This window comes from Pelobates fuscus, chromosome 3, assembly GCF_036172605.1.
Source record: "Pelobates fuscus isolate aPelFus1 chromosome 3, aPelFus1.pri, whole genome shotgun sequence".
Classification (NCBI taxonomy): Eukaryota; Metazoa; Chordata; class Amphibia; order Anura; family Pelobatidae; genus Pelobates; species Pelobates fuscus.
In genome coordinates, this window is record NC_086319.1 from 114,259,073 (window position 1) to 114,331,161 (window position 72,089).

Below are 72,089 nucleotides of genomic sequence, written 5' to 3' on the forward strand. Positions count from 1 at the left end.
CATGCTTAAACTCCTTCACTGTGTTAACTTCTACCATTTCAGCTGGAAGGCTATTCTATGCATCCACTACCCTCTCAGCACAGTGTGTGTTTACATTAAAAAGCCTGCAGGGACAAACTATAGACACCAGAACCACTTCATTAAGCTGCAGTGGTTCTGGGGACTAAAGTGTCCCTTTAATGTAACCCCTTGACACCCCAGCAGTCCCCCTGCAGCAACTCTGGCCACCCCGGCCCTCCAGGGCCATGTTATCACCATGATCACATCGCCACAGTAGGAGTCTAGGAGCTGCCAGCAGGGGGACTGTCTGAGCTATCAGACAGTCCCACAGGCTGCTAAAAGTAAAAAAAAAAAAAATTAATATATTATACATGCATATGTATAATATGTTATAAACTAATTAAAGAATCTTATAATATATTATACATATATAATGCATATATATGATTTCATTATAAGTGTACTGTGAGATATGAAATAATGTTGAAATAATATTTGCATTATATATGTATAATATATTATAAAATGCTTTAATTATAATATATTATGCATATATAGGAAATAAAAGTGTGTTTGTATATATGTATATATATATATATATATATATATATATATATATATATATATATATATATATACACATACACGTATTATATGTATATATGTGTGTGTGTGTTAGTGATGTACCGAACTGTCCGCCGGCGAACAGTTCCCGGCGAAATTAGCGTGTTCGCGTTCGCCGCGGCGGGCGGACACATGCGCAGTTCGATCCGCCCCCTATTCGTCATCATTGGGCAAACTTTGACCCTGTGCCTCTCGGTCAGCAGACACATTACATCCAATCAGCAGCACTCCCTCCCTTCCACACCCTCCAACCTCCCTCCCAGCATCCATTTTCGATTCATTCTGAAGCTGCATGCTTAGTGAGAGGAGGGAAAGTTTAGCTGCTGCTGATTAGATAGGGAAATTGATAGCTAGGCTAGGGTATTCAGTGTCCACTACAATCCTGAAGGACTCATCTGATCTCTGCTGTAAGGACAGCACCCCAAAAAGCCCTTTTTAGGGCTATACCATCAGGCTGCTTTTTTTTTTTTTTTTTTTTCCTGTGTAATGTAATTGCAGGTGCCTTGCTGCCAGCTTCTGTGTGAGGTTCACATTGGATACTGTGCCTACTTGCCCAGTGCCACCACTCATATCTGTTTTAACAATAGGTTAAGCTTTACATTTAAAATAAATATTTATTTTTTCACTGTAATAGAAGAGCAGTTGCCTGCCTGACAGCTTCTGTGTGAGGTTCACATTGGATACTGTGCCCACTTGCCCAGTGCCACCACTCATATCTGTTTTAACAATTGGTTAAGCTTTAGATTTAAAATAAATATTTTTTTTTCACTGTAATAGAAGAGCAGTTGCCTGCCTGCCAGCTTCTGTGTGAGGTTCACATTGGATACTGTGCCCACTTGCCCAGTGCCACCACTCATATCTGTTTTAACAATAGCTTAAGCATTAGATTTTAAAGAAATCATTTTTTTTTCACTGTAATAGAAGAGCAGTTGCCTGCCTGCCAGCTTCTGTGTCAGGTTGGATGCCTTGCCCATTTGCACAGTCAGTGCCACCACTCATATCTGTTTTAACAATTGGTTAAGCTTTAGATTTTAAATAAATAATTTTTTTCACTGTAATAGAAGAGCAGTTGCCTGCCTGCCAGCTTCTGTGTGAGGTTCACATTGGATACTGTGCCCACTTGCCCAGTGCCACCACTCATATCTGTTTTAACAATTGGTTAAGCTTTAGATTTAAAATAAATAATTTGTTTTCACTGTAATAGAAGAGCAGTTGCCTGCCTGCCAGCTTCTGTGTCAGGTTGGATGCCTTGCCCATTTGCACAGTCAGTGCCACCACTCATATCTGTTTTAACAATAGCTTAAGCTTTAGATTTTAAAGAAATCATTTTTTTCAGTTAGTTGTCTGCAAGCGTCTGGGTGTCAGGCCTACTTCAGCGTGTGCTCTGTAGACCTGCTCCAGCGTGCTTTGACAGTTGCCAATCATATTTGGTGTCTCTATAGCGTGCTTTTAAAACCAAAATTTGTTTTTCACTGTTATAGATTGAATAGCAGTTACTTGTCTTCAAGCGGCTCTGTCAGTCCTTCCTTCAGCGTGTGCTCTGCAGAACTGTTCCAGTGCACATTGCCAATCATATCTGGTGTCTCTATAGCGTGCTTTTAAAACCAAAATTTGTTTTTCACTGTTATAGATTGAATAGCAGTTAATTGTCTTCAAGCGGGTGTCTCAGGCCTACAGTGTGTGCTCTGCAGAACTGTTCCAGTGCACATTGCCAATCATATCTGGTGTCTCTATAGCGTGCTTTTAAAACCAAAATTAGTTTTTCACTGTTATAGATTGAATAGCAGTTACTTGTCTTCAAGCGGCTCTGTCAGTCCTTCCTTCAGCGTGTGCTCTGCAGAACTGTTCCAGTGCACATTGCCAATCATATCTGGTGTCTCTATAGCGTGCTTTTAAAACCAAAATTTATTTTTCACTGTTATAGATTGAATAGCAGTTACTTGTCTTCAAGCGGGTGTCTCAGGCCTACAGTGTGTGCTCTGCAGAACTGTTACAGTTCACATTGCCAATCATATCTGGTCTCACAGTAGCTTGCACGCATAGTACCACTAATCCCAAAAAAAATGACAGGCAGAGGCAGGCCATCCCGCAGGGGCCGTCGTGGTCGTGGTGCTGTGATTCCCTTTTGCCCTAGAATAATGCCCAGTTTTCAGAAGCCACGTACCCTGAACTTGAAAAGTTCTGAGGACATAGTTGACTGGCTAACACAGGACACCCAATCTTGTACAGCCTCCGCTCGGAACCTTGACGCACCATCCTCCTCCAGCTTAGCTTCAGGCACCTCTCAAGATAGCACTCACCCGCCTGCCGCCACCACCAAAACTAGCACCACAGCCGCTTTACTTGGTATGTCAGAGGAGTTAGTCACACACCCGTTTGAAGAAATGAGTGATGCGCAACCATTATTGCTAGAGGATGTAGATAACAGGGATATGTCTCAGGCAGGCAGCATTAAACACATGGAGGTACGGTGTGATGATGATGATGTTGTAACCGCTGCTGCTTCCTTTTCTGAGTTGTCAGATACAAGCGAAGCGGTTGATGATGACGATGCGTCCATGGATGTCACGTGGGTGCCCACTCGGCAAGAAGAAGAACAGGGCGAAAGTTCAGATGGGGAGACAGAGAGGAGAAGGAGACGAGTTGGAAGCAGGGGGGGGTCGTCGCAAGGAGCTAGTGGCACAGTCAGACAGCATGCATCGGCACCCGGGGTCAGCCCGACAGCACGCCAATCAACGCATGCTGTGTCCACCACCAGAATGCCGTCATTGCAGAGCTCAGAAGTGTGGCATTTTTTTTGTGTGTCTGCCTCTGACAACAGCGATGCCATTTGCAACCTGTGCCAAAGGAAACTGAGTCGTGGGAGGTCCAACACCCACCTAGGTACAACTGCTTTGCGTAGGCACATGATCTCACATCACAAACGCCTATGGGATCAACACATGAGTACAAGCAGCATGCCTACTCTAAGCCGCCATCCTCCTCCTGGTCCAGCATCTTCAGCCATGTCAACCACTGCTGTCCTTCTTGCCCCCTCTCAACCATCCGCCACTCTGTCTCCCGCCTTGAGCAGTTCCCGCTCATCTGCCCACAGTCATGTGTCTGTCAAGGACATGTTTGAGCGTAAGAAGCCAATGTCACCAAGTCACCCCCTTGCCCAGCGCCTGACAGCTGGCTTGTCCGAACTATTAGCCCGCCAGCTTTTACCATACAATCTGGTTGAGTCGGAGGCGTTCAAAAAATTTGTAGCTATTGGGACACCGCAGTGGAAGGTACCCGGCCGGAATTTCTTTTCACAAAAGGCAATCCCCAACTTGTACTCGATTGTGCAAAAGGAAGTCATGGCATGTCTGGCACACAGTGTTGCTGCCACCTCCTCTACTCCATCCTCTTCCATAACCTCCTCGGCTGAGTCCTCTTGTGCCGCTGCTTCTTGCTCCACATCAACGGCACCCCCCCAGCTCCCCAGGTACTATTCCACATCCCGGATACGGCAGTGTCACGCCGTCTTGGGTTTGACTTGCTTGAAAGCAGAGAGTCACACCGGACAAGCACTCCTGTCCGCCCCGCCCTGAACGCACAGGTGGAAAAGTGGCTGACTCCGCAGCAACTGGATATCGGCAAAGTGGTGTGTGACAACGGAAAAAATTTGATAGCGGCATTGAAGTTGGGCAAGTTGACACATGTGCCGTGCATGGCACATGTGTGTAATCTGATCGTACAGCGCTTTGTGCATAAGTACACAGGCTTACAGGACGTCCTGAAGCAGGCCAGGAAGGTGTGTGGCCATTTCAGGCGTTCCTACACGGCCATGGCTCACTTTGCCGATATCCAGCGGCGACACAACATGCCAGTGAGGCGCTTGATTTGCGACAGCCCTACACGTTGGAATTCAACACTCCTAATGTTCGACCGCCTGCTCCAACAAGAAAAAGCTGTTAATGAATATTTGTATGACCGGGGTGCTAGGACAGCCTCTGGGGAGCTGGGAATTTTTTTGCCACGTTACTGGACGCTCATGCGCAATGCCTGTAGGCTCATGCGTCCTTTTTTTTTTTTTTTTCAACGTATATTAAAATTTTTAGTATACAAATGTAAAAACATATCCCATGCTTTACCCATTTTACAGTACAACTGTACACATGCAACATAAAAGAAATCACTGAAATTCAACAACACAAAGCTTACATGGGCTTTGAGGTGTTTGCCAAAATGCATGTATTTGTAGCCCAGATATAACAGTGGCTATAATTAACCTATGTAAACTTGTCACATCTGGCACACTTATACATTACTAAACACAGAATAGTAGTGAACTAAAAAACAAATTAAAAAATTCTGGTATTTGAAGAATATATTCAAATCATTCGTTTTCTGCCTACATTTTGTCATTCAGTTTTCAATTCAGTACAAATAGATGTTCAGTGAATAAACAGCTTAATATGGGGTTGTTGCTTGCTAAAAACAGACAGTTATGCTTTCTTCAGAAAACAATTATTGAACATTTTAAACTCCCATAGAAAGTATGGCTTTCAACTTACTGAGACAAATTAAAATTTCAGCTTTGATGTTCAGCACATTACATGTATTTTTTTCAATATTTCGCTAAAACATAACAGTTAAAAAAAAACAAAAAACGTAAATATAACAAAACTACAACATTTATGCAAAAGGTTGAGGTCCTGCAGTAAAATGTTGGTCAGATAAGAAGTTAGGTGGTATTATTTGTGAAAGCGGGTAAGAGAAGAGATTGGCTGGGTCAATGGACAATGGATTTACTGCATGAGTAGGGGGCAACATACCATGCCAGCCAGGGTAGGCTGCTTCTGGATACAATGGAAAAGATGGATATGGGAGACCTGCTGGAACAGTATTTGGCACATGGAGAGGTGGCATAATATTAGCACCCTGACTCTCTCCTATAATTACAGAGAATTCTCCTGGGAACTGAAGGCCATTGCCCAAATTTTGGAGCATATTCATGATCTCAGGCATGCCAACTTCTTCTCCTGTATCCTCAGAATTCTGATTCCACTGCTCAAAATTTGGGAAACCTGGAGGAGGGAGCCCTTGCTCGGCCATTTGTCTCTCCTCTCGTTCAACATCTGCTAATATGTCAGAGAAAATATCATCTGGGATATCCAAACCTTCTTTATGTTTCTTGGAAGATTTTTTGGGATAAGCTGTCCAGGAAGGATGGCTTGGAAGAAGCAAGATCAGAAGCAGAATAGGATGGTTGTCTTCCAAACCTGGACCTCCCAAAGGACGCAATCTTTGAGGGATGGGTTGGCCGGCAGGTAGAGGCACTAGGAACGCCTCCATGCCATGACTTCTGATGATTTCACTTGACGTTCTTTGATTCAGTCGGATCACACACATGTCCTTGGTGCACTCTGGCCAGATACGATCCACATATTCCCAAACAGCCTCTTGCAAAATGCATCCTTCGGATGTTAACACTTTTGGTAAATCCTGGCAAAGATGACTGCTATAACCAGACTCTGGCGTGGCTGTAACTTTAAACTGCTTTATAGAGAACATGTGAAGGAATCCCTGTGAAGGAGTCTGCTGGATCTGTGAGTCTAGTATCTGGATCATACAATTTCTTGTTCTTCTTTTCAATGCATGAAGAATGTTGATTGCCATTAGTTATATGGTGTTTCCATATTTTCTCTGGTTTCTTGGTAATTACCCATTGGCTTAAGTCAGCATCACCTGGGGGGTTTATCAGCCCTTTGCATATAAGGCAGTCTTGATCTAAAAGGTGGCTCTTGTGTTGGGATGTTGTGTCCCTTTTCTCTGAGATGCAATCCTGCTGAGAATCCTGAGGCTGCCACACAGAATCAGACAGATCCTCTAGGGTCAAGTTCTGATCGGGCACGGTATAAATTTCAATTAACCCCTTGTGTGTCAGCTTTGTCATCTGAATCTGGTATGGCTGTCTTTCCTCTTTCTCGATTAGTTCCAGTGCATATTTTCTCTTTTGAATTCTCCAGTTGGCCAGCTCCTGTGCAGCCATTTACGTTGCACTCATTAGAACCAAACACTGTGGGGTGATTTATGGCCCCCACCCACCGCGCAGGGGTGGGGGCCGAGGGGGGGAGGACAGAAGGTCCCCCATTGTGATTTATGGCCCCCACCCACCGCGCAGGGGTTGGGGAGGACAGTAGCTCCCCCCAGTGTGTATCATGGGCTTTGAGGACAGGTGTCAATCCATACCTGCCAAGTGACCCTATGTAGGGGTAACAGTCCCTATTCTGCTCTGTGTCAGTGTGTATCATGGTCTCTGTGGACGGGGAACAGTCTCTATTCTGCTCTGTGTCAGTGTGTATCATGGACTCTGTGGACAGGGAACAGTCCCTATTCTGCTCTGTGTCAGTGTGTATCAGGGGTTTTGAGGACAGGTGTCAATCCATATCTGCCAAGTGACCCTATGTAGGAGGAACAGTCCCTATTCTGCTCTGTGTCAGTGTGTATCAGGGGCTTTGAGGACAGGTGTCAATCCATACCTGCCAAGTGACCCTATGTAGGGGGGACAGTCTCTATTCTGCTCTGTGTCAGTGTGTATCATGGTCTCTGTGGACGGTGAACAGTCTCTATTCTGCTCTGTGTCAGTGTGTATCATGGTCTCTGTGGACAGGGAACAGTCTCTATTCTGCTCTGTGTCAGTGTGTATCAGGGGTTTTGAGGACAGGTGTCAATCCATATCTGCCAAGTGACCCTATGTAGGGGGAACAGTCCCTATTCTGCTCTGTGTCAGTGTGTATCAGGGGTTTTGAGGACAGGTGTCAATCCATATCTGCCAAGTGACCCTATGTAGGGGGAACAGTCCCTATTCTGCTCTGTGTCAGTGTGTATCAGGGGTTTTGAGGACAGGTGTCAATCCATATCTGCCAAGTGACCCTATGTAGGGGGAACAGTCTCTATTCTGCTCTGTGTCAGTGTGTATCATGGTCTCTGTGGACGGTGAACAGTCTCTATTCTGCTCTGTGTCAGTGTGTATCATGGACTCTGTGGACAGGGAACAGTCCCTATTCTGCTCTGTGTCAGTGTGTATCAGGGGTTTTGAGGACAGGTGTCAATCCATATCTGCCAAGTGACCCTATGTAGGAGGAACAGTCCCTATTCTGCTCTGTGTCAGTGTGTATCAGGGGCTTTGAGGACAGGTGTCAATCCATACCTGCCAAGTGACCCTATGTAGGGGGGACAGTCTCTATTCTGCTCTGTGTCAGTGTGTATCATGGTCTCTGTGGACGGTGAACAGTCTCTATTCTGCTCTGTGTCAGTGTGTATCATGGTCTCTGTGGACAGGGAACAGTCTCTATTCTGCTCTGTGTCAGTGTGTATCAGGGGTTTTGAGGACAGGTGTCAATCCATATCTGCCAAGTGACCCTATGTAGGGGGAACAGTCCCTATTCTGCTCTGTGTCAGTGTGTATCAGGGGTTTTGAGGACAGGTGTCAATCCATATCTGCCAAGTGACCCTATGTAGGGGGAACAGTCTCTATTCTGCTCTGTGTCAGTGTGTATCAGGGCTGGCTTTGAGGACAGGTGTCAATGTTAGGTTATTTCTGCCCTTTATGGATTAAAAGCAGACTCTGCATCAACTGTGCAATTTTCCATGGGAGTTTTGCCATGGATCCCCCTTTGGCATGCCACAGTCCAGGTGTTAGTCCCCTTGAAACAACTTTTCCATCACTATTAGGGCCAGAAAGAGTCCCTGTTGTTTTTAAAATTCGCCTGCCCATTGAAGTCAATTTTTCGGGTTCGCGACAACACTAGTGTGTGTGTGTGTGTGTGTGTGTGTATATATATATATATATATATATATATATATATATATATATATACACACACACCCCTGTATTGACCCTGTACCTTTTCAAAAAACCATAAAACCTATACATGGTATTTTTATACTCGGGAGACTTTGTTGAACACAAATATGAGTGTTTAAAACAGTAAAATTTATCATGACAATGAAATCACCAGTAAAAGTTCAGTTTTTGTGTAAAAAGAAAAATGCAAAAAACAAATATGACGCTAACTTTGGCAAGCGTTTGTGGCTAAGTGGCTACTACAAAAAACTGGACATACTCCATTTTGAATACTATGGGTTATGTACTTTTACAAATGGTATGCACTGATGAGGTTAATTTTCATTCCTGGGCTGCTATACGGCCTCAAAGGCAACATAGGCAAACCAATCTGGCAAATTTCAATGTGCAAACATGGAAAAGGGGAAAGTCCTACACTTGACCCTTGTAAGTTTGCAAAAACTCATAAAACCTGTACATTGCTGGCACTTATACTTGGGAAATGTTGCTGAACAAATAGTGGGGTGTTCTTTGGCAGTATCACATAACACAAACTGAGAATCCATGTGTAAAGTACAATGTGAGAGAAAAATAACACAAAAAAATGACTACCCAAAAGTTTGAAAAAGATTGGTGGTAGAATTAGTGCATGGAATGTGTTAAAATACCACCATTCGAAATACCCTAGGGTGTCTACTTTTCAAAAATATATGGTTTGATGGGGGTAAATTACATTGGCCGGCTTCAAAAATGTCCCAAATAGGACATAGGTGATGATGACCAGCTGTGAAAATTACAAGTTGGAAAATTGGAATGCGCACCTTCCAAATAAGGTCTTTTAGCCCCCAGAGAACCCGACACACCTATACATGGGTGGTATCACTGTACTCAGGAGATGTTGCTGAACACATATTATTGTGTTCTTTGGAAGTAACCCTTAAAGTTCTCTATACATGTATTCTTAAATTGCTATGTGTCAAAAAATCACCAGTTATTATTATTTTTTTTAATTTGGCATAGATTAGTGGTAAAATGGTAGCATGAATAGAGTCAAAATACCTTTGGTTGTCTTATTTAAAAAAAAATATATACATGTGAAGGGTTATTCGGGGATATCAGTGTTACAGGTAAGCGTTAATTTTGAAAAAAAAAATGGTTTGGAAATAGCTAGTTGTACTTATATCCCTATAATTTTCCCCAAAAAAAGCTAATAACATGTTAATATTGGGAATTTCTAAGCTCAGGACAAAATTTAGAAACTATTAGCATAGGTGTTTTTTGGCGGTTGTAGATGCGTAACAGATTTTGGGGTTCGAAAAAGAGTGTTTTTTACATTTTTCATCATATTTTATAATTGTTTTCATAGTAAATTATATGATATGATGAAAATAATGGTATGTCTAGAAGATTATTTAATGGCGAGAAGAGCGGTAAGAGAATTGAAAACCGGTCTGGTCACTAAGGGGTTAAAAATAGTCTCCTCCTTTACTGTGTTGATTTCCTTCATGTATTTAAATGTTTCTATCATATCCCCCCCGGTCTCGTCTTTCCTCCAAGCTGTATATGTTAAGTTCCTTTAAGTTAACCTTTCCTTGTAAGTGCTATGCCACCCTAAAAAAAAAGAGGACTTAACAATGTAAGAACAGCATAGCAAGCCCTAACGATTGGACCCTCCTCGCAGTTAACCTTTCCTTGTAAGTGCTATGCTATTCTAAAAAAAAAAGAGGACGTTAACAATGTAAGAGCAGCATAGCAACGATCGGACCCTCCATGCAGTCAATATACGTATCCTTTTCACCTATCTGATTGGAGAGACTCCCTGACAATCAAGGCAGTCCATTGATCCGAGTCTAATTTAATTCTAAGAGTATTATGAAATAAGTAATAATTTCAAATATATAATATTAATATGACTTTGCACTGAATAAAAAATAATATATATATATATATATATATATATATATATATATTCTAAATGTATTTTAGATATTAATTTTATATAATTCTCGTATTTTATTAATCATATTTTGGGGAGATCTACCAGGAAACACCAGCAATTTTAATTTGCAAGCCCTATATTTGACGCTGTTACTTTTCAAAACCCTATAAAATGTACATGGGAGCTACTGTTGTACTCGTGAAACATTGTTGAACACAAATATAAGATCAGAAAAATGTATAGTGACAATTATATCATCAGTGAAAGGGCATTTTTCGTGTGAAAATTGCGAAAACAAATATGAACACGATCTTTGGTTAGGGTTTGTGACTACTAAAGTGGCTACTAAAAAGACTAGACATACTCCATTTTGAATATTTTAGGTTTCTATTATTGTAAATGGTATGCCATGACTGGGTTAATTATCATTCTTGAGCTGCCACACACTCTTAAAGGCAACATAGGCCCAGCAAACCAAACTGGAAAACTTCAATGTGTAAAAACTGAAATGGGCAAGTTCTTTATATGACCCTGTAACTTTCCAAAACACCATGAAATCTGTACATGGAGGCATTATTGTACTCATAGTACACCACAGCATACAAATGTGCATGTTTTATTCCAGTAAATGCTTACAGTATTATGACATTTACGATTAAAATGCCATGCAGAACTTGACAAATAAGATTTCTCACACTTTTTTTTAGATTTTCATATTAAATTCTGTTTTAAATGATGTGAAGTGAAAACCCCATACAACCCCTACACAAAATGATACATAATAAGTGTGGGTGCACTTAATATGAAAGCGGTAAATTATGGTTGAGCAAACATATAACACAAATTGCATGATTTATTTTGATCAGAACGTGTGCCTCTGTCCTTAAGGGGTTAATGAATAGAACATTCCAATTTATGTGGCAATTTTACAGAAATATTCTGTTGTTGGTTGCTAAGGAGTTAAATTTATGTACTGCTAGATTTCAGTTTGTCCTAACATCACTGTTTAATAAACATATAATATGGTAGGCATGCAAGGATGAACTGGAGGTAAAGAAGATACACAATTTAACTGCTTGCTTTGTTAATGGATTTACTGTAATATTATTGTATAATCTTACTTTTTTTTATCTGACCAACTGTTAAGAAAGCACTATGTTAGTAATGAGATAAAACTAGCTGGCTTATGTCACTTTAAGTAAGGCAAAAGAAAATGAAACAAGCTGCATAAACTGTCATTTATTTTTACAAATGAATAATTCATTTTTTCATGTAGAAACGTTAACTTTGATGGCTGATAAAAGCATATTGGCTGATCTAGTATGCCAATTTTTATTTTTTTTAAAGCATGGGCTTTATTCTCATTTAAGTTTTCTGCTCAGTAGGTCGATTTAAATCTGTTATTGAGAGGGGAAAAAAATTACCCGATAAAATTATTAGAAGCTTTGTTATTGAATACTCTGAAGTCAGATTGCCTCAGGTTAAAATCACCCAATAACCTCTAATAGTTTAACTAAACTTACTGCAGAGAGACACAATAAATATATCACTGCAATGCATTAAAGGAACATCCCATTGATTTTTTTTCTAAATTAACTATATATATAGATATACATCCAAAGAAAAGATGTTTTTTTCGTATGTGTCAATTATTCTCAATAAACTGTAGTAAAGCCCAATGATAAGAGGGAAGGCAAGTGCGCTCTATCCGAGCACGCCTGCCACTTCCATTAGTTCTGTCCCCAATCATAATAGTGCCAGTTTCTACTAAAATCAGCACTTTTATAAACTGTCAAAAAATTACAGATTCCAAACACATAAAGCACTTCCACCAGGGCCAGCCCAAGACATTGTGCTGCCTGGATCCAAGTATGAAATGCTGCTCCCACACCCAACATATATGCTTCTGCAATGGCAGTGTCTCTATGTGGGTGTGCTGGGGATTAAGTATATGTCTGTGTGTGCTGGGGATGTAGCTTGTGTCTGTGTGTGCACTGCAGCCAATACACTTACCTATACACTGTGCCTGTGTATATGCATGTGTGTCAGTGATTGTTTCTGTGTGTCTGTATCTGTATGTGTGTCAGTGATTGTATCTGTTTCTCTATGTATCTGCATGTGTGGCAGTGTTTTGTGTCTGTGTGTGTGTGCTGGGGATGTAGTATATGTCTGTGTGTGCTGGGGATGTAGCTTGTGTCTGTGTGTGCACTGCAGCCAATACACTTACCTATACACTCTGCCTGTGTATATGCATGTGTGTCAGTGTTTGTTTCTGTGTGTCTGTATCTGTATGTGTGTCAGTGATTGTATCTGTTTGTCTATGTATCTGCATGTGTGGCAGTGTTGTGTGTCTGTATATCTGCATGTGTATCAGTGTGTCTGTGCAACTGTATGTGTATGTATCAAAACACACACTACAAACATTACACACATAAAAACACACATATACCCACACTACATACAGATATACACACTACACAAATACACATACAGATAGATACACACACACACACACACACACTACACACAGATACAAACATTACACACTACACATACAGAGATACACACATTGCACTCATACAGACAGATACACATACACAGATTCACACATACAAACACACATATACCCACACTACATACAGTTACACACACATTACACACATACAAACAGATACACACACAAACACACACACACTCCCACCAGCCACACCCGGCAGAAGGTAAGAACCACCCAGCAGGTTCTTACCTTCTGCTGGCTGTGGCTGGTGGGAGTTGGGGGCCTGCTCTGCTGATCTTGCCCTGACCTCGCTCCTCCCTCCTCCTCCTCCTGCGCTGCTGGCTCTGTGTGAGCTGGGAGGAAGTGACAGTGATATGCTGTCACTTCCTCCCAGCTCACCATGCGGATTGGAAGGGGCCCAGTCGCACTGTTAAATTGCCGCAGCGCACGAACAGGCCCCTCATTGCACATGTCCATCGGGTGGTGGACCCTCACACAGGTTCCCAACCCATGCGGTGCTGCTGTACCGCCGCCAAGGGTTGGAAAACCCTGTTTTAGATTACAAGTGCCGCCTGGAGCCATGGTCTATGGACTGGTCGGCCCTGACTTCAGCAATCTGTAGGCACCAAATCAGTTTTAGCTTAATGAAGAAGTTTTTGTTTTTCTTTAATCGTTTCATTTTATGTGCAAAAGATTACAAGCGAGCTTGTATTGCCACAACAGCATTAACAAGCATTCTTTTGTTATATATTTTGAAACAATAATATGGCAAGAGAAGAAACTGCACACTTTTTAGATTATGACATGAGAGAGATATTAAGTACAAATATATTGGGTGTGTATGAGAAGTAATAAGATCAAAGTGTGTAACTGACATGTTTGTTGCTATGGATACAATACAACATTAATGTTAGCATGCTTTAAAGTAGTAATAGGCTTATCTCAACAAGATAATTAATTGCATGCCTCCCCCAGAAGGCTTCAACCTGCTTAGTTAGATAGTGAGAATAGGTTTAGTAGATGAGTGAGTGTCAGCCAGAGAACAGTTAATGGGACTTATGCTATATGTGTGAGAAGCAGACTGATTTTAAGTCCACAGTCACCCTATGCCAGCAAGGAACGCTTCATACTATGAGACCCAGATGAGAGTCAGCAGATTTGATTAGAGATCGGGAACAGGGCTCTCCACCTGTAAGTGGAGGTGATGCCTATGGGTGACTCTGAGTCTAGAGGCTGCCGTGTGGGATACAGATGTTGCGTGAGCTAAGAATGTTGTGAGGATTAAGATTTTCCCCAGTCCGGGACGTGTCATTCGAATTAGTGGTCAATGCGTCCACAGTGTTGTGTAATGCTGTCTGGGGTGTCGTGAGCCGAGATCCCAAACAGGGGGCACAGCTGTATGTCGCCTGGTCCCCTGGCACTCATGCAGGGCCGCACTGGCCCACCGGGATACCGGGAATTTCCCGGTGGGCCGCAGCACCTGGGGCCGGTCTGACAACCCTGATCAGCCCTGTCAGTATCCCAGCACAATTTACCTTAATTTCGGCCCCCACACATGTTGCTCGCTGGAAGGAAGAGGCTACAGAATGGAAACTTCTGCTACCAGGTAAGCTTCAGCCATGACAGTGATTGTGTGTGTGTTTGCCTTCTAGTGAGTGAGCTTGTCTGTGTGTGTCTGCTAGTGAGTGAGCTTGTGTGTGTGTGTGTTTGCCTGCTAGTGAGTGAGCTTGTCTGTGTGTGTCTGCTAGTGAGTGAGCTTGTGTGTGTGTGTATGTGTGTTTGTGTGTCTGTTAATGAGTGAGCTTGTCTGTGTGTGTGTGTGTTTGCCTGCTAGTGAGTGAGCTTGTCTGTGTGTGTGTGTCTGCTAGTGAGTGAGCTTGTGTGTGTGTGTCTGCTAGTGAGGGAGCTTGTCTGTGTGTGTATGTGTGTGTGTCTGCTAGTGAGTGAGCTTGTCTGTGTGTGTGTGTGTGTGTGTGTGTGTGGGTGGGTATGTGTCTGCTAGTGAGTGAGCTTGTGTGTGTGTGTGTGCGCTCTAGTGAGTGAGCTTGTCTCTCTGTGTGTGTGTGTGTGTGTGCCTGCTTGTGTGTGTGTGTGTAAATGAGCTTATGTGTGTGTGTATGCCTGCTAGTGAGTGAGCTTGTCTGTGTGCAGGGCCGGTGCAAGGATTTCTGCCATCCTAGGTAAAGATCCATGTTGCTGCCCCTTCATGTCACTCATTGACAGACACACACACGCTGACACACATACACTCACTTACTGACACACACACACACACAGAAACTCACCGACAGACATACACTCAATCACTGACAGACACACACACACACATACACTCACTGACAGACATACACACAGACTCACCGACCTACATACACACTCACTCACTGACAGACATACACACTCACTCACTGACAGACATACACTCACTCACTGACAGACAAACACACACACACACTGACATGCATAAACTCACTCACTGACAAACACACACAGACACTTACTGAGAGACATATACACACACACTCACTGACAGACATTCACTCACTGACATACACGCTCACACAGACACTCACTGACAGACATACACTCACTCACTGACACACACACTCACTGACAGATATACACTCACTCAGTCACTGACAGACACACACATTCACTGACAGACATATACTCACTCACTGACACACACACTCACTGACAGACATATACTCACTGAGAGACAGACACACACAGACAGACACTCAGTGACAGACATTCACTCACTGACATACTCACTCACTGACAGACATACACTCACTCACTCACTGACACACACACTCACTGACAGATATACACTCACTCAGTGACAGACAGACATACACAGTCACTGACAGACACACACATTCACTGACAGACATATACTCACTCACTGAGAGACAGACACACACACACAGACAGACACTCAGTGACAGGCATACACTCACTCACTGACAGACACACAGACACTCACTGACAGACACAGACACTCAATGACACACACACACACACACATACACACATGCAGACACTCAGTGACACACACACACTCACTGACAAACACTTAAACACTCACCTCCCTAGGATCCAGTGTGGGGCAGCTCCTCACTCCCGCCTGCCGTTTAGTATGCCGGGGCCAGAATGACATCATATTCCGTCTCACGGCATCACAGAGGGCAGGTGAGGGAGAAGTGAGAGGCTGCAAGAACAGCCTCCCTCGCCGCCTTCTCCTTCCCCCCTCTCCTCCGGTCACCGGGATTTGATGGCAGAGCAGGCACCTGTCATCAAGGTAAGAAGGTGCCTGCTCTGCCATACTGTGACAGGGCTCTTCTGGGCGCCCCCACCTTCGGGTGCCTGGAGGAGCGGCCCAAGACAGGGTGAGCGCACCAGGAAATTCCCGGATGGCGCCCCCAGCAGGCCAGCGCCCTAGGCGAATGCTTAGTTCACCTAATGGTGGCGCCAGCCCTGTCTGTGTGTGCGTGTGTGCCGGCTAGTGAGTGAGCTTGTGTGTGTGTGTGTGTCTTCTAGTGAGAGAGCTTGTGTGTGTGTGTGTGTGCCTGCTAGTGATAGAGCTTGTGTGTGTGTGCCTGCTAGTGAGTGAGCTTGTTTGTGTGTGTGTCTGCTAGTGAGAGTGCTTGTGTGTGTGTGTGTGCCTGCTAGTGAGAGAGCTTGTGTGTGTGTGTGTGTGTGTGTATGCCTGCTAGTGAGTGAGCTTGTGTGTGTGTGTGAGCTTGTCTGTAGTAAGCTTGTGCGTGTCAGAGCTTGTCTGTAGTAAGCTTGTGCGTGTCAGAGTTTGTCTGTACTACATTTGTGTTTGTGTATGCCAATAAAGCAAAAAAGAGGGAAAAAATGTACTAGTTATCCAGAGAGGAGAAGGAGAGAAACCAAAAGAGAGTGTCTCATTCTCAACTCCCTAACTGGAGCTAGTACGGTATAGGCAACCCATAGGCACAAATTTATAATAAATTTAAATGTTAAAAAATAACTTTTAATGAAAACATTAAAAATGTCAAATGAGTAAACATGAAAAGAAATAAAATTTAAATAAGGGCTGTAATAAATATTCCAATAAGCTTGTCTGCATGTCAGTGAGATTGCCTGTCAGTGAGCCTATTTGTGTGCATCTGTAAACTTGTGTATTTATGTCAATGAGCTTATATATATCAGTGAGATTGTTTGTCTATGATGCTGTGTATCAATGAGCTTGCGTATGTCAGTGAGATTGTCTGTGTCTGCATGTGAGTATGCTTACTGTATAATTAAATGTTTGACTCTGAAAGGAATATTTTATATTAGAAAAAACAAATATATATATTGACCAATAATATGTAAGGGGCTATGTCTTGCAACCCCAGATGATTGAGTCATATATATATATATATCTTGTGTATTATATATATATATATATATATATATATATATATATATATAGTATGTATTTATATATGACTCAATCATCTGGGGTGGCAAGATATAGCCGTACGTATTACATGTGACAATACGTGGCACAATTACTTATGGGGCTGGCATAGATTTTTTTTCCAGGGCTGCTTTGAATCCCCAGTCCGGCCCTGCACTCATGCCTGGTGGGTACTGAGTAGCAGTCTGCTCGTCCCTCTCCCTATGTGTATTTTTTTTTTCCAGTGAGGGAGAAAACGAAGAAGTTTTTGTGTATAGATCATGCCCCTGCAGTCTCATAATTCAATTCTCTGCCATTTAGGAGTTAATTTACTTTTGCTATTGTTTATGCAGATCTTGCACCATTCCCTCTGCTCCCTCACACTTCTCCTGGCTGTGACTCACACAGTATGCATGAAAAAAGAAAAGAAAAATGGGCGGGTGGTAGAGGTGATAATAGGTCACAAATTTAGTGCAGGCAAGCCACTGTCATAAGGTCACTCCTAACCTTTATACAAAACCAACACAATGTCTGAACACTACTTCAGACAACCGGGCGCCACAAATCACTATAAATATATATTATAGGAGATTCCCATAAATAAAAGGCAATTGGTGGAAATACAAAGTCCACTTTATTGAGAACAGTAATACATAATAGTGCGATATGCACAATGTATAAAATAATTAAAATACACAGCCAAATTGGCCAAGAGCCCCTAAGGATAGCAGCTATAAGCATACAAGTTACTTGATAATGTAAAGTGCAATAGTGCAAGGGTGCAAGATATAAATAGTACTGCTTCACAAACTGAAAACAGCACAGTGCACACACTTACTATGTCAAATAGATAACAAAACAAGTACATGTAGAAAAAAAGACTGCTATACCAGAAAACAGGGCTCTTGTGAATGTTCAATATTCAATGCTCAACGCGTTTTGTTGATGTCGACTTCCTCAGGAGATTCCTATAATATATATTTATAGTGATTTGTGGTGCCCTGTTGTCTGAAGTAGTGTTCAGACATTGCATGATTCACATGGTTCAATTTTAATCACATTAAAGAAAATTATAAACTTAATATTATTAACCCAAAAAAATAGTTTTTACCCTTGCAAGATGTGCACAGCATGTAAAAAAACTAAATTAAAAAAAGACACTCAAATTAAGTTTATTCCAAAATCTACTAAAAAAATTTAATAAAATAAATCTCATACTGACGTGCCACTCTACAAATTTAATATACCTTGATTCATTGATTCAATTCATCTCTATGAGGAGATGCTGATTGGCCAGGGCTGTGTTCGAATCATGCTGGCTCTGCCCCTGATCTGCCTCTTTGTCAGTCTCAGTCAATCCTATGGGGAAGCATTGTGATTGGATCAGGCTACCACCTCTGATGATGTCCGCAGATAGCTTGTTTTTCTGAGACAACCAGCATGCAGATCTACAGCTTCAGGCTTGAATACAGTAAGATTTTGCTACATATATGGAGGCATGAGGGGTCCAGGGCGGCTAGACGGTGTGTTCCTGACCCTATAGTGATCCTTTAAGTTCTTTCTGCATGGGAGAGGGTGTGCATACTTAGTGTGTGTTGTACGTTTTCTAAGTATGTTACTGTTCATTTACCTAAGGTTTTGGAGAACACCTTTCACACCCAAACTGTGTCAGTGCTGTGAAAGCGCCATTCACTTACAGAGTTCCTACTATTCTTGTAAAGCTGTGTTGGTGCCTATAGTGTCCCTAAGGTTATGTGCAAAGAAAAAGCATTTCGAAACCACTGAACATTCATCTCCTTACTTTTGTTTCTAATAACCTGCTATTTCAGCTAACCCGTCCAAAACTCATACACCTAAACAAGTACAACCAGGGCCAGTGCAAGGATTTCTGCCGCCCTAGGCAAAAATCCATTTTGCCACCCCCCTCATGTCACTCACTCACTGACAGACACACACTGGCAGACACAGATTCACTCATTGACAGACACAGACACACATACTCACTGACACACACACACACACACACACAGAAATTCACTGGCATACATACACTCACTGACTGATACATACACACACACACACACACACACACACACACATAGAGACACTTACTGACAGACAGACAGACACTCACTGATGGACATCCACTCACTCACTCACTCACTGACAGACAGACACACACACACACACACAGACACTCACTGACATACATACACTCACGCACTGACACACACACACACTCACTGACATACATACACACACACTCACAGGCAGACACTCACTGACACACACACACACACACACAGGCAGACACTCACTAACAGACACACACACACACACACTTACTGACAGACAGACACTCACTCACTGATAGACTTACACTCACTCACTGACAGACACACTCGAACACACACTCACTGACAGACATCCACTTACTCACTCACTGACAGACAGACACACACACAGACAATCACTGACATAATACACTCACTCACTCACTGACAAACACACACACACACATACACACACAGACACTTACTCACCGACAGATACACACACAGAGTCATTGACACAGTCATTGACATAGATACACTCACTCACTCAATGACACACACTCATTGACATACATTCACTCACTCAATTACAGACACACACACACACACACACACACACTCACGGACAGACATACACTCACTCACTCACTGACAGACACACAGACACTAACTGACATACATACATACACTCACTGACAGGCACACACACACACACACACACACAGACAATCACTGACAGACACACAGACAGGTACACACACACACACTTACTGACAGACACTCACTCACTGACAGACACACACACACAGACAATCACTGACATAATACACTCACTCACTGACACACACACACACACACACACACACACTCACTCACTGACAGACACACACACAGTCATTGACATAGATTCTCTTTGGAGTTTAGGTCAGATGAGTTTTCTGGCCAATCAAGCACAGTAATCCCACGGTCATTGAACCAGGCTTGGTGCTTTTGGCAGTGTGGGCAGGTGCCAAGTCCTGCTAGAAAATGAAGTCAGCATCCCCATAAAACTCGTCTGCGGAAAGAAGCATGAAGTGCTCCAAAATCTCCTGGTAGACAGCTGTGTTGACCTTGGACTTAATGAAGCACAGTGGACCAACACCAACAGATGACATGGCTCCCCAAATCAACACAGACTGTGGAAACTACACTGGACTTCAAGCATCTTGCAGTGTGTGCCTCTCCATTTTTTCTCCAGACTCTGGGTCCTTGGTTTCCAAATGAGATGCAAAAGTTGCTCTCTTTGGACTTTGGACGACTAGGCAACAGACCAATAAGGGGGGGACCTATTGTCCTCCCCCCGGCCCCCACCCCTGAGCAGTGGGTGGGGGCCCTAAATATAAAATTTTAAATCCCCCCCCCCCAAGGTGACTTGGGGTCCCCAAACCCCTGATCACCCCCTTCCTCCCCCCCAAAAAATAACCCCTACCTACCCCCCTCACCCTAAAAATAATGAGGGGGGACCATAAATTAAATACCTGTAAATACCTGTATGTTATACCTTGCACTATGAAAATAAATAATAATAAAAAAAAGTAAAGCCAATATCAACAGTTTGACTGCTTACATTGGCTTGTGCCAGGAGTAATAACAATTACAGCACACCATAGTGGTTATGGTGCTTGGAGTGTTCTGATAAATAACTCAAAATAATGTCTCTAGGAGAACCATATTGGCAAAGGAAGTTAATGATTAGTCCTCTCCTTCCCACTATCATATTATAACTGAATGGAGCAGTGTAACTGTAACACATGTGAGTGCCCAAGCCCCTTGACACACACACTGAAACACAGATACACATGCACACAAACACACACATATATATAAATGTCATAATTTACATATTTTAGCATTATATTGTTTCTATATGTTTTGAATGAAGGAGGGAGACTTCCCTAGGGTTCACTGGTTGCTGCAGGTACTGGCTCCTTTCTCTATTCCCATCTTGCTCCTTCCCCCTCCTCACTCTGCCTCCTCACGTGACTGTCTGTACTTTGAGAGGAAGCACAGACCCGCGGTTTGAATAGTCCATGTTGCCTGGCTGGGCCCCTAATCAGAGAAGCCCATCGGGTGGCCTCAAGTATGAAGACCAACCAATAAGACCACCATCCGAATCGGCTGCCAAGTTCCGCCGGGGGTTCTACGCCCACATGATATTTTTATATGTGACTTTTTTTTCTATCGGCAGTGTTTTAAAGGAACACTATAGTCACCTAAATTACTTTAGCTAAATAAAGCAGTTTTAGTGTATAGATCATTCCCCTGCAATTTCACTGCTCAATTCACTGTCATTTAGGAGTTAAATCACTTTGTTTCTGTTTATGCAGCCCTAGCAACACCTCCCCTGGCTATGATTGACAGAGCCTGCATGAAAAAAAAACCTGGTTTCACTTTCAAACAGATGTAATTTACCTTAAATAATTGTATCTCAATCTCTAAATTGAACTTTAATCACATACAGGAGGCTCTTGCAGGGTCTAGCAAGCTATTAACATAGCAGGGGATTAAAAAATCTTAATTAAACAGAACTTGCAATAAACAAAGCCTAAATAGGGCTCTCTTTAACCCCTTAAGGACACATGACATGTGTGACATGTCATGATTCCCTTTTATTCCAGAAGTTTGGTCCTTAAGGGGTTAAAGGAAGTGTTTATGGAAGGCTGTGCAAGTCACATGCAGGGAGGTGTGACTAGGGTTCATAAACAAAGAGATTTAACTCCTAAATGGCAGAGGATTAAGCAGTGAGGCTGCAGGGGCATGTTCTATACACCAAAACTGCTTAATTAAGCTAAAGTTGTTCAGGTGACTATAGTGTCCCTTTAATTACATGAAGGAATTCTTCTTTGATAATGGGGGAGTCAAGGGATTGTTTAACCTTCGAGGGAATGGTGGTTTTGATTCTGGAGGATAAGAATTGTTCAAGCTCTGCTCTCTTAGATTGTAGAGCTTTATATAAAAGTCCTGAAAGGATTCCATGATGTTTGGTAGATTGTGTGATAAAGCTCCTGAGGATTATTTAATTTTGGCAATGAAAGTATTTCTGTTGCTTGAGGGCTTTGGCCAGTAGGCGTCCACATTTGCCGCCTTGTGAGTAAAATGTGTGTTTATGTAAACAGTAGTTGTCGTTTGATCTGAGTATTTAACAATTGTTGTAGTTCAGAGCGTTCTGATACCAGAGTTTTATAAATATTTATTGGGGATCCTTGTTTATGTGCTGTTTCGAGTCTTCTAATCTCCTGGGTGAGTGCATTGATTCTTGCCTCCCTAACCTTTTTTTAATTTTGACGCTAAGGCAATACTTTCCCCTCTAAGTACGCATTTGTGATAGAGGGTGAGGCATTTTCTGAGAAGTAGTTCAAGAGGGTTGTGTTGAGGTGAGTTATCGTTTCTGGGTTATTTAACAGAAGATTATTTAGTTTCCATTGAAAGGACCATTGTCATCTGTTTTATGGTCCTTGTATGTAAATGGGGTTTGTGCAGATACTATGATGGCAACTCCCCGTGCCTTAACCCCGATAAAATTGCTGAAATATCCCTCAGGGTATCTACGGTCACTAAACCTGGGGGCTGAGTCCCATTTTAAAATGGGTTTCCTGTAGGAAAGTAATATCAGCCTTCAGCTTGTGGAGTTCTCTCAATGTCAGGGACCTCTTTTCGGGTGAATTCAGACACTTTACATGCAGGGTAACCAAAAGTATGGTAGCCATGGATATACATAAATTAGCTGTGTCCCACCCTCCAGTTCCCAGGTAGCGTCTAGGTGAATATAACAATAGTGGCAGCAAAAACCAAAGAAATAATAAATTGCATAAATAACATAAAAGTAAACTATGTACAAAACAAGTGTTGTCCGTAGACAATAGCAAGGGTGTAGATTCTACGGCAGATGGTAGAGTATAGATTTCTTACAGTTTGTCGTAAGGTGGTTGTTACCTTGGGCGGAAACAGACAGACAGCTGTGTGTGGTATCACCGCTCGCCTCCGTCCCGCCATTCTTAGTCCCTAGAAGTTGGACATTTTTAATGATTAACAATAAAAAATAAAATTGAAGATCATTTTGCTGGAGTATTTGTTGCAGAAGCGGATCCCCGAGAGTCCCAGGGTGGTCATCAGAGTCTAGCCATCTGAAAAGTTGTCTTGTGGTGGAGGTGTGTTAGGTGGAGTCCCTTTAGAGTACGTCCTCCATTTCTTGGGAGCTTGTTGCCACCTTTGTCTTTGGAGCAGTTGTGGCATAGTAGGCAGCTGTACTGGTCAATACCAATCCAGGATGTGAGTTACTGGGAGGTTCAGTGCATGTTGAAGTCCTGAGGTGAATCGATGCCTTGTCGTGGACACTTAAAGAGAAAGGGAACCCCCATCTGTACCTCAAGTTCCTGGTGCAAAGGTAATCTGTTATTGGTTTCAGGGCACGTCGTGCCTGGAGAGTGAGCCATGATAGATCGGGGTAGATGTTTATCGTTGTGTTGTGGAATAGTAATGGCTGCGATGTTTGACGTAGAGCCGTCAGGATTTCTTCCTTGTCGGTGTAGTAATGGACTCTACAGAAGACATCCCTGGGCCTGTCTGAAGAGTGTCCTCGAAGGTGTAGAGCCCTATGTGCTCTGTCAAGCATAATTGGTGTCTCTGGTGGTTTGTGCAGAATGAGATTGAACAATTCCTGCAGAACGGTGGGTAAGTGTTCTTGTTCATTTTCTGGGAGTCCCTTAACCCGTAAGTTGTTTTGTCTCCCCCTGCTGTCTAGGTCATCCATTGATCTTTGGATGGCCACCAGGTGGGTTGTATGGGCCTTGACTGAGTCCTGAAGAGCTTGCATCTGTGTGCAGTGTGTCTCTGTCATCCTACAGAGAGCTCACCCGTTCCTCCATGTGGCGGATATCAGCTCCAATAGCATTGAGTTTAGCTTGGAAGGAAGCTTCTATTTTCCCCAGCATGTTTGCTAGGTCTTGTTTTGAAGGTAGGTTTTTAGGATTTTCTTCATATCTATATCTGGTGAAGAGTTTGAGCCTTGTGATCCCTCTGGGCTTGACGGCAGGGTAATATAGCACAGGGATTCTGGTGCCATATTGCGGCCTACCGGGTGTGTGTGCAAGTCCGCATTGTTGCGAAAGTATTTTGTTAATACACCTGTTTTTCCAGTGAGTGTCTTGCCGGATGCTTGCTGTGTTGTTTGTGAGCTTTTGGGGTGTCCCATCTCGCTAACATCCCGATGTTAGTGGATTCGTGGCTAAGGTTGTCAGAGCTGTGTTAGTGTGCAGCTCTGCCTCTATGTGACTTGTTTTTTGTGTCTGAGACTTTTTTATGGTTATAGTATGGTTATATAGCACATGGTCCAACAGAAATAAAAGCTACATAACAATGAGTAACAATAACAGAAAATTAGGTAAAGAGAGAAAGAAGAGAGAAGGACAAAAGAAGAAAATGAGAAAGATATAGAGAAGGAAGAAAGAGGAGAAGAAAAAGAAGAACGGTGGGTGGGTGAAAGTGGTCTATCAGAAAGGCCAGTCAGAGATAATACCCAATCAAGATATGTAATCTATACTTGCTGATGAAATATGGTGTATAAACACTGTGAGCTGGTTATCTGCATATTATCTTTTATTATCTTTAATTGTAAGGATAACTGTATTAGATAGAAGAACTGCATGTAACCAGCTATCTGCAAGAACCCTGAGGGCTGCAAATAGTGATTTCTTTTTGGAAGCCCTAAGAAACTTAATGGATTTGAAAGGAAGAATGTGCATGGGTCTAAAGAAAGATATTGGGATAGTACAGACCCACACGAGATGTATAGAGGCCAAAAAGGAGGTCAAATGGGGCAGGACCACCATATGTGAATGAATGTAGACTTCATATAATACATAACAGAAGCTGGAGTATGTCCCACATGGAGGAATGTAACAAATGTAACATAGCAGAGGAGCATAGTTTTAGAACTATGTTTCTGTAAAGTCACATAAACCGAGGATTTAGTAGTGTATCCTCACAGACATGAATGATATCCATACGGCGATCGCCTTTGCATTCAGTTTTTCTTCTAAGACAGTATTCCTGATCTGAGGACCAACAAACATCTCTTATTTTAGTATGGCATTGCTTCGTTTTGGAAATTAGTCCTTCAAGTGCAAACTCCATTTACCAGTTTTGCCCACAACATAGTCCCCAGTTTGAATGAAAACAATAAGAATGGCTGTCTGAAGTTTGTGTACAGCTGTGTGTATTTCTTCCTTCTGGCAATCAGTTTTGCCAGCCATAAAAATAAAAATAAATATATAGAATTCCTCCAGTTGCCTGGAGGTTTTGGTATAGTAAGATTTTAATAGGAATCAAAATGACCAAAAATGTAAAAATGTGACGTGCTATCCATTTTTTAAGTACAGATCTGAAATCAGCACCTGAAAAAATCACTAAATGTAGCTAACAAATTTCATGTTCGAAATATGTTTTAAACCAACTTTACCTTCAAAGGTTATTCTAGGGTTTTAGTTCAATTTTTCTTTTTTTATTTGGAGGGATATTTTGTTATTTTGCGTAAATTTCCAAGTCAATGCTTAGAAAATAAACATCACTTGTCTATATTAATGTGCTAAACTCGTATTCGACAGTATTTTCTTTATTTCTCTTTGTTTTAAAAACTATAGTATTTCTTCTGCATAATGTCACTTTTATGGAAAATATGACATGCACAATGTCAGCAAAATATCTGAAATTAAACTTTAGCACATAAGAATAAGCAGAGAATGAACATATTCAATATGTATAAAATGAAGCACATGGGATATGCAATGATTATCTGTGGTTTGACATCTGGAGCGTCTTTGTTATTTTCATTCTACTACAAACTGAAACTCATAGTCTTTGTTAATTTTGCAAAGTTCAGCGAATATAAATTACCCAGTACGTATGTAAATGGAATACAGATAACAATTCTGCTCAGATCATTTCATTTTCTTTAAAAGAAGTAAAAAATAAAATTAAATGAAACACACAAAGATTAAAGTAAAGACACATACATTATTATTATTGGCATTTATTATCATTATTATTATTATTATTATTGGCATAACAACAAGGTTTTATTGATCCAAATGGCATCTTTCAGTTAGTGTTTCACACACTACTATGTCTGAGAAATACCCATCATCTTTTATCTCTTTTTTTAATACAGAAAATACATGTCATCCAATACAAGAACTTTGCATTCCTTACACTATAGAATACCTTTAACCCCTTAAGGACCAAACTTCTGGAAAAAAAGGGAATCATGACATGTCACACATGTCATGTGTCCTTAAGGGGTTAAAAAGATGAATTCAGTAACGACAAGAACTGTAGGTACACTATTAGGAAATAACTGCCTTATGTTGTCTTTATTTTTCGTTCTGAAAACAATTTTTCGAAAGATACTTTTTACTATTTTGTCTAACTTCATACCTTTTCTTGTAGATTTTTAAAAATTCATGTTGTGCTTGGGCAGGGAGTTTGGAAAGATACCATCGTTCAAAATCAATAGTCCATTAGCAGTGATTTGAAACCATACATTGGATTTCAGCTTCTCCACTGTCAGGGACATAAGCTATACTGGCAATGTCAACTCCAACATTAATTTTGAAGGATTTTCAAGGATTGTGAATCTTTTACTACTTAAGGTTTCCAAGGGGTTAAACATGTTTCTGAAAAAAATAAAATAAAAGGGACTCTGGGATTTGAAATATTTTTTTTTCTACGCTACAGAGATTAACTGCACAGATGTTTCAAGGAAGTTTGCTAGAGGGCTTTATGAAGTTGCCGTCTGCCCACTACGAGAGAGGTTAATTTTAAACAAGATGCAAACATGCAGGAGTTCAAAACACAGATATATTTTAAAAGTAGTGAGAATTATTTGTCAGTAGTAAAGAAGCTAGATTTGATATGATAGGTGATGTTAGAAGATATATTCCACAGTGACACTGGTAATAGTTGCTGTTTAAAATAGGTTAAAGATACAGAGTTTTGGGTTAAATAAATTATATCTTCACTTGTGCAAATCCTTAAAAAATCCACAAAATTAGATACTCAATACCTCCCACTCATACACTTTTCTGTAAAATTATGTTTTGAGCAGTTTGAGAATAACTGGGGCCTCTGTGCCTTGTCAGATAATCTAACTCTTAAGTTTACAAGTCTTCAATGCTCCCGCAAGATTACTGCTGTTCTTCATGGTTGGATGGACTTGGATGGATAATGGATAATGCGGAAAACAAATGCTCGAAAACTGTAGAAATTGTGGTGCGTACGTGACCTTTTAGGAATTATTAAGAAAAATAAAATTCACTGAGATCACGGCATTAACTTAGTATGACCATGAGTTCTAACAGTCGCAACAATATACTGGTGCAGCTGATCCATTGCATACAGCAATAATTGCAGAATTCCTGCATAATATGATGCATATCTGATAGGCATAAAGCAAAAAATGTATGGGGGGTTTTAGCCCTCACATGGCCAGATCCTTCTTAGTCATCAATGATCATCGTTGATAATGATATTTATTGGACGTGCCTATCTGTAATATTTGTTAAAAATCTCTAGAAAATGATGGGTAATGTGCATATAGGCAGAGATGTGAGGTATCTGAATGCAGATTTTTTTTGTATGTCCAAAAAAGGGTTACATTATTAGTCATGTGTTATCAAAATATAATGTATTGTCCTCAGCAGTTGTGTTTATTTATGAGTGTGGTGTGTGTTTCTGCAGTGCGAGCATGCATTTATTGTAGGACTATTTTGTACCCAGCTTGGAAGAGTTAAGAGTTCTGAATCAACATTCTGTTTGCCCGGATACATGTATGCAAGAAAGCTTTATACTTTCTAATAGTATAGTAGTAGTATTTTACAGTGTGGATTACATGAACAAACGTCAATAGCAACATGTTTAGGGTATTTTGTAAAATTGCTATAGAACCCCATTGTAATGTTTTATATAGCTTTTTTTTTTCACTTTCTATAGTTTTTTGTTATGATAGTAAACTATAAAAGTCGGCGTGTGGTTTTTTTTTTTTCAGTAGGTGTTGTAGGTTGTGAGTTCCAGTGTTCCTGATCATTTTTAAACCTTCATTTTTTTCTCTAGAGAGCCTACATTAAATGCTAGCCATCATCCTAGGTTTAAACTGTACTTGAGATTTATAATTAAACAAGTCAGCTTGGCATGTTCTATTTGTTTACAAGAAATGTAAACTGTTACCCTCTGTGGCTTAATGGAAAAAATATTTTAGGCTGTATAGTTTCAAAGCTGTTTAGAGGAAAAATGCAAGAGTTCACTGCCAGAAATAACCTGGAATTCTAAGGATAACCCTGTTGAGATCTTTCTTTTAAGTATTTAATTGTGAGCTCATGCACAGGTATAGTTAATTGATCAAACACCCCACAAAACAACTCTACACAGGTATTTCTCATGTTGCACTATTTCGACATTTTATCATGTGGGTACTGTTTTGTACAGTTTCCCACATTGTTTGCTTGTAAAATGGTTTGCGTTTTTTTTTTTGGTTATCCACTTCACTGACAAAATAGAGTATGAATATTTTTTGTTCACACATTTTGCTGAAATAAAACTAGTGCATAAAGCATCACTAATTGTCATTTATACTCTAGTTCTGATTACCAGGCTGTAGCGGAATTACATTCTCTGCCAGATGCTACTAGTCACTGACGAAATGCTTGTAAATTGTCTTAATATCTATGCTCAGCCTCTGATTTCAAACAGTAAATGCAGTTTCAATGGGTGACATCTTTCCTACAGTCAGGGGGAAGAAGGAGGAGGATTGAATGGGTTCTTCCATTTGACTATTACCATTACATTAGCATTAGATTGCTGTAGCAGTTTTAAATAAATTTATTTTAGAAATATGTGATTTACTTATATTTGCTGTATGTCAACATTATGCTCCAATGCAAACATTCTTTTTTTTACATCCTGTTGCCATTTTCAATAAACTGTAATACCTTTAGAGCCCTTACAAATACCTATAAGAAAGGTATTTGGCCATTTTTATCAATCTATTGTTGTCACATCTGCTGTATGTGATAAGAATTGCAGTTTTGCTTTTATACTAGCATTTCAGACCCGGAGTTCATTATTGCATAATAAATTACACTGTAAACTGTCTAAATCTTGTTATTTCCCAAAATTGTTTATAAAGGCTGAAGTGAAAAATACAAATTATGTAAAGTTATATAATTCAAATTTTTACATTTGTCTTCAAAGTATTATACAGAAAATTGGTGTGTTATATTTTCACATACTAGCTATGTATCCTTTGCTTCAAATACTTGTTATACTAATATTTTTTTCAAACACAAAGGGCTCTGTAGTGTAGGGGTTAATAGTAAAGTTATCTATCTTTAATTTTCTGTATAGATTACCAAAATAGGATAGGATAAGCAAAACAAGGGTACTTTGACACAAATTGAAATATTATATATGTAACTATACATGTGGCTAAATTGTCATATTTTAAATCTAACTTACATGCTTTATGTGTCTTTCTAAAATTGGTAGCAAGGCTGTTAGACTTGTGAATTTGATTTTAAATGATTTGTGATAAATCAGAACATTAGGAGATTGATAATGTTCATCTGAAGACCGTAATGCTGAATTACCATATAACCAAATCACAAAACAGACAAAACGGACAACTGACAAACAGGTTTGTTTGTTTCATGATTTGGAGTTTTATCTTAGGTGCCAAAAAAGATAATTGAAAGTTAAGGGACAACCAATAAATGTCGATTTTATTCACAGACCAAGTATCGAATGTGTATATATTTTGCAGTACCCTGATCAGGTGAAATGAAGTTCTTACTTGGAGTCAGCTGGGTGTTGCTCCCTGCGTTTACTGCAGTCAGAAGCTCTCGGCTTAGAGCATAGCCTGGCAGTGCAGGGCGATTACATAATGTGCAAGCCCCCTTGTGGCACTTCCAGCTCTCTGTGCTGCTGATATGAAGCAGGGAATGAAGCCCAGTGAATCTCAGGTAAGAAGTCATACTGCTACTTACAGTGGCAGTGTGTCTGGGCAATCCTTGCACCATAATCACTGTGGTTTGGAGTGTTCCTTTAGTCTCAAAGAATTACTCCAAGCATGATAACCACTCTAGATTTGTGTTTATGACTCTGTGGAAATTATGATGCCAGGAGTAGCTTGGCACTGTTCTCCGAGTCTCCTCTGAAGCTGGCGATGCTCATTGGGCTTCTGCAGAGTAGCAGAAGCCAGATGCTGAACCCACCAGCCATTTATTGTCTAAGAGTGTCAGCTGATTTTTCTCAAACAATGAATGACACTCTGTGCTTAGAATATGCACAGAACTGACATTAGTCAACATAGAACTCTTGTTCTCAGCTGGCTAATAACATACTAATGATGCTGCTGACAAAAAGTTACAACTCTAGCAGCAAGATTAAATATCTCGGTATGTGCAGCGTGTAATACTGAGTAGCTGTACATATAGACTCCAAGCACTATGACCACTTCAAAACATTGAATAGGTCATGGTGCTTGGAGTAACCCATTAAGGAATTATTAAAATTATGCAATAACCTAAACTATGAATAATTTAATGAATGTAACCAGTAAATGGTAATTGAGAAACAAAAATGTATACTCATACATGTGTCAATGTAGTAATGTAAATTTGACTGGTATATGTTTGCTGAAAACAGTGCAATTTAATCAAAACATTTAAGAATAAGAAAAAATGTATTGAACATAACTAACTGTTGTTTTTCTTTCTTCTAACTATATAAGACAGTTTTAAACAGTACTATAAATACATGCTTCAAATAAACCTCAAGAGGTAAGTCAGCATTACAACAAAACCCCAGTAGATCTCTGCTCTCTACAACTTGCAAGTTAATTTTAAGAAGTCAAAATACATTGTGGGTGGTTAAACAATTCTATGAAATGATCCCAAGAATCCAAGGCTTTCGAGAACCTTGTAGAAAAAAGGACGTTACAATGATGAGTAACCAATTACATTGTTTTTCTCTTATTAGTGTTGTGCTGAACCACCACCTCATGTGTTACACAAAGCAATCAACAACATTGTGTTTTTATACTCAACAGCTTAGTCTATGCAGATAATGCAGATAATCCAGCATTTTTATTTTATATAGTTTTTAAAAAATGTTAATGTTTTTATTTTTAATTTTTTCTTTAATTTTAAGTCAACCCTATTTCACAACCTCCTACTCCTCTTATCATAACTATTTAATAAATAACTAAAATTTCTGCTATTGAATATTGCATTTGCTATAAGGTCAACTGTTTAAGTCTGTGTGATTTATTAATGATTTAAAAAATGCACCTTGATTAATTTCTCCATAAATAATTTTACAAGAATATTGCAGGAGGTAGACAACATAAATTAGGTTTAATTACAGAGACATAGGATATGGGAAGCAGTCACTGCTCATGACTGATGTATGTCAGTATGAACCCCAACCATCAATATCCTATTTTCTGAATGAATTTCAATTAATTTGAAGATAAAGTATAGATCTTTCCATTGTTCTGCAATTAATTTCTTAAAAGCAATCTAGTGGAATATCTTTTTATTTTATCCTGGTCACCTTTCAGGCCATCATTTTCTGATCTCTTAGAGTATATCATTATCCATTTGACTGACACTTTGCACATGGGATACGGCAGTAAAAGGGAATCACAGTGTGAGTAACAGGCGTGAGATAGGAACTGGACTTAAGTGACATGATGAGGCTGTCTGCCAGACCCGTATTACCTATTTGTTTTCATAAGGGACTTGTCTACTAAGCAATTTCTTATTTTTGCTTTTTCAGCTATTTCAGAGATAGTTCCCTAATTTGGTATCCTTATGTATGATTAAAATAGTTAAGGGTACCCAATTAGGGTCTTAATATCTAGTATTTAACAACAGAGACAGCAAAATTAAGAAAATTGCTTTCCTTCTTAATTTTCACCTTATTTTCAGATAGCACCCTCATTTGATATCCATACAATACCAATCTCTCATTTAGGGAGCTATCTACTAAACAGCCAACATTAATTGTCTTTATTTCAATATTTCAGAAGTTTAGACGAGAGCTCCCTCATTTGCTATCCTTTGTATATCACATATATTCTATACACATGCAGCACATACACATGCCTTCAAACTGTCCCAATTTTGAAAAGACAAACCCAATTTTCAGGCCCTGTCCCGCTGTCACATCTTGGTTTCCAGGGGTCCACCAACAATCATAGCATGAACACATCATAAGACATGCTCGCTCTATGTTTAGGGCACTAGGTCGATGAAGAGAGCACTGACAGGGCATGCCCTTCCTCAGTGTGCTGGCTTAAATAATGGACAGGCAGCCTAGCATGCATTATGCCCCCAGCCACTAACTTGGCTGGATTTACCTGCGCTCTGGAGAATCCAACCCTTTGGGGGCAGGACTAGTTACATAATCTCATCATTGGTCTGCCCTCTTTACTAGAGTTCAGCGGACACCTGGATGTTCGGGTCCGGCAGGTTCGGCCGAACTTTGAAAAAAAGTACGGGTTCGGGATCGAACTTGACCCCGAACCCGAAAATCATTGAAGTCAATGGGGACCCAAACTTTTGCACACTAAAATGCCTCTAAAAAAGTCCTGGAAAGGAATAGAGGGCTGCAAAAGGAAGTAACATGGGGGTAAAAGTAGGACAAGTGCCCTGCAAACAAATGTGGATAGGGAAATCACTTAAAATAACATAAAAATAAAAAATACAGCTGAGCCATAAATAACACTAGATGGAACCTTTGATTTTAGCTTTGGAAGAACAAAATCTAAAGCATGGCTGTCAGGAGGATCACCAGAATTATCCATTTGAGAGAGGGTTGGAGTGCAGGGTATTCTCTTTCATTGTTCAAACTGAGCTCAACTCCTGATGCATGGAGAAAAGGCCATCACAAGCCTCTGCTATTGTGTACATAGTTTATACTAAGTGACCCATAGGTTGAGGAGGCGGTGACCGTGGCGGTGTAGGTGGAAGTGGCGGTGGAGGAGGAGGAGGTAGCTAACACTGTTTTTTTGTTTTGTTTTTTTTTTAAATTGGGGTAGCCCCCAAAATATTGGGACATATAAAAAAAGAAACATTTGCACCCTACGGTGCATTTCTTGCAGTCCTGATGCATGGAGAAATGCTCAACTCCTGATGCATGGAGAAAAGGCCTTCACAAGCCTCTGCTATTGTGTACATAGTTTATACTAAGTGACCCATATGTTGAGGAGGCGGTGACCGTGCGGTGTAGGTGGAAGCAGCGGTGGAGGAGGAGGTAGCCAACACTGTTTTTTCTATATATATATTTTTTTTAATTGGGGTAGCAACCAAAATATTGGGACATATAAAAAAAAAAAACTGTTCCGCAGAGCGACTGACCCGTGCGTGCTGCATCTGAAACTCCACTATCGCCTGCTGCTGTTTGCACAGTCTCATGAGGTTGTGAGCGGGAAGGCCGAAGTTACGCTGCAGCGCAGACAGGCGAGCAGCAACAGGGTGAGAACACCGAAAGCACGCACAGACGGCCTGCACTTTCTGCAGCAGCTCTGACATATCTGGGTATACACCGTGGCATCACAAGGGCCACCCAGAACCGGCTCAACTCCCATCAAGCCAAGTTCCCGGAGGAGATCACCCAGCTCGTCATGCTGGAGCACTTTTTCAATGTGCTCCCCAACGACAAGGCGACAACGCATTCGTATGTCAATCCATATCAACTTTCGATGCTATTTACTGCGCCTACCATGTTGACCATGGGTAACGGGCAATCAGGGTTCGATTCCGTACAGGGACCCTGACAAACAGCTACCACATGCAAGGAAGTCAGCAGGCGCGCAAATGACCCACTCCCGACACGGGGAGGTTGTGACGACAAATAACAATACAGGACTCTTTTGAGACCCTGTAATTGTAATGAGTCCACTTGAAATCCTTTAACTCTGATCAATTGGATCAGACCCGTGAAATCCTTTAACTCTGATCAATTGGATCAGACCCGTGCGTGCTGCAGCTGAAACTCCACTATCGGCTGCTGCTGCTCGCACAGTCTCTCCAGCATGTGCAAGTGGAGTTCCACATTGTGGACACGTCGCATATGAGGCGGTGAGTGGGAAGGCCAAAGTTACGCTGCAGCGCAGACAGGCGAGCAGCAGCAGGGTGAGAACGCCGAAAGCATGCACAGCTGATACAGTGAATGTCACATCCTGTTCCAAGTTGCGGATCAGTCTGGTGATGGCTTCTGGTATCCAGTACTCTTTTTACTGAAGCTGCATCAGGGTCCTGGTATGTGGCCACACAAACGCTGGTGCTCAACACCAGGGGGCGTGCGGTTACCCTGCTCCAGACCCTGTTAATCCATTCCACACTGTGACTCCTAACTTCAACATCAGGCATACTGGGTCCCGGTCGTCCGACCGCCGCCCAGACAGTGTCTGGGTCCCGGTCACCGGACTGCGAAACTGCAAATGGCTCGTTAAATCTGTTATGGTTCCTTTTATCGCTCCATCTGTTACTTGGAGAACTGTGGGAATTCTAAAGATAATACATGCCGACGAGCACTAGGGGACGGCCGCTCCGTTTTTGCACCCTGCTCCCTCTTCTGCTGTGCTGGTGCCTCTGTGCGACCAGCGCTTCTACCTCCAAACTGCACACGTCACTCGCATGACCTTGATTCCATGTGTGGTCTAGGACCTCATCATCCTCCACATCATCTTCCACCCACTTCTCAACCCTGCCCTCATTGTTGGTCTGCACACTGCAGAAAGCCACAGCAGTTGGCACCTGTGTTTTTCCAGCATGTCAAGTCTGCAAAGGACATATGGAAATTGTTTTAGAATTGTATCCAGGCAACAGTTTTCCCTATAAACTGACCTCTCAGTTTGACTTGTGCGGGTATTGCCCCCGAATTACAATATTGTTATATTGGTATATATTTGACGCTTCTATTTGACTCTCAGATATGAAGAGCACACCCAAAATGTACTATTTAGCAGATTAGCACCCAGAAAATAATTTTTACAACAGCGCTGTAAGCGCACTATTTGATGTTTCTATTTGACTCTCAGATATGAAGAGCACGCCCAAAATGTACTATATAGCAGTTTAGAAGCAAAACAATTAGAATTTTTACAACTGCGCTGTAAGCGCACTATTTGACGCTTCTATTTGACTCTCAGATATGAAGAGCACGCCCCAAAACGTACTATTTAGCAGTTTAGCAGCAAAACAGTAAGAATCTTTACAACTGCACTGTAAGCGGACTTTTTGACGCTTCGATTTGACTTGCAGATATGAAGAGCACGACCAAAATGTACTATTTAGCAGTTTAGCACCCAGAAAATAAGAATGTTTACAACTGCGCTGTAAGCGCACTATTTGTCGCTTCTATTTGACTCTCAGATATGAAGAGCAGACCCCAAAATGTACTATTTAGCAGATTAGCAGCAAAACAATTAGAATTTTTACAACAGCGCTGTAAGCGCACTATTTGACGCTTCTATTTGACTCTCAGATATAAAGTGCACCCCACTAAAGTATTTTTTAGCACCCAAAAAATGTTACGTTTTAAAACTGCAATGTGACAGCAGTATTTGACGCTTCTATTTGACTCTCAGATATGAAGTGCACCCTGCTAATGTACTATTTAGCACCCAAAAAAATTTACTTTTTAAAACTCCGATGTAACCGCAGTATTTGACGCTTCTATGTGACTCTCAGATATGAAGTGCACCCCACTAATGTACTAGCTTGCAGAATTTTTTCCTAATCTGTCCCTGAAAGCGGCAGCATCCTGTCCCTACACTAATAAGAGCTCATGTGACGTGCGGCGCTACGTGACTCCAGCTTATATATAGAGGCTGGGTCACATGCTGCACTGGCCAATCACAGCCATGCCATTAGTAGGCATGGCTGTGATGGTTCCAAGGGCACACAGGTCAAACGCTTGTTTATTGGCTGCCCTGCAGCCTTTGAAAACATGCCATTAAATCGCCGAACACCGAACTCCGACCCGAGCATACACTGATATATCCATGTTTTGGTCCGGGGTCCCAAAAACGTAATGTTCGGTACGAACTTCCACTGGCAGCCTGACATTCACTGTTAGCCTCTACAACTTTCACTGGAAGTCTGTTCCAAGTATCAACTACCCGTTCTATATCACTATTAGCTTTTACTGCTTCCACTGGTAGGCTGTTCCATGTATCTACTAGTCTCTCTGTATTACCTTTAATGTCTACCACTTCGACTGGAATGCTATAATTATGCACTACCCTTTCTATATCATTATTAGCCTTTACTGCTTCCACTAGAAGGCTGTTTCATGTATCTGCTAACCTTTCTATATTACTGTTCCACTGTGCCACTTCCACTAGAAGAAAACAGGAATTTTCATCACTTTTGTTCTTCCATTTGCTTAAATCGCTAATTTGGACACCTAAATTAGGAAGCTATCTACTAAATAGCTGAAATGTCAACTGTAAGACGTTTATATATTTATTCATTTTTATCTTTTAGGCAGTGGTAGTAGATATCTCGCTAATTTGGTACCATAATGTGAGAATATCATTTTTAAGAATCTAAAATTAAGGAGCTATCTCCCTAACAGTGCCCTAATTTGGTATTCTTTGAAACAAGCAAATAATGGCATCCAAACTGGAATGGAATGAATTGAAACAAATCTTTTGACCGTGCACAGACACGCTCTCAGGCACATACACATATACACATTGCTATAGACAAAGACAAACCCATTCGGTTTTGCACACCACACACTCTCAAGCAGATATACAGGCAGGACCAGATAGGGAGAACAATTTATCCAGGGCATTTTTTTCAATCACAACAGTCCACTGAGAAGGGTGCGGAGCCAAAGAGTGTGTGTTTTTTCATCACCAATGACCCTCACATTGCAGACATACACACACACTAATACATGCACACATATAAACATTAATACACAAAAACATATACACTGATACATGCAGATTGACACACACACAAACACATTGATGCACCGAGACACAAATATTGAATAAGACAGACATACAGTCACAACGTGTATCTATTTAGCTTTGTGTACTTCTGAGTGTGTCTGGCATTGGCTACCTGTGTATGTGCATGAGAGTGTGCATCTGGCAGTAAGTATCCTTGGATGTGAATGTATGTTTCTGTGAGCATGTGTATGTTTGTGTCTGGGATCGTATGTGTGTGGTAACTGTTTGCGGTGTTTTGTGTATATGGGGGGCTGCCTGTGGCCTCTGTGCACTTTTTTTATGGTGAAGCTATGTTTTTTAACTTTGTGTGTATGAGGTTGTCATCAAGGGTGACTGTAACAGGGTGAGTAAAGAGGTAACTGTGGCAGGATGAGTGTGACAGGGTGAGGGGGTGAATGAGACAGGGTTGGGGTTGAGTGTGAGAATGAGGGAGGGCAAGTGTGAAATGTTTGGAGGGGGGGGTGTTACAGGGTGAGATAAGGTAAGCGTGACAGGATTATATTTTTAATGTGACAGGGTCAATGTGGCATGGTTGGGGAGGTATCACAAGGTTGGCAGGTATATGGCATTATTGGAGTGAGTGTGATAGGGCAAGGGAAGGTGTATGTGATTGGATTAAGGGGGTTAATTGACAGGGTGAGTGTGGCAGAGTGATGGGGGTGGGACAGGATTAGAGGTGTTAATGTTACAGGGTGAGTGTGTCAGGGTTGGGGATGAGTTTGGCACGGTTGGAGGAGGGAGTGTGACAGGAAGAGGAGTGGGGAGTGTGACAGTGAGAGAAAAGGTGAGTGTAACAGTAGAGGGAGTTAAAGTGTGGCAGAACGAGGGGAAGTAAGTGCAGTTTGGTTGGAGGAGGTGAGTGTGACAGGATCTGGCAGGGTAAAGTAAATGTCGCAGGGTTAAGGGGGTGACAGTGTGCGTGTTAGGGTGACTTTGTGGGAGCATGGTGACAGGGTGTGTGGAAGGGGATGACAGTGTGTTGAGGGGGTAACAGTGTTTGTGTGCATGAAGGGGATGACAGAGTGTGAAATTGGGTAACAGAGTGTGGAAGTTGGGTGACAGAGTCTGAAAGGGGGTAGCAAATGGCAGAGTGTGCAGGTGGTAGTGTGGGAGGGAGGGGGTGACAGGTGGCAGAGTGAGGAAGGGAGGGGGTGACGGAGTGGGGGGAAAGGATGTGACAGGTGGCAGAATGAGGGCGTGACAGGTAGCAGAGTAATGGGTGGCAGGTGGCAGAGTGTAGCGGTACTTACCCTTCCGGGTGCCGGCCGGGGTCCTCTATTCAAGCCGCGCGCGGCTCATCCGACGGCTGGAAATGGAGGGCGGGCAGTGACCGCGAGAAGCGGTCACGTGTCCCGCCTGACACTAAGAGCGCGCCACGAGTCTCGGGCGCGCTCTTAAAGGGACAGTGGGAGCCTAATTAGAAAAGGTCTCCCATTGGTCCCTGTCATGCCACACTCCCCATACAATTACCTTTTGACAGGGACCAATGGGAGACCTTTTCTAATTAGGCTCCCACAGGGTGTGGATATGACAGGGACCAATCATAATAGATGTTTGGCTATATATACTTAACTCTTTCCTTTTGTTCCTTGCCCTATCATGGTTTCTGCTACAGTTCCCTTTAGCGCTTGTGGTGTTCAGTTGTGTTTCTTAGTTTTGACCTTGGCTTTGTATTCTGACTTCGTTTACTCTTTATCCTTATCTGTTCTGTGTGCCGGCTTGCTGTTTACTGTGTACCAGACCCTGGCTAGTTCTAGTTTACGCTGTCTCTTAGTGCCCTTGACCTCGGATCGTTCCTGACTCTATACTTCTCCTATATACGTCGAGTCCGGCCACTCTAAGGACCGGTAGACATATCTTCCCTCTGTGTTGTCTTCTGTTTAGCTGGATCCTGTGTGTTGGGGTATAATCTCGTTACACAGAGTTAGGAGGGGACAGGTGGCAGAGTGAGGGAAGGAGGGGGTGACAGAGTGAGGGAGGGATGGGGTGACAGACTGAGGGGGGATGGGGTGACAGGTGGCAGAGTTAGGGAAGGAGGGGTGACTGGTGGCAGAGTAAGGGAAGTAGAGGGTACCAGGTGGCAGAGTGAGGGATGGGTGACGTATGGCAGAGTTAGGAGGTAACAGAGTGAAAGAAGGAGGGGGGTGACAGAGTGAGGGCAGGAGTGGGCGACAGGGGGGTAAGTGACAGGGGCAGAGGGAGGGTGTGATAGGGGCAGATTGAGAGGGTGACAGGGGGCAGAGTAAGGGGATGACAGGGGGCAGAAAGAGGGGTTGCAAGTTGGTGACAGGAGGCTGAGTGAGGGGGTGACAGGAGGCTGAGTGAGGGGGTGAAAGGAGGCTGAGTGAGGGGTGACAGGAGGCTGAGTGAGGGGGTGACTAGGGGCACAGTGAGGGAAGGAGGGTTGGCAGGGGGCTGAGTGAGGGGGTGACTAGGGGCACAGTGAGGGAAGGAGGGTTGGCAGGGGGCTAAGTGAGGGGGTGGCAGGAGACTGAGCGAGGGGGTGACAGGGGGCAGAGTGTGGGGTGACAGGGGGCTGAGTAAAGGGGTGACAGGAGGCTGAGTAAGAAGGCGATTGGTGGCAGTGGGAGGGAAGGTGTACAAATACCTTTTTGTCCCTGGGGTCCAATTGTCCTGGCTCCCTGGTGGTCCAATGGGTTTCCTATACACTAGATCCCACTCACAGTTCACCATGATAAAAATTAGGCCATGTCTGCTTAAGGGTCTGCTCAGTAGCACAGCCAAGAAGGAACAGGAAGGAATGGAGATTGGGGAAGTGGTTAGCTCTTTCCTGACTTGTAAAGGTATTGAATTACCCAATAACCATATCAAAGGGTAAAGCGTATCCCACTGTAAGAAAGGCATACATGAGCTTGGTCACATGACCCCTGGCCACCATATTAGTTTGATGACAGAATGTCACCACAACTGGGAGACATGGGGACACTAGGGACATAGAGACATGGGGACATAGACACTGGTAGACATGGGGTCACATACACTAGGGACAAAGAGACATGGGGACACAGACACTGGGAGACGTGGGGACACAGACATTTGGGGAAACTAAGACACTAGGGACACAGAGACATGGGAACACAGACACTGGGAGACTAGGGGACACTGGGAGACATGGGTACACTGACACACTGGCTGGGAGGCATGGGGACACAGACACTTGGGGACACTGGAAAACATGGGGGCACTTGTGAGCATAGACATGGCGACACTTGGAGATTTGGGGACACAGACATTTGGAGACATGGGGACACTAGGGTCACAGAGACATGGGGACACAGACACTGTGAGACATGGGGACACTGAGACACTAGGGACACTGGCTGGGAGACATAGGGACAGTGGAAGACTGGCTGGGAGACATGGGGACAATGGGAGACATGGGGACACAGACACTGGGAGACTAGGGGACACTGGGAGCCATGGGGACACTGAGACACTGACAGGGAGACATGGAGACACTGTGTCCCTAGTGTCTCCATGTCCCAATGTGTCTACCAATGTCTCACAGCGTCCCCATGTGTCACAGAGTCCCCATGTCTCACAGTGTCCCCTAGTGTCTCAGTGTCCCCATGTGTCCCCTAGTGTCTCAGTGTCCCCATGTCTCCCTGCTGCCTTTCCCCCATCCTTCACATACCTGAGCTGTAGTCTGTCTCTGAAGGCTGGGAGCTGCTGTCTGGACTCTCTGTGCTGTGTAGCTGCTCCCCCGCGCATCAGTGAGTAGCGAGAGGCAGGGAGATGCTGTAACTTTCTATCCCTGCCTCTCTTCATACACAGTGACCCCTACTGGCCGGTGCTGGTATTGTAGAGTAATCTCCGCTTATAATGAGAAAAATATTTGCATTTGTAATGCCGGTATTACTGCAATACCCTCACGGCCAGGCAGCATCAAATACTGGCTGTGCCTTAAAATACCAGTCAGGTGGCAAACCTAAGAGTAGTGTGTAAAAAAAAAATACAAAATAAAAAATAAAAAAAGTTTTTTTTTTTTTAAATGGGCCTATTCCATGGGCCTGGGCCTGGAGCTGCAGCTCCATCAGCCCCTATGTTAATCCGGCCCTGTGTATATAAGGTATATAATGCTATTCACACAGACACACTCACCCCCCTCTCCATACAGTTTTCAACATACTTTATGCACACAACACTGCATACACTCTCATACACACAACACTCTCAAAACACACAATCTGTCCGTAAGCAACCTTAAAATAACACTATAGGCAGCCAAACCACTTCATGTTAATGAAGTGGTCTGGGTGCCATGTGCCCCCCATTTTAACCCTGCAGCTGAAAACATTTTATACTGACAGCCACTAAAAATGCTTATGTGAAGAAGTAGAGTTTAACTACACTATTTTAGTCAAATAGTCTTGGAGACACCATCCGGTGCAGCACAGCATTTTGATGTTCATGTGCACTAGCCTCCCAATGTATTGCTATGGGAAATCATTAAATCGGTTGAGTTTATTGATCTCAGTAGTCCCAGCCAAGGAGGTGGAATTAGCTGCTAAGAGAGCAAGGGAAAGACGATATGCTAACTCTCTGAGTTAATTTTTAACCCTCATGGGTCGGGAGAGGGGTCTTTTATCTAAATGGTGATAATGGCACTTTAATGTTATACTGTAAAGCTATAGTGTTCCTTTAATTTGGCTCTGCTGACTGCAAGTAATATGGGAAACCCGAGTTAGAGTAGTGTGACATTGACTATGTGCACGATTTCAATCACAGCTGCACCTGTAGAAAGTAAAACATAATATGATGAATAACATGTATCTCATATTCGTGCAAAGTAATTTTTATTTGATGTTTTATAGTCATAATTTATTGAAAATATATTATATTTTACTAAACATAATTAGAAATATATATTTTTTTGATATCCAAAATAATCTGGATATTTGAGTCATAAATAGTTGGAAGAATTAATTGAAAGTAGACAATCTGTCAATTTATTAAGTATATGGAAATGTGATTCTTGGTATTCTAGGTTTTGCTATACAAAGATAACTGGGCTGCAGAATTAGTTGGCGCTATCTAAATAATAACATAACAATAATTATGTTTGTACACTTTATATACTTTGAAATGATCACATTTCCATTTTCTTTTCCCATTAGTTGTAATTGTAAACACATATATCTGTGGATCATCAAGTTCATTACTGCAATTTTTGCTTTCTTACAATGTTTTGCTTTCCCACTATGGCAACTATTTGTCTCTTCCTGACACTTGTAAATTAGATTATAATATAAACTATCGAGTCACAATACAGACCTAGGCTTGACAAAAACCCATTAAGTTTGCAATGTTCCCTTATCTACTCTTTTTGATGGTGGAAAAAAATGGTCTAAGGTGGTGCTGCTAAATCATTTTTTCAGTCGTGAATGATGACTTGGATTTTCTTTGACAGCATCAGTACATAGATTAATGCCATTAATCAGGATTAAATGGAAGAAAAAAATATTCAGCAGTGTGACAGTTTAAGAATTGCTATGATAAGTCTAATTAGTTCCAAATTATATTGAAAAACTACATTTCACACACTGTCTTTCAAAAAGCAGTTATATCATAGCTGAGAAATGTACACTACTTACTAAAGGATACATAGCAATTGTAATGTTAATATTCATACTCTTTATTACTTTTGTTTGTCTTTTTTCATTGACATTAAGATGGAACAACCCACCATGCTGGCGAGGAGTATTCCTTCTGAGATGTGCAATTATCTTTGCAACATTTTGAGGGAGCAAACACAGAGTAAACATTTGCGCACAAAGTATTTTTTTCTCATTAATTATTATTATTATTGGGTTTTTTTGTTTGTTTTTTAAAACATCATTCAGATAATATGGTGGAGGCTTCTACAAGGAACAGGTCAACGGTCTGTCACAGGGGACCCCTGAAGGAGGCACGTATTTAGTAATGCAGAGTAGACATCTGCTTTTTGGCAGGTGCCTTTTCTGTCAGTGTATACTTGGGAGGAGAGAAGAATTAGGCGGGGTGCGCCAGAGAGCACTGATGATGTGTTTTCAGTTCCTCTCTGCTCCTTTGCACACCCTCCGTGGTAATGATGGGAGCTGGAATATGAAATCACTACGCAGGAGAGCAGTGGGGAAATGGAAGACTGTAGAGAGAAAATCCCCACTGGATGCCAGTGTGTATGTGTGTGTCAATCAGTGCTTGCAATCAGAGGTCAGATGCTTCTTGTAGTTGGCCACCAGGTTTGCAGACATCTCAGGATTTTGTCCCACTCCTTTTTGCAGATCCTCTCCAAGTTATTAAGCTCCCTCCACAGATTTTCTATGGGATTAGGGTCTGGAGACTGACAAGTCCACTCTAGGACCATAATGTGCTTCTTCTTGAGCCACTCCTTTGTTGCCTTTCCTGTATGTTTTGAGTCTAAGATAGCCCTGCCCCTTTTCATGTTGCGCCTCGTGCGCACCGACGTCATGGTGCTAATTACATCACAACCCGTCAAAATGTCTGAATTCTAATGTTTTGGGGTAGTGACTACAAATGAAAGGAACTCATTTCATGTTGCGCCTCATGCGCACCGATGTCATGGTGCTAATTACATCACAACCCGTCAAAATGTCTGAATTCTAATGTTTTGGGGTAGTGGCTACAAATTATAGGAACTCATTTCATGTTGCGCCTCGTGCGCACCGACGTCATGGTGCTAATTACATCACAACCCGTCAAAATGTCTGAATTCTTTTTTTTTTTAATTTCCTTTTTATTAAGTTTTTTTCTTAATTTTTACAAAACATTAAGTATTAACAATTATACTTAATCACTAAAACATGATTCTGTTATGAATCCAACATGCAATACATTACCATACATTTATAACCTAGCCATAGTATTTTTTCATCTATATACACAAAAAAAAAATGAATATAAGAGAAAATATTAGAAGAAATAAGTTATTATTAATTACATTTGTTATCTCTTAACTATGGTTAGTTTATCTACATTCATACCAACCAGCATATATTTAAATATATTAATATCTCTCGTGTAAAATGGGTAATCTCTATCTCATTTTACCATTAGACCCCGTCTAATCTATTTGTTTTATGTCTGTTATAAGAGAGTTGTATATCTCTCTTAGTAGATTTTGTTTTTTGTTATCATTATACCAGGTTATTCCTTTTTCCATCTCTAGTTGGTTCATAATTTGTTTTTTTATATGTTGTAGGTCGGGGATATCAGTATTTTTCCATGATCTTGCAATCAACAGCTTTAGAGCCATAAAACAATGAGTGACTAATATTTTGTTTTTTTTGTTTAATTCGTTATTATAAATATGTAGTAAAGCAGTTTCTGGTGTAAAGTTTAACTGTATGTTACTTATCTGTGTTATTATGATATATATAAGCTCCCATATTGGTTGAATTCTTGGACAGCTCCACCATATATGTAGCATAGAGCCGTCTAGACTAAAGCATCTCCAACAGTTTGGAGGGTTAGTATGGCAGATTTTGTTTAGTCTCTTTGGAACCATATACCATCTATAGCTGACTTTTATAAAGTTTTCCAGTATATTTAAGGAATGGAAATTTTTTTTAATTTTTTGGAAAGCTTGGCACCATGAAATAAAGTCGGTTTTGCTATCTAATTCTCTTTCCCATTTTTTAAAGATCACAGGGATATTTGGTTGATTTATGTGAATAAGTAGCTCTATTATTGTTGAGTATTTTTTATTCGTGGTGTCTTTAGTTAAGATCTTTCTAATTAACTTTCCTGAATCCCCATTATATTTAATCAGGTGCTTCTTTAAGAAGCTTTTGATGCGCAAATAGCTAAAAATTTCCCTAGATGGTAGGTCCAATCTTGTTTTTATGGTCGGGTAATCTTCTATCTGATCATTTCTATATAAATCATTAACACATATATCGGGATTTTTATACCAGTTTTCCATATTTATATCCTCCATAATATTTTCTACCATTTTTATAGATATCGTATCTGGGATTTGATCCGCTATTCCCAGTTTTTTTTTTATTGTATACCATTCATTTAATGTTTGTGAAATAATTTTGCTTTTGGTTTCTGGTAAGCATACCCTTTTGTTTATGTTGGCCCAAAGTAATGTTTCTAAATTTGTAACCTCCTCTCTATATAATTCTAATTTGTACCATGCTTGTTCTTTGCAATCTTTAGCTTGTAAGTTTAAAGCATGTGTTGTCATAATTGCATGGTAGGTATTGATTATTAATGGGTACCCCAGGCCCCCCCGATGAGTTTTACTCGCTAATGTTAATGAATTTATTCTGGGTTTCTTACCCCTCCAAATGAAGTCTGTGAAACATTTTTGTATTATATTTAGCCAGTGAATTGAGATCTTGAGAGGTATCATACGGAACAGGTAAATCCATTTTGGGACTATATAGGCTCTGATCGTGTTTATCCGGCCCCACCATGAAATTTCGTGGCGCCTCCATTCCCTCAAGAGTCTATTCATTTCTTTTAATTGATTCATAAAATTAATTTCCATTAAGCTGTCTACGTCTGTTGTTAACAGAATACCTAAATATGGTAACTTTGTAATTGACCAATTAAACTGATAATTTTGTCTTAATCTATGTAGCTGTATTTTATTTATGTTTGTAGTTAGAGCTGAGGTTTTATTGATATTCATTTTAAAATTAGAGACCTCTCCATATTGCGTTATCTCATATAACAGCTGAGGTAAAGAGTTTTCTGGGTCTGTAATGGTCAGTATTATGTCATCTGCGTAAAGACAGATTTTAAGTTGTTCGTCGGGAATTTTAATTCCTATTATGCCTGTATTTTGTCTAATACTGCATGCCAGGGGTTCCACAGAAATGACATATAACAGCGGAGAGAGTGGACAGCCCTGTCTCGTGCCGTTGAGAATTGTGAACCATTCTGATCTTAAATCTCTACCTACAATTCTAGCAGACGGCGCTGAGTACAGGGCCTCCACTGCCCCCGTAAACCAGCCTTCAAAACCCATTTTATGCATAGTTTGTTTTAGGAAATCCCAGCTGACCCTGTCGAACGCTTTTTCGGCATCAATAGACAGAGTCAGCTGGGGCATCCCACTTTTCTGAACCCAGTCCAGTATTTCTATCATTCTTCTGGTGTTATTATTAGATTGTCTTCCGACCACAAAGCCTATCTGGTCTTTGTGTATAATTTCTGGCATTACTAATTGAAGTCTCTTCGCCAGAATTGCTGAGTAGAGTTTTACGTCGGCGTTTATTAAAGATATTGGGCGGTAATTTGCTATTTCTATCGGGGATTTGCCCGGTTTTAATATTGGAGTAATATGTGCTCTCAAGAAATCAATAGAAGCTTGGCCTTTGTTTGATATTTCATTAAATGTATCTGTTAACACTGGAATAATTTGAGATTTAAATTTCTTATAAAATTGATTAGTATATCCGTCCGGGCCCGGGGCCTTATTTTTTGCTAAGTTCTTTATTGCCCATTCTAATTCTTCTGTGGTAAATAGTTGATTTAACTTCCTTTTTTGATCTATAGTAATTTTTGATATTTTTATCTTTGCTAGGTATCTTTCCATATCTTTTATTGGAGGATTTAAATTCAGATTATATAATTTGCCATAGAATTTCTTAAAAGCCTCAGCTATGTCCTCCGGTTTTATAATATTCTCATCTCCAACTCTTAACTTATAGATTTTTCTTTCTAAGTTTTGTTTTTTTAGTCTATTTGTTAGTATGGAATCTACTTTATTGTTTTTGTAATAAAATTTTATTTTCAGTTTTTTAAGATTTCGTTGAATTCTGGCCTCGATTAACTTGTTTATATTTAATTCGCAGGTCTTGATCATATTTTGTCTTTCTATTGAAAAATTATTTTTATTCAATGTTAATAAGTTGTAATATTCAATGTACATATCTGATATGTTTGCCTCTCTTTTAGTTTTTTGTTGACTTGCCAGCTTAATCCAGTACCCTCTTATTACCGCTTTAAAGGTACACCAAAGACATTCTTTGGTGGTCTCTACCATTGTGTTTTCTTTAAAGAAAAATTCCATCATATTGCTCATATAATCTATATTTTTCTTTTCTTCCAAGAGACAATCATCTAATCTCCATAGTGGGGGATTTCTTTTTATGTCTTCCGCCACTTCGGCTATTATTAAATCATGATCTGACCAAGTGTTACCTAATATCTTGACTGAGGTCAATAATTTCGAAAAATTTAGGTTTCCAAGTATTAAATCAATTCTTGCAGCTGATCCATGAGGGGCAGACCTATGGGTATAGTTTTTGTCGTTGGGATGCATCAATCTCCAGCAATCAATTAAATCATATTTATGTACTGTTTTATTCATTTCTTTGGCCTGTTTTTCTAAGTTTTGATTATTTTTTTTTTATTTCCACTCAGTTGTTTATCCATAGAGGGATCAAGTATGCAATTGAAATCCCCTGCCACTATTACTTTTCCTTTTTTTACCTGTTCCACCAGTCTCAAAATCTCAATTAATTTTCTAGTTGGATGTTTATTCGGCAAGTATACATTCACGAGTGTATACATCACCCCGTTAAGCAAACCGATCAGTATTATAAATCTTCCTTCTAAGTCGGCCTTTTGGTATTGGGGCTCAAATATTGTGTCTTTGGAAAAAATTATAGAAACACAGCTTTTTTTTTTCTTTTGTTGGGATGCATTATATAATATTGGAAATTTTTTATAATGCCATAAGCCTCTATTCTTTGCTAGCCAGTGCGTCTCCTGAATAAATCCCACATTAACTTTCTCTCTAATCAATGTGTCATAAAGAAAGCCTCTTTTAACATGGGAGTTTAGGCCTTGAGCATTTATTGAGATTAGTCTAACCATAAATCTTTTAGAGTTTTGGAACTACCTGAGAGTTTTACCCCATTTTTTAAAACATATGCTGAATATCCAAAAACATTTATTCCATTCATTACCCCATACTCATTCATCCATCTCTTGGATAACCGTGCGTGATCCAAGGTCTGGGTACTATTTTTCAGTACCCTGTGGGGGGAGACAACTCAGCCCGCAGAGAAGAGGAGAGAAAAGTAAGAAAAGCTAGCATAGACTGCACTGCCTCTCTCTTAAGTTAGTTATTTGCTCTATGTCTGGCCAATGGTTGGGGGAAGGAAGTTACTAGGAGTTAATATTTTCTCTGCTGTTTATCAATTTTCAATTATCTAGGTTCCCTATCTATTGGCCTATGTTTTGTTGGGAGCAAGAGGGGACTGTGTTTATTTACTGCTTCTCTCTGTGTTCTATGTTTGTATAACTTATTGTTAAGTATTTTTTTTCATTTATTTCCCTAGCTTAGGAATTTGGGGATATCAGCCTTTATAATGTAAAATTATGAGTTTAAAATATGTGACCCTTTGGTTGGTTAATACATACATTTGACAAATACCATGGCTTATTCCCATAGCCATTTCATCCCTATTGCCCGTCGGGCTTCCTTTATACCCGTTTAATTTCTTTGTAATTCTAGAATTATTGTGCAAATTCATTACCTATTTTTAACATTTACAGTTACCAGTACAATTTATGTTGAAAGCCTGTGTTATCTGTGTGTTAACCCAACTTATCTAATTATCTTATGTACCTCCTGTGCCTATTCTTTTTCACAATTCTTGTATTATTTTAGTGCCTAGTGTTATCTCTCATTATTGCCAATACATTCAATTCCTATATGGTTCTGGGCCACTTTGTCCCAATTTTACCTCCTTTCTTTCCCTTTCTCCCTTCTTTTTCCTCCCCTTCCTCCTCTACTTCCATATTGATTTAAACTTAACAAATTTCGGTGTATACATTTACTTATCCTCATGACTACCGCAGGACCTCGTTTGTTATTATGTATATACATTACTTGTCCAACTGTTTGTACCAAGTGAGGGAGAAGAAAGAAAAAAAAAAAAAAAAAAAAAATGTCTGAATTCTAATGTTTTGGGGTAGTGGCTACAAATGAAAGGAACTCAGTATATAAGGGGAGTTCAGGACATGTCTCATTGCAATGTTGTTGTTCTGTATAGTCCTAATAGAGCGTTATCATTGTGTATTTTTCTTGGTTATGACTTTGGCAACGTTTGACTATTCTACCTTCTGTATTCCTTTGACTCGGCTCTTGTACTCTCGCTGTTCTGGATTTTTGACTCCCCTGACCTCGGCTTGTTCCTGATTACTCTCTGTCCTTGTTACGTTAGCTTGGCAATTCTAAGGTCTGGTATATGTTAATATTCTATTACACTCTGCGTGTTGGATCCCCATATATTGCTGACAAGACGTGCCTGTACATGTGCTTTCTTGAGCAGGGGGACCTTTCAGGCGTGCAGGATTTTAGTCCTTCACAGTGTAATGTATTACTAATTATTTCCTTGGTGACTATGGTCCCAGCTGCCTTGAGATCATTAACAAGCTTCTCCCATGTAGTTCTGGGCTGATTCCTCACTGTTCTCATGATCATTGAAACTCCATGAGGTGAGATCTTGCATTGAGCAGCAGATCGAGGGAGACTAACAGTTTGTTTGTGTTTCTTCCATTTGCGAATAGTCGCACCAACTGTTGTCACCTTCTCACCTAGTTGCTTGGCGATGATCTTGTAGCCCATTCCAGTCTTCTGTAGGTCTACAATTTTGTCCCTGACATCCTTGGACAGCTCTTTGGTCTTGGCCATGGTAGAGAGTTTGAAATCTGATTGATTGCTTCTGTGGACAGGTGTCTTTTATACAGGTAACAAGTTGAGATTAGGAGCACTCCCTTTAAGAGAGTGCTCCTAATCTCAGTTCGTTACATACATGTATGTATAAGACACCTGGGATCCAGAAATCTTGCTGAATGATAGGGGATCGGATACTTATTTCACTCATTGACATATAAATCAATGTATAACTATTTTGATATGCATTTTCTGGAGAAAAAAAATATTCTGTCTCTCACTGTTAAAATACACTTACCATTCTGTCTCTCGCTGTTAAAATACACTTACCATTAAAATTATAGACTGATCATTTCTTTGTCATTGGACAAACGTTCAATCAGCAGGGGATCAAATACTTTTTCCCCTCACTGTAGCTCCTGTGTGCTATGATCTAATGGTCCTCCATTGCTTATTTTATTTATTTTAATTCTATTGCGTGGTCAGTGCACCGTATCTATCACTTTTCACATTTGCTGATCTTGTTTCCATGGCAATGTATGTACATCCTGATGCCGCAGGCGCACGTCATAACATCATCACGTACGCACACATGGGAAACTCTTCCAGTTTTCCTGCAATGAGACTGGGGATTAGCAGCTCACACCTGCACTGGGTAAGTCACTTATGATTCATTATGTACAGCCTCTGTGATTGGTATATTAGGAAATGCATTGACCTGTATGTTATCTTGATAAAGACGAAAAGGTCGAAACGTTGATCTTCTTTACAACACTTAAAGGGACACTATAGTCACCTGAACAAGTTTAGCTTAATAAAGCCGTTTTGGTGTATAGAACATGCCCCTGCAACCTCACTGCTCAATCCTCTGCCATTTAGGAGTAAATCCCTTTGTTTATGAACCCTAGTCACACCTCCCTGCATGTGACTTGCACAGCCTTCCATAAACACTTCCTGTAAAGAGAGCCCTATTTAGGCTTTCTTTATTGCAAGTTCTGTTTAATTAAGATTTTCTTATCCCCTGCTATGTTAATAGCTTGCTAGACCCTGCAAGAACCTCCTGTATGTGATTAAAGTTCAATTTAGAGATTGAGATACAATTATTTAAGGTAAATTACATATGTTTGAAAGTGAAACCAGTTTTTTTTTTTCATGCAGGCTCTGTCAATCATAGCCAGATGAGGTGTGGATAGGGCTGCATAAACAGAAACAAAGTGATTTAACTCCTAAATGACAGTGAATTGGACAGTGAAATTTCAGGGGAATGATCTATACACTAAAACTGCTTTATTTAGCTAAAGTAATTTAGGTGACTATAGTGTTCTTTTAATACATGAGTTTGAATTTTGAAATCAAGTGAGTGCTCTCATATTTGTATTGGTATATATATTTATACATACAGATACCATACCCTTTAGTCTCACTGCTCAATTCTTTGCCATTTAGGAGTTGAATAACTTTAATTTCTGTTAATTCAACCCTAACCACAATCCCCTGACAAAAGCCTGCATGAAACAAAATTGTTTCACTTTTAATCAGACGTTAATGTGTTTAAGATGCTGTATTGTATATATCTGTATTAGACTAGGATATTAATTTTGTTATGTACTGCAATTTATCTCCAATTTGGGCCAATCAGGTGATCATATGAATGCCCAAACTCCGAGCCGAAATGTAGACGAATCACAAATCAAATGTATCACGCAATGCACAAGCTTGTTTAGTTTATTTGTGATTTGGAATTAAACCTACGGTGTCCAAAACAGAGATGACTGATGGGGAAAAAAATATGATTGATGGCTAGAGGACAACAACTAAATGTTGACTTTATTCAGAGATCAAGTCAGTAGTGACCAAAAACTTGAAAAAAAATAGAAAAATAACAATAGAAAAATCTGTATATTTATCATATATATTTAATGAATATATCTAATATATAATTTAATAAATATATAACATAGAAATATTAAAAAACAAAAATCCTCCATTGGTTTCTTTTTCTCACTTGATCTGTGAACTAAATAATGGGAAATACACCTATCTGTATACTGTAAAATATATGTATAGTTTATATGATGTATGTATTTAACAGCTGACCAATTTTCACTTTCCAATTCATTTTCCTGAATCTTTTAGCCAAACCACCATATGGCCGAACGTTGGCCTTCCTGAAGAATTGGTTGTTCTGCAATTTTTTTTTTACCAAGCAAAAGTCTAATTTGTATATGTGTATTTCAGTGAAGCTATCTCAGTTTAGATATTCGTATGAATATGTGTATAAGTGCTTGTAAGTGTGTGTATCTGTGTTCATGAAAATGTATGTGTCTATTATCTAAAGATAAACTATGACACAAAATCCAGTAATGTCAAGAGCAGTACTACAACACCACAGGGCCGTAGGCAGGTAATCAGTTTTGGACTCTCTCTTTATTCATAACTGTAGTGGACCCCGGGTAACCCAACCGGCTACCTCTGCTAACACCTTCCTTCAGCCGCTCAGGAACCACTCTAGAATATACAGAGACCCATTTCCCCCCAGTAACTGGACGACACACAGTTCAGGAGGTACAACACAATTTTATTGCCACACACAGCTTTTATGCATAGCCCCATGCAAAGGGTTTTCAATGCACATAAACAGGGGTTATCCCAGGATCCTCTATGCTTGCGGGGTCGCTGTCTCTTTGTCTTCCAAATATGGAAAGCCATGCGAGGGGTCTCCCACCCAAGACAACAGGGGGGTCTTCATCAGATGAGCCTCTATGTCTGGGGGCCAATGCGTGAGAAAAGAGACTGTCCCTTTGTCTCCCAGGCACAGAAAAGCCTGACAAACTAGCCAGTGCCCCAAAAGTGTCCCCACCAACCTCAGGCGACCTCACACTGGAACATTCTCCGAGCAATCTCCGTTCGTGAGATTCCTGTGCTGAAACCTGCAAGGGAAGCGTCTCCTTTCGGGGTACGAATGCTCCCCATGGTTGGTGTTCGTCTATTCGAAATGGCAGCCACCCAGGGGAGCACTCATTAATTACTTCCCTTGCGGTTTCACATTATGTTGCCAGTGCGAACAGTGCGGTTTAACACTTATGTTGCGAGTGTGAGCATTCTAATTAATTGGTGGGAGCATTCAAATGGGGCACTGGGGTGGTCCTCGTTCGGGAGACGAACGAGTTGGGAAGCAATGCACGAAGGCTCCACCTGACTGGTGTTCGTCTATACGAAATATATATATATATACATGATCTAAGTATATATATATATATATATATATATATATATATATATATATATATGTGTGTATATATATATATATATATATATATATAAAAAGGAAAATAATCTTGCACTCCATATAATGAAAATGTACTTGCCCGGTGCTTGTCAAGCGAAGTATAGAAAAAGATCGTTCAGATAGCACTCTCAGGACTATATAGAAGAATAAAACTTAACTTTTAATAAACCTTACAAAAAATCAACGTTTCAGTCTGTTATACACAGACTTTCATCAGCCCTTTAATTAAAAATAATGAAATACAATTATACATATATATATATATTAATATATAGAAACTATGCAATTTCTGGCACTCTTCTCAAATAATAATACATACCAGGTGCTTCTCTGTGCAAAAAACTATAAGCAAAGCAAAAAATGAGAGCACTCCATGTAGTGCTCTCATTTTTTGCTTTGCTTATATTAATATATATGTATATATATAAATATTATTTCTATGTATATATTTATGTAATATTTTTACATAACTAGGTCATTTTAATAATTACAATTTGCGGGACTTGACTGACAACCCAAGCAGAAAGTCCAGGAAATTTAATTTGCTAGCACTATATTTAACCCTGTAACTTTCCAAGACACCATAAAACCTGTACATGGGTGGTACTGTATTACTCGGGAGACTTCACTGGACACAAATATTAGTGTTTCAACAGTAAAATGTATTACAACAATGATATCATCAGTGAAAGTGAAATGTTTTGCATTTTTCACACACAAATGGCACTTACACTGACAATATAATTGTTGTGATATGTTTTACTGTTTTAAAACACTAATATTTGTGTTCAGCAAAGTTTTCCAAGTATAACAGTACCCCTCATGTACAGATTTTATGGTGTTTTCAAAAGTTACAGAGTCAAATTTAAGGCTTGCGTTTCAGTTTGTTCACATTGAAATTTGCTGGAATTACCTCTATGAGTGAACACCATTTGCAATAGTAGACAACCCAAGGTATTGCAAATGGGGTATGTTCAGTCTTTTTAAAAGCCACTTAGTCACAAACACTCTCCAAAATTGGCGTTCGAATTTGTTTTTTGCATTTTTCATACACAAACAAATATTAACGCTTACTTTGGCCAGTGTTTGTGACCAAGTGGCTACTAAAAAAGACGGTACATTTTATTTGCAATACCTTGGGTTGTCTACTATTGCAAATGGTATGCCATTATGGAGGTAATTCTCATTCCTGGGCTACCATACGCTCTCAAAGGCAACGTAACCAATCTGGCGAATTTCAATGTGAAAAAAAATGAAAAATGTAACATTCTATATTTGACCCTGTAAATTCCCAAAACACTGTAAAACCTGTTTATAGGGGGTACTGTTTAACATGTGAGACATTGCTGAATACAAATATGTGTATTTTATTGCAGTAAAATTAAACAGTATTATGACATTCACAGTTAAAATATCATGTAGAACTGTATATATATATATATATATATATATATATATATATATATATATATATATATATATATATATATATATATACATGGCAATACTCTGAATATAGGGCCCGGTCAAATATTTCTAAATAATTTTTCTCAAAGTTTGGCCAGTGATAAGCTCGGAACGTCAGCTGATGCTGTTAGTCTATCTAAGTTCCAAAAATACCTGGGGTTTAAGCCCATGGAACCCCACCTATTTCTCTAAATAATATAGGTAAATATTTTTCATGACATGTTTGTGGTGAATTTAAAACCAATTTGGAAATTTCAAGCTACATTGACCTTAACAATGAGTGTAGCTGTGCTTGAGAATTTTTCCATTTAAGATATTTTAGACTAAAGTTTGCAATTTTTTTTTCAGTTCACCAAAATTCTAGTTTAGTTAATAAATTCCACAGATTTTTTTAGGAGACACTCATAGACATTAAGGTATTTAGGAATAAACTTTATTGAACAGACAAATGAAAAAATGCACAAGGATTTATAGCCTAAACAATAAAACTAGCTGCAGAATTGGGAAAATAGCTGCACTTTCTATAAAATGATTTATTTTTCCATCTTGCCCAAAAATGGCCTAAATGTCACAATTTTATGCATCCCAACCATCCCGTTTTTAGTAAAAGTCCTGATGTTCGGGACTTGTCACGCTGTCCCAAATTTGTTCTGTGGTATCCCCAAACAGTGTAGCACAAGCGCATTATTAGATATGTTCATGATACACTCAGGGCTCTAGGACCTAGCAAAGAGCACTGAAACAGTGGGCCAGACTCGAAGACTGGAAGGCAGCTTGGAGTACATTCATGCCAGGCTGAACTGCAGGTGATTCAGGTGGACCCGCTCCATTTGACGCTTCTCTGGATGCCAATGTTGAGAGTATGCAATTTGACTTTGGCGTAAAAACGCAAAACACTGCTTAGTGAATAAACCCTATATACATATGCTGAAAGAAATAGACATAAATGCAGAGAAATAAATACACAGCATTGATATTCACACAGAGACAGATGACAAAGCAACTACAGTCACAAATGCTCATACGTACATTCAGAAGCATGCAGGAACATCCATGCAAAGAGAGAGTCACATAAACATATAGAGACAAACAGACATAAAATGCCTGTAAAAAATATGCATGCAGCACAGAAACACGTGTGCCAAATGCATGAACAAACAAACACATGCAAATATAAATATATGCATTCATATACGTCACCAATACTGGAAGACTCATGCACAGACACACGTACAGAAATTGACGCATACACACACATGCACAGGAATATTTATGGACATAAAGGTACTCATACAAACACACTCATGACACACATACACATACAGGCAATTATACATACACAGAGAGTGGATACCCTGCAGAAGCTTTTGGGGCTGACAGAAAAGCCCAGGGACATTGCACTTAGGAGTACAGATGGCCACGTAAGCTGCAAGAAAAGCCTAGGGCAATAATTAATCATGGGTTCATTTTAGGGTGCAACACACCACAGTAGCCTGCTTCTATCATGTCACCACAAAGGAAAGCAGCAAAGTGCAACTAGTTTGCAGATGACCTGTTCTGCCCAATATATATCCATGTCAATAATCTATGAAATAACTTTTTGGTCAAGTAGAACATCCCTAGCAACACCTCTGGCTGAGCTGATAGGAGCCATCAAGAGAAATTTGGGATCAAAACATTAGACATTTAACTCAATAATGTACAAGAGCACCCATGACCCCCAAAGACAATAATAGCTGCATTAAGATTAAATCATTATGGTACCCAGAGTGGTCATTTAAGTAAGTGTTCTAAGTATATTATTTATATATAGAATTACATTGTATTTGTTTTTCCTTATAGACTTATAGACCTATACAGTGGGCCCATCAACTCTCCTCTTATAATGTCTGTATATCATAATATACCATAATATACTGATATATCTTTTTGTGATGTTTTTGTGAGTACAACTACAATAGGTGTATTATTATTATTATTATTATTATTATTATTATTGTTGTTGTTATTATATTACACAAAAGTGATTTCCTCTGTATTGTTTCCTATTTTTGTATTTTGTATTTTTAATAAAAATGTTCTAAACTGTTTTACATTTTTGTTATAGGCCAGTGTGCTCTTTAGGAAGTAATGTTTACCTCAACTGCTGTGACTAATATATTTTTATTGCCATGCATTAATGAGAGCAGAACACACACAAATGTTACTGAATGTGGGACAAATGAATCATATACATAGAAAATACAGTTATTATACACACACAATAACAAACATGTTCTTTGGAAATTAGGGCCAATTATGACAGTAACAGAACAGGCTCCATGGCAGATAGTTTTGACATTTAAAGTGCTGTAAACCATCCATCAAACTTACTTATTATATTGTGTAATATTGTAAGAGATATCCTGGTATGGAAATAATATATACAAAGTAAAAATAATATAATATGTTGTTTCAGCCTTGTATTTTAGTTAACTAGCCTCTTAATAAATACATGAAACTGGAATTTTTTATTACAACCCTTTGAAAACAAGAGTTTAGAAAGTACAAGACAATGTCTCCCCAGATAGTAACTTAAATTCATCCTTTGGTTAATATCCAAAATAATTGTTTTTGTTAAACCCCTTTTATAAAGTTTGCAATCTTATTCAACAAATGTGTCTCAAAGGAAATGTAGCTCGTAACAGAAATGCTCAGCTTGTTAAAAAAAATAGTTTAAAGTAGGCCGGGATGATCCAACAGGGTGATCTAAATTCTAGACATTCTGTAGAAACCTAATTTTCTTTTCCTATCCTTTTTTGTAGTTAATGATAAGCATTAGAGCAATACAATAAATGTAATTGCATTTCATAGAATGGCCTTTTCATGTTTTTAATATAACAAGACTGACCTAAAAATTGGTTATTGGAACTGGAAAGGAAAGGTATAAACTTTTTTCAGCTCTGGGAAAAGTGTTATGTTTCCAACACATACGTTGATGACATTTTCACATTAGTTCTTAAATAAACCAATAGTCCAAGTTGAAAGTGATACAGAGTTTTATTCAAATGAAAAAAATGGCAAAAGCAAGCCAAAGCTTATTACAAATTCCCTGGAGAGGAAGGCCTTGAGATAGGAACAGACTCCCAGGACATTTGTGATAGCACAGGGACAAACCTATAATATAAAAAAGGAACATAAAAAAGCAAGGGATAAGATCAGGAAGATGGAGAACAAAGAGTATCATAAACAGAACAGAGATCAAAAGTCCTACTTTTTTTTTTTTTAAACAGACCAATTTTATTGAGAAAGAAATGGTAACAAGTGACAGATGTAGGCAATCTCAAAAAGCATGTATAGTGATATAAAGCCATAAGTGTTTGTAGAACTACAAACAAGTAAACAGTCGAACAATCAAGCATAAGATTATTTTGTATCAATAAATTGTGTGTAGCTAGGAATAAGCAGTCACAGAATGATCGATAAATCAATTTTCATCACTTAAAAAAATATGTACTTCAAATTTTTTAAATACGGTTGATCTGCCCACTCTACAACAATCTGCTATTGATTTACTCATCCAACCAATCTCTGAACAAGAATTAGGACAAATTATCAGACAATTACCCCAACATAAAGCCCCGGGCCCAGATGGACTCTCTAATATTTATTATCAGACATTTTTTACTACCCTAGCTCCCTCTCTGACGGCATTTCTTAATCACTGTTTTACTAAAGGGGATATGCCACCCGAAATGCTACAAGCGCATGTGTCTACTTTACCAAAACCTGGCAAACCGGCCACGTTGTGCCAAAACTTTAGACCTATATCACTTCTAAATTGTGACACCAAGCTCTATGCTAAGATCCTAGCTGATAGATTGAAAAACATTCTAACTCGAATTATTCATACTGATCAATCAGGGTTCGTGACATCTAGACAAGGATCAGACAATACGAGGAAAATTCTTAATATAATAGCCCATATGGAATCATCTCACATGGAAGGCCTTCTCTTAGCGCTGGACGCGGAGAAGGCCTTCGACAGGTTGAATTGGCTATACATGGAACAAGTTCTGATAAAATTCGGCTTCCCTGACCCATTCATTAAAGGGATTCTGGCCCTCTATGGCAAACCATCAGCCAAGGTAGCTAATGCGGGTTTCTATCACGACCCTTTTTGATAACAAATGGCACGCGTCAAGGCTGTCCGTTATCGCCCCTTCTATTTGTTTTATCCTTGGAACCCTTAGCAGATAGGATACGGAAGAACAATGACATAACAGGGATAACCATTTCCAACTCAGAATGCAAACTCTCTATGTTTGCAGATGACGTTCTCATTACCATGTCAAACCCGACCCATTCCCTACCTCATCTTATGAGTACACTACAAGAATACAGCGCCATTTCTTATTATAAGTTAAATCAAACAAAGACACAGGCCTTACCACTGAGACTTCCACAAACCACTGTCCAAACACTGAAAGACAGATTTTCCTTCGATTGGAGGCAGACACATATCACATACCTAGGTATAAAGATATCAACCACGTTGAGAGACATCATTAAACATAACTACTCGACACTACCACGAATGTGCACTCAAACGATATATAAGTGGAAAGACGTAATGCTGTCTTGGTTTGGGAAGATAAACATAATTAAAATGGTACTGCTTCCCAAATTACTGTATATGTTTCGGATGATACCAATCCCGATCTCCCCGACACTAGGCAAACAAGTTCAAAGAATCATATCCACATATATATGGGGGGGTAAAAGACCTCGTCTGTCTTCCAGTCTTCTCCAAGTCCCGACTTCGAAAGGTGGACTGGGTACCCCCAACATAATGCAATACCAGAAAGCAGCTCTGTTGGAAAGCAGTCAAGCTCCATGCCGCTAAGTCCACATTACAATGGGTGGATATAGAAAACAACTATAGCCCAATGGGGTCCCCAGTAGAAATCATGTGGACACCTAAACATTTGAGGAAACATACTCATACATTGTTGCCACTCTCTAAATTCTCGATTCAGGCGTGGGATAAGTTACATTATAAACACATACCTGACCATAAGTTTTTGCCGTGGGCGCCATTAAATGCACTAGCCGCGGTTTCTCCTTGGCTATCTGTACACAAATGGAAACAGATGGGTAACCCCCGGATAATAGATATTTGTAGCTACGATGAGATCCTACCGTTTCCAGAACTCCAAGCTCTCTATGACTTACCTCACTCATTCATATTCCCTTACCTTCAATTGAAGGACGTCATAGCTAATAGAGTTATCACACTAGAAGATCTGGCCCCAGGGCCAAGCAAGAACCTTCTCAAACTGTATGATAGATGCCATAAATCCCCAATAAAGACCAAAACTTTGTCTTTAAGCTATCTTACCTTGATCGAGCAAGGTTGCTTATAAATCCCAGTGGCACAAAGAAAACCCTCAGAATTTCACAGATGATCAATGGCTTAAATCGCTCCTGGAATTAAAAGGGGTTACCTCCTGTTACTCTCATATAGAGTCTCATAAAAAACTTATTTATCGATGGTATCTCACGCCGGACAGATTACACCAAATTTACCCTAACGTCCCTGATAGCTGTTGGAGATGTCTCCAGTCCAAGGGTACCATGACCCATATATGGTGGGATTGCCCCCTTATTGTACCTTTATGGGAGGAGGCTCAACATTTATGGAATGAAGTAGGCTTTCAGTCCTTAACTTTGACATCACGAATTGGTATATTTTTAATGACACCGGATAATTTGTTACGCACGGATAAACAGTTATTAAGCATACTAATCCTAGCTACACGTAGTCTTATTGCTACTAATTGGAAACAGACCACATGCCCACACCCTAACTTACTGTACCATAAAACAAGGCAGTTTTTAAGGTATGAACTAATGTCAGCACACTCGGCTACACAATTATCTACGGCCCAATATAATTGGCACCAATGGAACTCCAATGCCTATATAATACAGAAGGAGAAGGGCTCTTAACACAGTCGTGACTCATATCGGATATGTGAGCGGGCAGAGAGTAATAGATTAAGCAGAGCAGTTTCTAATATATTCCGGCTAAGTACATTACACCTCTTGATCGCTCTGCTAGGCCTACAATAACCATATACAACATCTACTTTAGATGTCCTTTTCAATGTACGCAATTTAGTGACTCTAATACTACACTCTGCCCAATCTGGAACTTAGTTTACGGGGACCGATTTGATGGATAGATCGATATGCTCCATGGGTCCAGGTTGTCTTCTTGTATTGTCCCTTTATGTTGTACCATATTACGCAACGTAATATTTCCTTGCAAAGAACTATAAGACACTTATACCATACCGGAGGAGACTAAATTGTGCCAGACGCACCTATGTATATTACATACTGATGTAAAAATGTTTCTACTGATATGTTTTCACCATGGAATGCTTCCAGTCAACCGACTTCATTGTAATTTACTGAATGACTTTATGACTTAATGTGTACCGTTGTTATGTGTTCTTTTGGACCTTACATATGTTCCCCCTCCCCTCCCCTCTTCCCTTCTTTTTTCTGTATCCCATTCCCAATGAAAATCTTTCAATAAAACTCAAATTTGAAAAAAAAAAAAATATGTACTTCAAAAATGACCTTTAGGGTGCAAATTAAGCAACAGTTGAAAGACTTGACAGATTTACTTTTACCAAAAGTTGTTGGAAATTACACACAAAAGTGCTGGCTAAACTATGATAAACATTTAAAAATGGCTGGATTTAATATTTTTGGAATATGCGTTTCAAATGATTTCATGTTTTGAAAACTATTGTATATATATATATATATATATATATATATATATATATATATATATATATATATATATATATATATATATATACAGGTGATACTCGAAAAATTAGAATATCGTGCAAAAGTTAATTTATTTCAGTAATGAAACGTAAAAGGGGAAACTATTATATGAGATAGACGCATTACATGCAAAGCAAGATAGTTCAAGCCGTGATTTGTCATACGTGCAATGATTATGGCTTACAGCTAGTGATGTTGCGAACATAAAATTTTCGGTTCGTAAACGGCGAACTTCCGCAAATGTCCGCGAACGGGCGAACTGGACGAACCGGCTCTGTGTGGGACTGTAACACTGTCTGTGTGTGTGTGTGAGACTGTACTCTGTGTGTGAGTGTCTGTCTGTATGCCTGTGTGTGTGTGAGAGAGAGACTTTACTCTGTGTGTGACTGTGTGTGTGTGTGTGTGTGTGTGTGACTGTACTATAGACTGTAAGCTCATTTGAGCAGGGTCCTCTTCAACCTATTATTCCTGTCAGTTTTCTTGTAATTGTCTTATTTATTGTTACATCCCCCCCCTCTCAAAATATTGTAAAGCGCTACGGAATCTGTTGGCGCTATATAAATGGCAATAATAATAATAATAATAATAATAATACTCTGTGTGTGACTGTCTGTAGCAGTGTCTGTCTGTATGCCTGTGTGTGTGTGAGAGAGACTTTACTCTGTGTGTGACTGTGTGTTTGTTTGTTTGTGTGTGACTGTACTTTATGTGTGACTGTCTGTAGCAGTGTCTGTCTGTATGCCTGTGCGTGTGAGAGAGACTGTACTCTGTGTGTGACTGTCTGTGTGTGTGAGAGAGAGACTTTACTCTGTGTGTGACTGTATTTGTGTGTGTGTGTGACTGTACTCTGTGTGTGACTGTAGCAGTGTCTGTCTGTATGCCTGTGTGTGAGAGCGACTGTACTTTGTGTGTGACTATCTGTGTGTGTGTGACTGTACTCTGTGTGTGACTGTCTGTAGCAGTGTCTGACTGTCTGCCTTGTGTGTGTGTGTGTGTGTGAGAGACTGTACTCTGTGTGTGACTGTACTCTGTGTGTGAGTGTCTGCCTGTGTGTGTGTGTGTGTGTGTGTGTGTGTGAGAGAGAGACTGAACTCTGTGTGTGGCTGACTGACTGTCTGTGTGTGGCTGACTGTCTGTGTGTGAGACTGTACTCTGTGCATGAGTATCTGTAACAGTGTGTGTCTGACTGTCTGCCTGTGTGTGTGTGTGTGAGACTGTACTCGGTGTGTGACTGTCTGCCTGTGTGTGTGAGACTGTACTCTTTGTGTAACTGTCTGTAGCAGTGTCTGACTGTCTGCCGTGTGTGTGTGTGTGTGAGACTGTACTCTGTGTATGACTGTCTGTGTGTGTGAGACTGTACCTGATTGTAACTGTGCCTGGCTGTCTGCCTTTTTGTGTGACTGTAACCAGGGCTGGCCTTTGGGGTGTGTGAGCAGTGCGGCCAGGTGGCCAACACAGCTCGCAGTCAGTCACTGACAAACTGGCCCGAATTGGAATGCAGGAGGAGCGTGGAGGAGAAGCGTGGGGGCCCGACGTCTCAAGGATCCGCTCAGTGGGTTTCAGGGCGGCAGGTGCTCTTCAGTCGCAACGTCAGGCAGAGTAGGAAAAACTGACAGCTGGATCCATGGAGCAGCAGCCTTTAATGTAAGTGCTTGTCCTTATTGCTTTATATATATATATATATATATATATATATATATAGATAGATAGATAGATATAAAACAATTGCGTTTAATTGAAGTGAGCAGCTGGCTAGTGAAAAAGGGGGCAGGGGGCTAGTGATATAAGGGGAAGGGGGCTGGTGATAAAAAGCGGGCAGGGGACTGGTGATAAAGTGGGGCAGGAGGCTGATAAAGGGGGCAGGGATTTGTTGAAGAGGGTGCAGGCGACAGATTGTGAATGTGCCTGAAATTGTCTAGAGGGGGTCAAACAAAGATGGCTGTGGGGGGGGGGGGGCACAAAATTGGCTCGCACAGGGCGCCTGAACACCTAAGGCCGGCCCTGGCCGCGACACCCTGTTACGTCCCCCTCATCAGGCCTTTTTTAGTCGAATGTATCGCCCACTGTCAGTCCCTTCTGGATCCATCCCTCATTCATCTTAATAAAGGTGAGGTAATCTAGACTTTTTTGACCTAGGCGACTTCTCTTCTCAGTGACAATACCTCCTGCTGCACTGAAGGTCCTTTCTGACAGGACACCAGAAGTTCTATCGCAAATTGGGATAGCTCAGGCCACAGGTCAAGCCTGCACACCCAGTAGTCAAGGGGTTCATCGCTCCTCAGAGTGTTGATATCTGCAGTTAAAGCGAGGTAGTCTGCTACCTGTCGGTCGAGTCGTTCTCTGAGGGTGGACCCCGAAGGGCTGTGGCGATGCGTAGGACTTAAAAAGCTACACATGTCCTCCATCAACAACACGTCTGTAAAACGTCCTGTCCTTGCCGGCGTGGTCGTGGGAAGAGGAGGATTACTTTCACCTCTTCCCCTGTTAGATTCCCGTTGTGCTGTGACATCACCCTTATACGCTGTGTAAAGCATACTTTTTAATTGATTTTGGAACTGCTGCATCCTTTCCGACTTGCCGTAATTCGGTAACATTTCAGGCACTTTCTGCTTATACCGGGGGTCTAGTAGTGTGGACACCCAGTACAGGTCATTCTCCTTCAGCCTTTTTATATGAGGGTCCCTCAACAGGCACGACAGCATGAAAGACCCCATTTGCACAAGGTTGGATGCTGAGCTACTCATGTCCTGTTCCTCGTCCTCAGTGATCTCACTGAAGGTATGTTCTTCCCCCCAGCCACGTACAACACCACGGGTACCAGATAGGTGACAACGAGCACCCTGGGATGCCTGTTGTGGTTGGTCTTCCTCCTCCTCTTCAAAGCCACATTCCTCCTCTGACTCCTTGTAGCATTACTTACCTTATCCAGGGGCCGGTCGTGGTCCTCTCTCCGAGCCGTGCGCGGTCCTGCTGCACGAGCCACGCACGGCTCATCCGACGGCTTCACTAGGAAGGCGGCCAGTGACCGCGAGAAGCGGTCACGTGTCCCGCCTGAATCTAAGAGCGCGCCGCGGGTCTCGGTCGCGCTCTTAAAGAGACAGTGGGAGCCTAAATTGTCAAAAGGCTCCCATTGGCCCCTGTCATGCCACACTCCCCATACACTTACCTTTTGGGGGTGTGGATATGACAGGAGCCAATCAAATTAGTTTAGAAGCTATTTAAACTTACCTCTCCCTTTACTCCCTGCTCTAACGTGGTTTCTGTTTCAGTTCCCTTTAGCGCTTGTTGTGTTAAGTTGTGTTCCTTCGTATTGACCTTGGCTTTGTTTCTGACTACGTTATCTCTTTATCCTTATCTGTTCTGTTTGCCGGCTTGCTGTTTACTGTGTACCAGACCCCGGCTAGTCCTAGTTTACGCTGTCTCTCTGTGCCCTTGACCTCGGATTGTTCCTGACTCTGTCTCCTCTCATATACATCGAGTCCGGTCATTCTAAGGTCCGGTAGACGTATCTCTCCTCTGTGTTGTCCTTTGTTAAGTTGAATCCTGCGTGTTGGGGTATATATTCGTTACATTACGATAGGGCGATGGACCCCGCAGATTTGGCTCAGCAAATGGCTTCTCATGAGGCAAGGTTTGTAGAGCAGGATCACCGTATGGATCAGATAGCTCAGGCTCTCCAGACGCTCTTGTCTAGAACTATTCCTGCAACCGCACCTAACCCTCCTACATCTCTTATTCCCATAGTATCTAATTTACCTAATACTTCACCTCATTTAACACCCCCTCCCAGGTATGGAGGGGAAGCTAAGACATGTAGAGGTTTCATTAATCAAATAGAATTCCACTTTGAGATGTATCCACGTTCCTTTCCCACTGATAGGTCTAAAGTGGGGTTTTTGATGCATCAACTGACAAAGCACTTGAGTGGGCAAATCCTATTTGGGAGGCCAATGGACCTATGGTGCATGATTTCAATAGTTTTCTTACGGCTTTTCGTAGAACTTTTGACACAACGAAAAGGTCAAAGAATGCCGCAAGGGCATTGATGAGAATTAAACAGGGTTTTAGGTCTGTGGCTGATTATGCTATTCAGTTTCGTATCCTTGCTTCACAGGTAGATTGGACCAATAATGGGTTAACTACTGCGTTCATGGAAGGGTTATCTGACACCATATTGGATGAGGTAGCGGCAAGGGAGCTTCCTATACCATTAGACCTTATTGACTATCTCATTGATATAGATAATAGGATTCGTGACAGGCTCCATACTAAAAATAGGAATAGACTTTTGGTTACGCCTATTAATCCCAGAGTTGAGAGACCTGAGAGTGTTAAAGTATCTGAGGAGGAACCCATGCAATTAGGGGTTGCCAAACACTCAGATACTGAAAAATGACTTAGAAGAAGGGACGGACTCTGCCTATACTGTGGTAGGAGAGACCATATGGTAAAGGAATGTCTTTTGCTTCCGGAAAACTCTCGCACCTAAGACCTTACAGGGGACTGACCTTGGGTGTGATATTTAAGTCTCCTAAAATGCCTCCTAACCGTTTGCTTCTCCCTGTTTCTCTTCATACGGGAGAGAGTTGTCTAGCTGAAAGCATACTAGCCTTGGTTGATTCTGGGGCAGCTAAGAACTTCATAGACTCTGAGTTTATTACGAAATACAACATTCCCATCAGAGAGAGGGAGATACCCTTGGCCATTGAGGCTATAGATGGTAGACCTTTAAGTACTCCAGTCGTTACCCATGAAATTGTACCATTATTCATGTACACAGGGGTTTTACACTTTGAGACCATTCAGTTCCAGGTTATCACCTCTCCCTCTTCTCATATCGTGTTAGGGTACTCATGGTTATGTTTTCACAATCCCATTTTCGACTGGGAGTTGGGACAATTAAAATCATGGAGCAAAACCTGCCACGAATCTTGTATGATTAAAGTCACCCCTTTAAATTCTATTAATGTTCCTACTACTCCTCCTTTGTCTACTGTTATCCCTCCTCAGTACTTGTTTCTCAAGACTGTATTCGATAAAAGGGAGGCTGATAAATTACCGCCTCACAGACCCTATGATTGTGCTATCGATTTATTGCCTGGCACTATACCTCCAAAGGGCAGGGTGTATTCAAGAAAATCGTATCATGGAGGAGTATGTTAAGGAGTCACTAGAAAAGGGGTTCATTAGGAGATCCTCTTCTCCAGCTGGAGCGGGGTTTTTCTTCGTATCTAAGAAAGAGGGTGATTTAAGACCGTGTATCGATTACAGAGGTCTAAACAAAATCACTATCAAAAATGCATACCCTATACCTTTAATCACAGAATTGTTTGACAGGCTGAAACATGCTACTGTATTCACCAAATTGCACCTTAGAGGTGCATACAATTTAATACGTATTAAGAAAGGTCACGAATGGAAGACTGCATTCAACACTAGATCCGGTCATTACGAATATACTGTTATGCCATTTGGTCTTTGCAATGCCCCAGCTATATTTCAAGAATTCATTAATGACGTCTTAAGAAACTTTATTCACACATTTGTAATCGTATATTTGGACGACATATTAATTTATTCTACAGATTTACACACTCATCACAAACATGTTACTACGATCCTGAAGACCCTTCTTGCTAATGGTCTTTATTGTAAACTAGAAAAATGTTTATTTGACCAATCCGAAGTCCAGTTTTTGGGGTATTTGATTTCCGCCAAAGGTTTTCGTATGGATCCCCAGAAGCTTTCTGCTGTCATAGAGTGGCCCCTACCACAAGATTTGAAAGCCATTCAGCGTTTTCTTGGTTTCTCTAACTATTACAGACGCTTTATTAAGGGCTTTTCTTCTATTGTAGCCTATCATCCGTATGACAAAAAAGGGTGGTAATACTCGTGTCTGGTCTCCCGAGGCACTTCAGGCTTTCGACTTTCTTAAAACTACATTCGCCTCTGCACCTATTTTTACAGCATCCTATCCCCTCACTGCCTTATATTCTTGAAGTTGATGCTTCTGATATCGGGGTAGGTGCTGTTTTGTCCCAAAGATAATCACCTGAAAAGCCATTGCATCCTTGTGGCTTCTTTTCTAGATAAATGTCCAAAGCTGAAAAGAATTATGATGTGGGTAATCGTGAACTCCTTGCTATTATCTTAGCTCTTAAAGAATGGAGACACTTGTTAGAGGGAACTAAGGATCCTATCCTCATTTTTACAGATCACAAGAATCTATCCTACCTTGGTGAAGCTAAAAGATTATCTTCTAGGCAGGCTAGGTGGTCACTATTTTTGTCCCGTTTCAATTATATTATCACCTATAGGCCAGGTGATCGCAACGTTAAAGCAGAAGCTCTGTCCAGACAGTTCGAAACTGCTGACAAACAGGAGGTTGATGTTACTCCTGTAATTCCCCCAGACAGGATAATAGCTACTACTATGTTGTCTATTTCTTCATCCCTCTGGCAGACCATACAGGCGAAACAAAGCATGGCACCTAGCGAGAGGCCTATTGATAAGTTGTTTGTTGACGTTCCCGAGAGACGGGAGATTCTGTCATTATATCATGATACTAAGACTGCTGGACATCCTGGTATTACCAAAACGATGTCAGCTGTTTCTCGATATTTTTGGTGGGGTTCCTTACGCAAGGATGTCACTGACTATATAGGTGCTTGTACTACTTGTGCATGTATGAAATCTTCTCGTAGAGTTCCTTGTGGGCTTTTGCACCCGTTCCCGAGAGACCTTGGTCTAACCTATCCATGGATTTTATTGTTGAATTACCCCCTCGAATGGTAAGTAGACCGGTTTTCCAAAATGGCTCACTTTGTGTCTCTTCACACGTTGCCCACATCCAAGGAACTGGCTCTTATCTTCGCTAGAGAAGTATTTAGGTTACATGGTATTCCCGTATAGGGGTAGCCAATTTATTTCCAGTTTCTGGAAAGCCTTTTGTTTGGAAATGGGTATTTCTCTCTCATTTTCTTCCGCTTACCATCCCCAATCTAATGGAACTGCTGAACGTGCCAACCAGTCTCTGGAGCAGTACCTTCGTTGTTTTGTATCTCACCATCAGGACAATTGGTCTGACCTGCTTCCTTGGGCTGAGTTTGCTCAGAAGAACACCACTCATGATTCTTCCGGCAAAAGCCCTTTTTACGTTGTCTATGGCCAGCATCCCGTTGTTCTTCCGGCTGCATTCTCCTCACAGGGCATGCCAGTTCTGGATGAGCATTTGGCTGGTTTGCGTGATACTTGGGAGCAGGTTCAGCGTTCTTTGGTGGATTCCGCTGCTCGCCATAAGGCTCAGGCTGACAAGCATCGCAGAGCGGCTCCTTCTTATGTTGTGGGGGACAGGGTTTTGCTTTCCACGTGGAATATTCGCCTCCGGGTGCCTTCTATGAAATTGTCTCCCCGCTTCATTGGTCCTTATCGTATTCTACATAAAGTTAATCCTGTTTCGTATGCCTTGGGTCTGCCTAAGAATTTGCGTATTCCTAATGTCTTTCATACCTCATTGATGAAGCCTTACGTACGCAACCGCTATACCCGGCATACTCCCCCTCCCCCTCCTGTCTCGGTGGAGGGTCTTGAGGAATTCGAGGTTTCTGACTCTCGTTTCCTTAGGAGTCGGCTTCAGTACTTGGTGCATTGGAAGGGCTATAGGCCTGAGGAGCGCAGTTGGATTTCAGCTGATGCTGTTCACGCTCCCCGCCTTGTGCGTTCTTACCATTTTCGTTTTCCTGCCAGGCCTGGCCCTACCCGCCCAGAGGGCGTGTCCTCAGGGGGGTACTGTAGCATTACTTACCTTATCCAGGGGCCGGTCGCGGTCCTCTCTTCGAGCTGTGCACGTTCCTGCTGCACGAGCCGCGCACGGCTCATCCGACGGCTTCACTAGGAAGGCGGGCAGTGACCGCGAGAAGCGGTCACGTGTCCCGCCTGAATCTAAGAGCGTGCCGCGGGTCTCGGGTGCGCTCTTAAAGAGACAGTGGGAGCCTAAATTGTCACACTCCCCATACACTTACCTTTTGGGGGTGTGGATAAGACAGGAGCCAATCAAATTAGTTTAGAAGCTATTTAAACTTACCTCTCCCTTTACTCCCTGCCCTATTGTGGTTTCTGTTTCAGTTCCCTTTAGCGCTTGTTGTGTTCAGTTGTGTTCCTTCGTATTGACCTTGGCTTTGTTTCTGACTACGTTATCTCTTTATCCTTATCTGTTCTGTTTGCCGGCTTGCTGTTTACTGGGATGTGTAACCTGTGGACACATGATTCCATCTAAAAAATTTAGCCACCCTCACACTAATAAAATATATGACATCAGGTACACCATTTCATGTAAAACACCCTATGTCATTTACAAACTCATGTGCCCCTGCGGATTATACTATGTGGGAAAAAACGAAACCTCTATATGTGAGCGTATCTGGGGCCACCGGTCTAGTATCAGGCTGGCCTATCGTGATGGCCAATCTGACAAACCGGTGGCCAAACATTTTTTGGAGAAGGGGCATCCACTATCCTCTCTCAAATTTGTGAGTATAGACCACATACCTTCTCCTAAGAGGGGTGGTAATAGAGGACGGATGCTGCTCCAAAAGGAAGCCATTTGGATAGACTAGTTGGGCACGTTGGCACCGAGAGCTTAATGAGAATATCCCTTATTATTCATTTATTTGAACTCCATTAGCTTGTACTGTATATATATATATGTATATATAAATGTGTGTTTTTATTATTATAGCTCTGGTGTTAGTGTTTTGTATGTAATGTGCATTATGTAATATACTTGTATAGTCATACTTGTACACTACCTCATTAATTAAAGGATTATCTCTTATTATATGTGTACAGCTTGGTGGTCTTTTTTGCACCATATATTACACACACTGTGTCATATACACAAGTGATTGCTTCATGAACATAGTCCTATTATGCACTTTACAGATACTAATTAGCTTTTGGCATATATTCACATATATATACTTCTTTGGTCACTTTGTTTAGGGCATACACTGCACGGGTTCTATTTCCGCAGTGCTTTGGCATTGTTGGTTGCTATGCAACCTTATACACAGATTCACGAAACCGGCACGTATCACGTGCACGTAAGGTGGCGGAGCGCATTGACGCATGCGCACGCATACCCGGAAGTGCACTGGATCACGGCCGTCAGTAGTTTTCTGCTCCTGGGTGAGTTTCACTTAATTACTTGTATACTATATATTGTCAGTTATGTGATAATGTTAAACATTGTTCTGTTACCCTGAGGAAAGTCCCGAGCTGGGACTGAAACGTTGGTCTCTTTTAACCCCTTAAGGACCAAACTTCTGGAATAAAAGGGAATCATGACATGTCACACATGTCATGTGTCCTTAAGGGGTTAATCTATATTTAAATAAAATTTGGAACTTTTAAAAGACCGGTGAGCAGCTGTTTTTTGGTGAATTATACTTTTGGAGTCCAAGCTATGGCACCCGGCACATTGGAAACCTACTAAAGCGTGAGTGCGGGGGATTTTGGATTTTTATATGTATATATATATATATAAATATATATATATATATTAGGTACTGACTCAGACTGGACTGTAGGCTCTGGTTCTGAACCTTGGGTTATCTATGCAAAACCAAGCTTTAAGTCATATTGTAATAGTTCTACAACCTAAATCAAATACAGTATGCATATCTTTACCATGTTTTTTTTTATATATATATTTTTAATCTGAAGCAAAATGACAATAAACAATAATCCAAGGGAAAGTAAACAAAGTAGAAAGGTGAATGAAGCATGGAACCACGTGCCATCTGTAAGCAGCTTCATTAAATAGGGGTCAAAATATCTTGAGTGCAAAGTAGAATTGTCTGCATGTATAATTTTACTATATTTACACAACTCAGCCTTGTTTTTAATTCCCCTCGTCTCTGCATCTTTCTTCCATCTCATTGCATTTTTTTTACCAATCTGTTTCCTAAAACCTAATGCTTTTGTCAACTCTCTCTCAGGTTTCAGTTTATCTACTTCGTATATTATTTTTTCCCTGTCCACAAAGGTCTTTGTAGTCTTCACAACCTATTCTCTTTTCTCACTGTAACACCTTTTCCAACATTTTATTGTTATGACAGGCACAAGAATATGTATACAAAAAAAAATGCATGGCATAGATGAGGTCTGCGTTATTAGAACAATCGAACAAATGTGTAAGGTGTGTTATATATTGTAAATAAAAAATGTCCAGAATCTTGCATAGATAGCCAAAGAGCAGCAATATAATTGTGGGAAACATCATATTATCTCTTGCTGTTGTGTGAATCTATTTATAGCACAGGTAGAATATTATAATACATCAATTATAATGACTGTTCATCATTCATTTAAGTTTGTGGGTCAATGTAACAAGAGATAAGTAGTTATCT